General features: G+C 40.4%; 4 protein-coding genes across 11 annotated transcripts in view; 1 reads left to right on the top strand and 3 right to left on the bottom strand.

Moving 5' to 3' along the window:
- The window catches only part of esr1 (estrogen receptor 1), a 15,730-nt gene extending 11,339 nt beyond the window's left edge, over positions 1-4,391 (bottom strand). Inside the window, exons 1-4 of the mRNA XM_038726319.1 lie at positions 4,273-4,391; positions 3,185-3,604; positions 938-1,158; positions 388-504 (exon numbers count right to left, since the gene is read on the bottom strand). Of these exons, the coding sequence (XP_038582247.1) occupies positions 388-504; positions 938-1,158; positions 3,185-3,604; positions 4,273-4,283 (769 nt within the window). The 5' untranslated portion in view covers positions 4,284-4,391. The remainder of the gene's footprint in view (positions 1-387; positions 505-937; positions 1,159-3,184; positions 3,605-4,272) is intronic.
- Positions 4,392-5,892: 1,501 nt separating this feature from the next.
- armt1 (acidic residue methyltransferase 1) lies at positions 5,893-13,948 on the bottom strand. Of its 5 annotated transcripts, none has more exons than XM_038726328.1 (5): positions 13,930-13,948; positions 8,896-9,001; positions 8,541-8,782; positions 7,929-8,094; positions 5,893-7,576 (listed from the first exon to the last, which is right to left on the bottom strand). In XM_038726328.1, exons 3-5 carry the CDS (start codon positions 8,735-8,737, stop codon positions 6,794-6,796), a joined length of 1,146 nt encoding a protein of 381 aa, XP_038582256.1. In that variant the 5' UTR covers positions 8,738-8,782; positions 8,896-9,001; positions 13,930-13,948; the 3' UTR covers positions 5,893-6,793. The 5 variants fall into 5 exon arrangements, with proteins under 5 accessions (XP_038582256.1, XP_038582255.1, XP_038582253.1 ...); XM_038726327.1 differs by lacking the exon at positions 13,930-13,948 and adding an exon at positions 13,577-13,689; XM_038726325.1 differs by lacking the exon at positions 13,930-13,948 and adding an exon at positions 12,086-12,249.
- On the top strand, positions 13,728-22,101 carry zbtb2b (zinc finger and BTB domain containing 2b). 3 transcript variants are annotated; one of them, XM_038726320.1, is made up of 3 exons: positions 13,728-13,900; positions 17,010-17,190; positions 17,754-22,101. In XM_038726320.1, exons 2-3 carry the CDS (start codon positions 17,018-17,020, stop codon positions 19,168-19,170), a joined length of 1,590 nt encoding a protein of 529 aa, XP_038582248.1. In that variant the 5' UTR covers positions 13,728-13,900; positions 17,010-17,017; the 3' UTR covers positions 19,171-22,101. The 3 variants fall into 3 exon arrangements, with proteins under 3 accessions (XP_038582248.1, XP_038582250.1, XP_038582249.1); XM_038726322.1 differs by lacking the exon at positions 13,728-13,900 and adding an exon at positions 14,070-14,768; XM_038726321.1 differs by lacking the exon at positions 13,728-13,900 and adding an exon at positions 14,801-14,942.
- A 1,484-nt stretch (positions 22,102-23,585) lies between these two features.
- akap12b (A kinase (PRKA) anchor protein 12b) lies at positions 23,586-68,434 on the bottom strand. Of its 2 annotated transcripts, XM_038726262.1 has the most exons (4): positions 68,121-68,434; positions 45,501-45,576; positions 27,576-31,877; positions 23,586-25,964 (listed from the first exon to the last, which is right to left on the bottom strand). In XM_038726262.1, exons 1-3 carry the CDS (start codon positions 68,253-68,255, stop codon positions 27,580-27,582), a joined length of 4,509 nt encoding a protein of 1,502 aa, XP_038582190.1. In that variant the 5' UTR covers positions 68,256-68,434; the 3' UTR covers positions 23,586-25,964; positions 27,576-27,579. The 2 variants fall into 2 exon arrangements, with proteins under 2 accessions (XP_038582190.1, XP_038582191.1); XM_038726263.1 differs by lacking the exons at positions 45,501-45,576; positions 68,121-68,434 and adding an exon at positions 35,613-35,876.
- Between the last annotated feature and the right edge of the window lie 3,215 nt (positions 68,435-71,649).

The following is a 71,649-nucleotide window of genomic DNA, read 5'->3' as shown; positions in this document are numbered from 1 at the left end:
GTAAATGATTGTGTTTCATCCTACATATTGAATTTATGATCATTAGCACCTGTTTGGTATAACTGTTTAATCATACACCGTGGACGATATGCCCACAAAATCCCTGACTTTGTGCAAGTGTACGTAGAAAAGTGGATGCAGTTTTGAAAGCAAAGGGTGGTCACATGATCGTTCTTCTGTTCACTCACTCTGCATTTAGTAATTGATAAAATAAAATTTCTTAACATGTCTATTTTTGAAACCGTCCTTACCTAATTTTTCCACACCGGTCTAAGACCATTGCACAGTACTGTATATTATATAAAATAAAACAAATTTAAAAAAAAGAGAGAGAGGTTGGTCTTGGAAAAGATGGAAAATCTGCTGCCTGCTGGTGTTTCTACCCACCTCCTTTCATCATGCCTACTTCATAACACTTCCTAAGACGGCAAGCCTGGCAGCTCTTCCTCCGATTCCTGTCAATAGTACACTGATTGGTTGCTGGGCACATGTAGTCATTGTGACCTGAAAGGGAAAGAAAATCCATTACTTCTCCAGGGTTCAGCTCAGATTTAGGTTACTTAGTAGCAAGGAACACTCTATTCCCATTTTAAATGAATCTGAGATGGAGAAAATTAAAACATAGTATATTGGCTTTGTCATTGCCATGGGACTATTGGTTTCTTATGACCAGTCTTCCATTGCAAGACTGGTCAATATGCCGAAGAATCATATCACAAACATTACTAAGCCACCGACAGTACATCAGCTTTTGTCTGCACACAGAGACAGCTGTACATGGAGGTAGTACACTATGTCATATGAAAGACATGGGATGCAAAGAGAAGGGGAAAATGGTTCAAACTTATCATTGAAAACAATAGTAGTAAAAAAAATTCATTTGCCACTCTTGTAATTTTGAATCTCTCCGTTTCAATGAAGCAGACAGATTACCTACCCTGGATGCTCCTCTTAAAGAAGGCCTTGCAGCCCTCACAGGACCACACCCCGTAGTGGTACCCAGAGGCATAGTCACTGCACACGGCACAGAAACGCATCTCCTTGGCCATCTCAAACCCCCCGGCTCCAGCCCCTGACTCCCCCACACAGTAGGACTCGTCACTGGTGGCACACTGGTCCTCTCTGGGAACTGGCTGCTGGCTGGAGAGGACACTAGACCTGCAACAGGGCATTGATTTCAGCTCAGTTAAATTATCTTAAAATAATTGTGAGGCATATATATATAATAATATAAACACTAGCTTTCTTGCAATAAATTATAGCTGGACATGTTGTCAAGAATGTCTTGAATAGAAGTATTTTATCATAAAGAGTAAGAGAACTACCTAACTACTAAACTACCAACTACTTAAATAATATTTACCAAACTGACTTTAATCTGCAAACAATTATGTACTTGCAGTGTTTCCCCTAGGATGGAGTTGTAGCAGTGGAGGTGAAGCAGAAAAAAAAGCACACTCACAAAAGCATGCAAACCATGCCCTGCAAAAAAATATGCAACTTCATTTTGGACCATATCTGTGTACAAAAAGTTGGAAAAGCTCCAACAGAGTATAAATAAATAACACCCAAAAAACTTAAAGACTAAACTTGTTTACTGGGGAGAAACTACAACCATTAGATGTGGGAAAAGTCATTTAGTTGACGTGCTATACAATCATTTTCAACATTCATGGTACAGCACCCAAGTTGTTTTGAGCTTCTCCACTTAAGCCTTATAAAGGCAGGGAAAATCCTGCTAATATGACCTCAGAATTTTTATAGATAGGATTATTTATGTTTCCATTTTGTCTTAATTTACAGTTTTGGCGTTTATCTGTAGAAATTAACATAAAATAGGCAACATGTAAGAACCAGCATATTTGTTCACTCCCTTCTGTGGAAATACCAAGCATTTCATTTGCACATTAAAATCCAAAAGAAACGTCTCCTCATTAGCCTAAAAGGTTCACATCTCTAATTTGCTTTACTAACCTCAGCTCCTCCATGGTCACCACCGTCCTTTCTTTTCCTAACAACCAGTTTTTCAGACTCATCTGAAAATTAAAATATAATTTAACTATCAGGATGTGCAGCATGCGTACAGAACAGAGCCGTAACGTTACACCAGTTCAGTCTTGTACCTTATGTTCTTAACACTGGACAAGTAGGTACTAATGCTGCAAATTAACGTTGCTTCCAATGAATTTAGCTAACGTTACATAGCATCCAAATATAGCAGTTTCCTGCTCAGCTTCCAGACCGAGGCTTCAGCCCAGGCCAGATCTTTGCTAGCGCTAACCGTCTTCACTTTCCCAGCAGCTGGGAAACAAAAGACATACTTTTATTATTTTATTACCGCACACACTGTGACATCCACTGCACATTTACTGTTTTCCTCAACTCCGCTAACTTTCACTTGCTATCTCTCCTTCGCTCACCCAAACAAACGCAACGATCACCCATTACGCACATCCATTACGCACTGCCCTATTAACTACTTAGCAGTAAGGAAAGGCGGTGCGCCCCATAGGGGAAACACTGACATGTACTTCTGTTGTTCTTACGTATTGTTCCTTTCTCAAGGTCCTTGACAAAGTCCTTAATCTCAGGAATTAGAACCCAGGTCAAGGCTTGATCATTTTTATAGAGATAGTGACAATGTTTTGTATAAAGCAAAAGATAAAAAAAAAAAATAATAATTCGGATACATAATTACGTTTTGTGCATAACTGTATTGTGATGACTGAACCAAATGCCAATACTAATACGCAAGTGAAAGATATTAAATCTAGTTATATAGCAATATTTTTCCCTATAGCCAGTCACTCAGTAGGAAACACAAAGTAGAGAAAATACAGTATTATTAGGAAATTTATAAATTATGAACAAGATAAACAAACTGACAATTTATTTCTTCATGGATATTATTCTTTAACTTTGTCTTCAAATCATTATGGGGTGGGTGAAAAAAACATAATGGAGATGAGCTATGACATTCTGATTGCACTGCTCCCTCCACTAGAGCACAAACAAAACTGACCAAACAATCAGATTCATGCACTGGAAGTGGCATCTCTCACAAATGACTTATAACTTCACTTTTTAAAAAAACCCATCCAAGCAGTGGATGCAGTCTACAAAAACAACTTTTTTCAGACACTTTTCTCCACTCTGGTGATGAAGAGAAATTGTATTCCCTCACCTGTAGACTGGTGTTGAGGTGGTTTCCAGATAGTGGTGGCTGGGCGGGTGCATAAAGGGGCTGAGTCTGGGGCTGGACGGCACAAACACAAGAGGACTGGTAGGCCCACTCCCCAGGGACTGAAGGCTGCCATCTGAGGGTGGCCCTTGGGCATCCAGAGGTGCAGAGTAGTAGCCTGAGTGGCTGTAAAGAGGAGTTGGGACAGGGGTGGGGGCGACATAATCGTAGGTCCCTTCCAGAAAGTCCACAGTGGCTCCCCCTCCGGACCCCCGGCTCTCTTCGGGGTACATGTCACTGAGAGGGGCACGCAGCGGAGGCGAGGGATGTTGTGGGGAGAGGGTCTCCAGCTCTGTGAAGGCTGGGCCAATCCTGGGTCTGAGTACTGTTCCACAAGGTTGCTTGCTCTGCGCCGGGCTCTGCCTGAGCAACATCACAGCACAACAGCACTGATATGCAACATGTTTTAGACTTGCTCTCCCATTTGCTGGGAGGGGGAGTGGAGACGAGTGCTGCTCTCACTCTCTCTTTACTCCTTCCTCACTCTCTCTCTTGTCTCTCCCGCCTGTCAGGCAACTTGAAGGATCCACTTTTATTGTAGTCCCTATCTGCCTTGAGCTTCCGCCCACTAAGCTCAAAAAAAAAAAAAACCATCAAAAAAAGACTCCTCCCAACCTCCTTAAAGGTTTTGTTTGTCAGAAGAGCCTTTCCCTCTTTTCCTCTAATGGAGGAAGGGAAGGCTGGTGGGATAGAGAAAGAGGATGGACAGAGAAAGAGTGATTCCTAAATAACACCCTGTCCTCTCTCTATCACACACCACTATAAAATGTTGTCTTCCCACTTCACATTGAAAAGCTTTTATAGGTTGCAACTGTTTTCCTGAGAAAAAAACAACAACTGTAAACTAGCTGTTTCATTTAGCCGATACTCAGCATTCTACCAGCATGACGTATGATCGGTCTATTTGCAGCCAGATTATTGAATACACCTGAGACTGCAGTAAATCAAATGGAAATGAGAAACATTAGGACAATGGGTTGTAACAACAGAGGCTATAAGAAAGGCAAACTCTACCAGGATACACTACTCACCTCTTACACATGAATCATCCTCATATCGACTGTGAAACACTGGGACTGCACATGTCTTCTCACTCCCTCTCTGCTTGCCTCTCTCGTCTCTCTGACATCTAGCTGGGCTCATTGGACACAATGGAAACAGTGGGAAGGTTAAAAAAAGGATAAACAAATTAAAGATGCAGCCAGATCGATAACCACGGTGTATTTAAGTGGCAGGTCACCATAACACAGCAAACAGAGCAGGTCAAATGTCATTCCAACAGCCAATGATTACGCAATCCATGAGAGGATCAGTGGTTATTATAATTATTACCTGTTAATTGTTATCTTTTTATAAACATTACAAAGAAATTAAGAGAATTTGAAAAAGCATACCTTCTTAGTGACACTTCATTGAAAGGAGCATGATGTTTCCCATAGGACCACAATACGCGCCAGTTATTCATTGCATTATCAGGGCAAGTCACGGATTAAATAGAACACTATATATACACAGATCAAAGGGGCAGACAATTTTATGCAATGTCCATGTTTACAGCGCAAAGTTCCAGTTTTGTGATTTTCAGAAATCGTTTCAGGGGTCAGTGTTAAAAAAACTGCTGAACTTCTAGGAAAACCAATTAACTATAGGTGTAGGGATGTTTCCAAACATTCATGGAAGGTGTAAAATTAAACCAGTTATAACAGTAGGTCAATGTAAAAATAATTATTTATAGCACACATGTGCAAGAGGTCATTTTCAAATGATGAATTTCAGATTATTATAAAAAGGATGATAAAAAATAAATCACCAAATAATTTGGGGGGCTTTCATTACAATATACCTACTTCCACATGATACTGTCAGGTGGCACACATGGTAAATTATTCAAGAAATTCATAAAGACAAAGATGATCTCAAGTAACTAGAAACCTCACCCACTAAGGAAAACTTGAATATTTCACACAGTGTCTTCATTTTCTCCTCTCTGTGCAACATCTTTGAGTAAACAGCCCAATTTTCAGGACATGTCAGGTCAAGTGGAAAACAAGTAGTTCTGATGATGATATATATATTTTTTTGCATTTTCCCTGGAATAAAATGAAGACACTGTTACATTAGAAAACAGGAAAATGAAGAGTGGGAAACGAAACAGCTAAATCACCTAAATGACTCAAGATAGGCTGCCATAATTTACTTCATTTTCAAAACAGACCACCTTCACAAAGCATCTCAGCAGCCTAAATAATGCCAATCAGTTTTCCCAGATCATTCTGGCATTGTAATAAACATTTTGCATTTCCAGCTGTTTGGTTAGTTGTTTTTCTAGGTCCAACCTAACCCTGAGTAAATGAAAGGTCAACAAGTAACAACTGTTGCGAAATGACAATGAAGAATGTCATAGTGGTGAACATTTAGCCATTCAATTATGGATTAGTTAGTTGGAAGAGCGTACAGATGCATTTGCTCATAATTGTAGGTTGGCTGCACATGCATGTGAATAAAACACCGTTGCTGCACTTGATCAATGTCAATTCAAATATAAAAAAGTAAAATCGCTACATAAAGATACTCAGAAATATTGCTGCTTTGAATTATTACCCACATCTTTCATTTCTCATGCTTGTAAAGTACGACAGTGAGGGACAAAGGCTAGTCAATGCAGTTCTTTATTAAATCAAATCCATTGGTGAAAACGATATTTCCCCCAGCAGCACTGAGAAGAATCCAGTTAACATCACCTCTGAGGTACTGACACAGACAATTAAGGATTAAGATGACAGTGTGCACAGAGACATCCACTTTTTTCTATGAAGATACAGAGGTCTGGGTTTCCATTTAAAACAAAACGAGTAGTCACTGATATCGTTACACTGCCCCAATAACAGTCTACCATCTTTGAAACTGACCAAAACAGTTATGATCTGCCTTAGGTAAATATTTTGCATGTTTTGATGCATGCATATCAATAACACTGAGTGCAACAGTAAAACAACCTGAGCTGAGCTGAACAAAAATAACTATTACATTTATCATCACTCTCCTCAACTGCATGCAAAAACAAAGTATTGTTGCTCTGGGATGGAGATTTATAAAGCCCAATTCTTCCTCAATAAGTGTTAACAGCATCTCTATTCACCTGTAAACATTATGACTTCATACATTGTGCACAACACATAAGCTATCTGCAATAAAATGCACAACACATAAGCGATAAAAAGGCAACATTGATTTGTTACCTCCGAGGATAGTTTTGTCAACATTAAATAATTGTTATGTTCAAATCATGGGGAAACATTTAGATCTAAAAGTGCTAAGATGTTAAGTATGACATGGTACAAACCTGTAGTGAAAATAATTATTAACTGTTACTGTGCGTTTCTGTATCAAACATGATGAAGTGCTAACTGACAGTGAGGAAATAACACACCATTTAACAACCTCATGTACCTCAATGGTCTTATGGCTTAAAAGGTAATTCCTGCTTATGGTACTTCTTACTGTGATGTTCTTATGAATCCATGTGTTCCCAGTGAGATCCTGAATTCAGTCTTACAGTTCTGACTTTGGGCTGTAGAACTGAATTACAGCGTACTTGCCGCTGGTCATCCAGTCTGGATCTTGGGAGGTGAGCTTCTCCCCTTGGCCCGGCTGCAGCCCGACCTGAATGTTGGCCTTAAGAGTCCTCAGGCTACACAGTGGCGCAGGTCCAAAACCTCGTAGGGCAGTAACGAAGCCCACTGTGTGATCCCAGTCCCTGTCCCCCGTCAGCTTTCTGTAGTTGAGGTCCCCCTTAAACAGCACCAGGTCTGCCCCCTGCAGGTTTGCATAAAGGTCAGGAGCATCAGCTGCCATGTCACAGAACTCATGGGGCTGTGTCCAGAAAGGATGGTCATGATAGGACCACACACCCTCCTTCAGGTAGCTCTGCCACTGGACACCACTCTTGGACATCCACCTGTGATTGGCTGCCGTGATCTGCCGAATGGTCCACTGAAAATCGTTGGCTGTGACGTCAGAGACAAACCACGGGATGGATTTGCCATGAAAGTGGACCTCACGGACAAGGCCAGAGGAAACCAGGAAATTTGCCAAGACCAAGTCAGTGACTAACTCAAAGCCAGCATTGTCTAGAACAACATCGACCCTGCCTGCAGTGGTTTCCCCTGGCTGTCCTGGCTTCTGGGCAGAAATTAGAGTTGACCATACCATGTTGGAGTCATCCACCAAGATGAAGGGTTGTAGGCTGTTGAGGGAATCTATTGGACTGGTCTTCTGCGAGTTGTCTTGACCAGCAGAGATAGACAGATCACACTTGTTCCCCCATAGAGAAACCTAGGAAGGGTGACATAAAAAAGTTAAACCTGAACCTGTTTCAATGTGCTACCTTGGTGAGGGAGAATAAGTGATACAAAAAACGGATTAATGGACAGATTAGTTTGTATGGCTTGATTAATTCATCACATTATTTGTCAAGAGTTTCTTTGTAATTGAAAATGGCAGTGGCCAGAAAGAAGTTTGATGACAGTGGTGAGACTAGTTGCAGGCTGTCAAACTAAAACCCTGGCCTAAAAGTTCTGTACAGCTGAGGGGTGCTGCATAGTCAGGTAATAATTTTCTGTGGGTTCGTCACTACGAGCAACCTGTTCAGTTTAAACAGGATTGAGCCGGTATAGAAGATACTGACCTGTAGCAGTTTGTTAAAATGCTCAAACAGCTGATTCTCAGAGAGTTCCTCCATGTTCTTGTTGATGCCCTCAAAGTATGTAAATAAGGCCATCATAGCCTGCTGAGACTCAAAAAAGCTCTGAGTCTTCACTTCATTAAAGACGTCATAGTCACTGATGGGAGGACTGAAATAAAAACAGAGATAAAATCATGACTGGAAGAGAACTACAACATAATATAAAGAAACAAAAAAAGCTGTTGGGATGGTCAATACACCAATACTTTACTGAATACCTTTTTATCATAAAACAAACACTCTAATTTTAAATTATGTAACATCTTTTAAGCCTTTTTTTAAACAATGACCCTCAATTTCATAACCTGAAACAAAATATAAAGCAATTACTGTCAGATTTCTGAACAACTAGGTGAATGATTGAATGAACTTGACAGCTTAAATAACACTGTTTTGCAGTCCAATGTGACTAAGATATAAAAATCTTGTCCTGTGATTTTGCCTATCTAAACAACTATAGTGATATATATGTACCAGCCCAAAAGACAAAGGCTCGAAAGCAGTAAATAGGGAATCAATAAAGGGTTCCCATTAAAAGATGGAAATGGTTCTCACTTGAGCCAGATGGCCTCCTGTATCCTGCGGTACATGTAGCACTCCATATAAAGCCACGGAGACTTAAACCAGCTGACGGACTCCTGGTCCCCTTGCAGTTGCTGCTGTCTCTGCAGGTACTGGTTCCAGGACTCTGTGTCTTGCATGTCGTCTGTCAGAGGTAGTACTGGCTTATCAGTTTGCAACTCATTCCTCATCTTAGACAGCAAAGATATCGTTTGCTTTTCAGCCTGGATACCCTCCTGTATGATGATGATGTATAAAAGAGGAAACACAAGCAAGACAAAATGAGCCTCACAATTCCGGATGTAGTTTAAGTTAAACTCGAACTCAGTTAATGAATAACAAGTCTTACCTCTCCATATTCTTCAAAGAACTTGTTTTTGTTGCGATGTATTGTGTCTATAACTTTGGTCAGGATCGTCGGCAACCTGTCTCTCACAGTCAAATAGGCAAATGACCTGTAGAGAAACGATGCAGCCATTAACGTTCACTTCTTGATACTGTAGCAGGTGTTTGCACCAGTAAGCTAGCCAGCTAATTAACCTAGCAAGGTGTACAGTTGGCCCTTGCTTTGCAGACATTCGGAGTGCAAAACTAATACTAGCTAGTAAACAGCTGCCATCAACAAATGCATTTGTCTGAAGTTATGCGTACACTCAGTTATTACCAACTTACTGGATTTCTGTCAGCAATACGCTAATGCTGCTACTGGTTTGAACACGACAGTGCTAGCTTTATGTGGCCGTTTAGTTACAGCAGTGTAGTTACCCACATTATTTAACATAAGTGACATAGTTGTTAAATCAGCTGTCAACGTACCCAACCACTCTGGCAGACAGGGAAGGAGGAACTCCGTGCACAGTTTGATCAGCCGCCATCATTTTTGCAGCAGACCGTTCAAATTCAAACTTTATTGATATAATTTCCAGCACAGGAACAAAGGGTAGGTGTTTGTTTGAGGCTTAAACGGGACCTGTAGACGTTTATCTTTTTTTATGTGGATTTTAGGCGGCAAAGCAGACTGTATCAAGCTGGACGTACTCTGTTTAATATTAATATTTTACACTTTATTTTTTGATTTCCTGTTTCCCTGTAGACTGGGTTTTATTTAGAATACGAAGATACCATCTAGCGGTTAGTGTGTAAACTGCACTCTTGGCAAAGATGTGTCCCATCAATGTTGCAATTATATTTTGAAGATATTTTATATTTGAAGATAGGACTTTGGTGGGGAAAGAAGGAGGGGTAGGGTATGATTTTGGCAAAACCTATTAATACTGCCTGCACCTATTTTCTTTGCAAACAACTAGGCTATCTATGTTCTTAAGAATGATTTTAGGTCCTTATCCGTTTCCACTCCAACATCCTAAAATATAGATAGAAAGAGAGAGAAACATATCGTGAACTCTAATTCAAATCAGACAGAAACTCCCCTACTTACTGGGAGAAAGACCACGAACAGAGAACAAGTGGAAACTCAGACTAGACTAATAAATAAATAAATTAATGGGTTTTTTTTATAAACTTACTGTAATATTATCGTGTTATTTGTTATTTTAATTTTTCCATGGGAAAATGCTAGTGCTTGTCAAAAACCAAGACATATTTTCAATGTAAGAAATATTTTATTTTTTGTTTGTTTGTAAACTGTAATTTTATTGTTTTTATTTATTGTTTATTTATTTATTTATTATTATTTATATTATGGGGTGGCGTTGGGACTGTGGATGGTGTGGGAGAGCCGGGTTCGATTCCCACCGTGACATCTACCAATGTGTCCCTGAGCAAGACACTTAACTCCTAGTTGCTCCAGAGGCATTTGACATATACAAGAAGTAAGTCGCTTTGGATAAAAGTGTCAGCTAAATGACAAAATATTATATATATTTTAATTTTTTATGTGAATTTCTGCTTTGGCAACATTGTTTACCTAAACATTCATGTCAATAAAGCTAATTAAAAAAATGAGAGAATGAGAGAGAGAGTGAAGTAGACCCACCTCATATTGGTCCCACTCTTGGATAAAATCAGAGCACAGGCAGCAAAGTAATCACATAAGGTTTAAGGTCCATTTTAGAGTTGGTAACGGGGCACTCTTTTTTTGGAGAACATGGCCAATTGATTTGCCTCACCCACGATTACTTGGCTGGGAAAATCCCCATATCAATTTATTCTTGGAGCCCCCCCCTCACTCATATCAGGCCTGGTAACTATGGGAACACGGCGGGCCGTTGTCAGGATGTGGGGTCCTTGGGAGTGGGAGTCCAGCTGCGTCCACCTCCGGTGTTCATCCACAGCCGGCCTCCCCATCCCCCCGCCGGGCCTCAGCCTGGCCGGATCTGTTTTTCTAAACCGAGAGAGGAGTGACTCACCACTCCGGTTTCAAAACAGGCCATGAACGGGAGGGGGGAGGGCGACAGTTAACGGTTGAAGGCTCTGTTTAAACAGATGTTTCAGCTCACCACACAGTCCTCTCATGCAACAGTAGCTTATGAAGCATTTCATTTGAGCGACTGATTATGCAGTGTGAAATTGTGCAGATTCAGACGCAAATCTCATGTCTGTACGTTTTCATTGTGACTGTGTTGTTGGTTTAGAAAAATGTATTATTGCAGGAACAATCAATTAAGTGGAAACCAGGGGTGGAACAGTCATGTGAAAGTCCAGTCTGTATCTCTACTGAATAAAGTGTCCTGAGGAAAGCCACATAAAATCAGTTTTTCTTAATGGTAGAACATTATCATAAACATCTATTGATAAAACAGAGCCAATGTGGTAAGTTCATCTACTTTTTTCAATGAACCCCTGCCTTTGCCTTTGAGCACAGTAAACATGCTTTTGTTTTGCTGTCATTTGCATACTGCTCTACCAGTGGTCTCAATCAATCTTTTGTTTGTGAAACATTTAGTTTCACTAAGGCTGTGGACAGGACAAGATCTAGGTCTGTTGTTTGTTGACAGGAGAGAGACTTTAAGGTCCTCAGGCCCTCCTTCATAGACCTCTCTGCACCATCCCATGTCTCCTTTTACAAAGAGGCTACAACTTGCTTAGTCCAGTCCTCCTTTGGACTCCCTGACCTGAGGCTGAAAGGCAACTGTAATGACAGGTCTGAAAAAAAGTGTTGTTTACAATGGGACAACATCCACCAATTCACTGATGACAACATCTGATGACAAAATATTGATGTGAATCCAAAGTGCGTTTGTGCAAAGGTCCTTCTACGCTTATCGTGCCTCTGGACAGGCAGTGTGTGGTTTGGCTGAAAGTGTCCATCAACATTTGAGTTTGTTGAGAATCACAAAATAGTAGCTGTAAATGAAGAACCTATTAAGGGTGTACAACAAGCAGGGGCAATTATTTCTTTCACACAAAAGCAACAAGTGATCAACAAGTTGTGTCTGGTGTTGGTGTAACTGACTGGGTTATTCAACCTAGTACATTAGGTCCTTGATATGGTTTACTACTAGGGATTTACACTGCTTGGCTATGGTATGCAAGGTCGAAAACAGGTTACGATGCACCGGTTCAATCAAGTAACTCACTTGTTAAGTGCTGCTGTGCAGCTCATAACCTATGAGCAACCTATGTTGATATTATAGATCTCTCTGCCATTGTGTATCTTCACAAATTAAAGAAAGAAAGAAAACAGTTACAGACAGCCCAAACATCAACTGACATCAAAACACAATTATGTACTTACAGGGACAATTACAAATTACAAAACAGTATTTACCATTGACCAGTATAGTTTGGTATGAACGGTCGAGGTAGGTTTAACCTATTTGTGTGTGGGAATCAGGTACTCTTTGTAAAACAAAACAGATGGGTAGATCAACAGCCACAACTTTCCCAACAGAAGGGCATGTGTAGGTTTTCCCTTATTTCACCAGATACTTCACATTGTACTTCCCCCAGTAGACCTATGGTAAAATAAAAGCCTTGTCAATGGTGAATCACAGGGTCCCCTAAAAATAGAACAAATGCGAACTCTATCATTTATTCTTCTAAATTTTAAGTTCATATAACCCACTACAACTGCCTTATATAAAATTGTCTTATCTTATCACTTACTGTAGCTTTCACATTACACTGTTACCGAAATGGTAACTCTAAAATGGAAGATGAAATGAAGTATAAAAGGTATTCTTGAGGAATACTGTTCTGAATATATTGTATAATAATTTGTAATTCAAGGTTTTCAACTACACAAATAAAAAAAAGCTTAAACAACTGTATTCTATTACAATCTATGATCTTCAGATGTAAATGACTGTGGGGCCTTTCTACACTCAAAACTTAAGGCAACTCACTGTGTTTGTGAGCGCCACTTCACTTTTGAGATCAAAACATTTTATAGAAAAAAATAAACATACTTGTCAATAAAACAATGCGTTTACAGCCGAATTTACTTTGATACCAAAACTTGTTGAAATGTGAAGGATCATTTACAGCAACACATTTTTAATATTTATTTATTTGGTAATATTTCTATAGTCACTTCATATTTTTATTGTCCTTATTGTATCGCATACTTTGTGTCTTGTGTCTTATTACACATTAGCCATGTAGGATTCAAAAGGGGGAAGTCTTTCTAAAATAGCTATATAACTTATATTGTCATGTCTAAGCCCTAAACATATTTTAATATTATTTTAATATTCATGTTTTTAAAACTAGTACCGTACTTTAATACTGGCGTTAAGTTCACTGAAAATATTTGAAATGTATATTTGTATATGCTAACACAGAATATTTGTGTACTTCCCTTTAACGCGTTGAAATCCTGCTAAGCTTTGAGCTCCAACCGAAAATGCAGATGTAAATGCGAGGCGACAGTGGGCAAAGCGATATTTCGTTATTTCAGTGAGAGAGGGTGAGGGACAACAAACGTACACACAGCCGCACATCGGTCTTATGTTTAACGTCCTGCTACAATAGGCTCTAAAAAAAAGTCACTACCGGCAGAGACGCGCAGCGCTAAACTATAAAACGGTGAGTCAAAGTAGCTGTTAGCTGTTTATGTTCGAACTCACCGGCTGTCAAAAAAGCTGTCTTAGCGGGGTTGATCTCACGGCGGTTACACAGTGCGGGAAATTAACGTTAACTCAACCGCCCCCTTGCTCAACGGATTTTTTCAACGGCTGTTTTTTGGCTGTTTTTTTGCCCACAGTCATGTGATTGTAACGTAAAACCCCCTAACCGGAAAACAACGACGGACGACCCTCTCCGCCACCAACGAATGCTGCGTTTGCGAGGAACAGTACAAGCTGCTGCGAGCCCAGAGAGGACGGACGAGTCCCCGGTAAAAAACAAACAACGGTGACACGGCTAACTCCACCGATTTAAGCGGAGAGCAGGTACGGCTGGCTTTTAGCTACATACTCACCCATTCGTTTACTGGTAGTGTTGTGTTATTTGGATACTTGTGTGCGCTTTGGCTGTGTGTAATTGTCACGGGGAAGTTAAAAGAAACGCATTCGTGACCAACCCCATCCCCCTTGCGTCTCTCGCTCTCTTTCCCTGTATGTGTGTGTTGTGTGCGCGCGCACGCATGTCCGTTTTCTCGCGCTAGCGATGGCAACCGACAGAGACCCGATGCAGGAGTCAGTCTGAGGCGCGCTGGTTTTGTATGGTCCCTGCTAATGCTTTATATACTTTTGTTGTTATTTTCTATTCGCATTATTGAACTGTTTTGTTTCCGTGGCGCGTTTACCCTCTGCTCGTGCTCTGCTCACATGCAGTTTAACGGTGCATTTTCAGAATAAGAGAAAATCTCACCGCGGAAGTAACTGTTCCACGTGTCTATACCTCATCAGGGGCGGTACTTTATTGTTGCAAACAAGTTAGTATTGATTAACACATGGTACTGTGGATCAAATAGTTGTGTGGCTGATCAGTAGCCTAGTAGTGTCACGCTAAGTCATGGCAATCATGCACATATTCATGAGACTTTTTCAGAAAACCTGTAAGGTCTGTGCAGCCACCAAGCAACCATGTCAGAGGCGCTGTGGCTGGAGGCAAACCATACCCGTGTTTTCTGGAGCTACATCGCAAATTAAAGCCTTTCCGGGACAATGTAAATCCTAAAATAAAAGGGAATGGAGGCTATACGGAAAATAGACATATACTGGCAAAAAAGCTTTCACAAGACATTGGTTAAAAGCTGATCCTCCACCAAAAGGCTTGACCTGCAACGGCTTGATATTGTAATAGAAATTTAATCGAGTAAGTTGAAAGAAATATTTTATAATAAGAATTGGATCATTTTCTTTCAACTGTTTAGATATGGAGAATGTCTATATGCCATGTGTTTCTGTCACATGCTGAAAGCCAAATGAAAATGGGATGACCGCGGCTAACAGCTAAGTTGTGATGAAGAAGTAGGAACCCAGCAAAAGGGTCAGTGCAACCATTAATGCAAACATATATTTGTTGGATGTATTGGGATGTGGCAGGGAGGGTGGACAGCTGCAATTTCAGTCTACAAGACAAAGTAGGTATTTTAGGTAACTCTAAATTCTACAATCATGAGGGTTATAATGTTTAGTTTTTGTTGAAACCAGAGGCCATGGTGTGGTTGAACTGAGAGGTTATTTCTAATATTTAGTACTCAATCGCATAAATGGCATTATAATGAGAGCTGTTTAGTCTATGGCTAAAACTAAAGACTATTTTATTATTTAATCTGATGATTATTAAGTGTCAAAAAATAGTGAAGAATTCCCTTTATATTCTCTAAGGAACTAGGGTGACAAAGTTGAATCAACACCTCTAAAACGGTTCGGGAGGGATGATTAATTGCAGGATTGGTAATTGGCTGCATTATTTGTAGTGAGGTGCACCTGATGAACTGGCAGCTGATTGTATATTGAAGTCATATGTGACAAGAGCATGGTTGACGGGTATTTTACGTCTTTCTGTTGCTATACCCCCCCCCCTTGCACAAGATGCGGAAATCTAGTCTTTTTTCGGAGTGCTGCAGTGCTGGGATCTTTGCACTCTGACCTCTCTGATGAAGTACATATGTGTAGATGGCTTTTTCATTGTTTTCCTAACCAGCAGGGGATATGCAGTTATTTATTTCGGATTATCTGAGGTAAATTGGCTGAGGAGGTATCCATCATCTTCCTTTCTTAGGCTGTGTTGTGTGGAGAAAGTGTTGGAGAAAAGCCTGTGAGCTGTTTCGTTTCTCCACTTGAAGGGGGGGAGAACCAGTTCTACTTTAGGAATGTGTGTCGACACCCATAACCCTGATCATGTGACGGCATGAAGCCCTTGTAGTCCTGCAGTGTCCTTTTGGGTTTACAATAGCCATCTCATTGGTCAGCAGAATGTGCAAAGCTCTGAAATGTCCCTTGAGATTGAGCGTGGATGGCATGGGCTCCATCAGAACGAAGTAATGCAGAAGGATGTTTCCTCAAAGTTTTCAAGGTGCAGACAAGAGCTATAGAGATATAACAAACTCACTTTATCTACTTTTTGTCAGTGTCTCTCACTGATATTTGGTGGCCAGAACCCTCTGTAGGTCCATATCTGTAAGAACCTGATGTAGGGCTATTTCTTTCCAGTTTAAAGGCTGATTTTTGCTCCTGAGTGAAAGTTGAAGAAATCTGATGGTTAATTGTGCTTGTTTATTGTCAACACTTGAGGTCAAACAGTGTATCACTTCACAAATCTGAGGTAGAACATTCAAAACACTTAAAATAAAATCTTTAACAAATATGCATGAGTAAAATTAAGTAAAAGCTTTTTTCAGTTCGTTTTCTTCAACAAAATTAACATCTTAATGAAAAAATTGAGTCCTAATTCATGTATGAATCAAGTGAATAAATCAAACATTTATTGAACATTTGTTATATTGTTATTGAAAAAAATTAGATTGCAATAATTATTGTTTTATTGTCAAGCCCTAACCCGATGTCACAATGGACCTCTATTCAAGCAGGAGTAGCTAAATAGAATAGATTTTTTCCTATCTCAGGTGTCACCTTTATTTTGTAATGAGCTTGCGTGTTTCGTCCTAACCATACCACCATCCTTAGAGATTGACCAAAGGGATAATGTGAGAATGATATTCTTGAAATTGAAAAGAGGTCAATAAGGAACCCTGTCTCTCTTTGTACACAGCTGTCTGAAAGATGGATATCTGCTGTTCAAATTGCTATTTAAATTCACAAATAACTTGTTTGTAGTATTCATTTCCATTGCAAATACACTTGTAGAGTGTGAATTTGGCCAGAATGTTTTTGTTGTGCTGAGTCATACGATTAATTGGCATTCTTGTCTGTGACAGTGCTAGAAAAATTGTCTCCAATGTCACAAAATGGTTTTTCACTGTTAAGTTAGCCTTTACAATGTCGTTAGATCACCACTGTCAGCCTGACTCTTTGTGGTCACAATAAACTCTGGTCTCCTTCCAGACAGGAAACTCATTGCTGCTCGTGTGTCTGTGTGCCTTTTGTGCAGGTTGAAGAATGGAGTTGGCCAACCATGGTCTTATCCTGCTGCAGCAGCTTAACGCTCAGAGGGAGTTTGGCTTCCTGTGCGACTGCACTGTGGCCATAGGAGATGTCTTCTTCAAAGCCCACAAAGCTGTCCTCGCTGCCTTCTCCAACTACTTCAGAATGCTCTTCATTCACCAGGACAGGTACAGGAGGATTGTATTAATATTGGCATCTGACACAAGCTCAACACCATGCTAAGATACTTTTTCTTGTCACATCACATCATTTATCCAACATCAAATTCTGGTGCATGTCACGACACTGACTCGTTCTCATGTTGTCAAACACTGAAGGGCCTTTTTCTCTGTAGTTGAGCACTGAACTGTATCTAAATCTTTTCAGTGTGATGACCCACAACTAATGTCATTGTTTGATCAATGGAGGTGACAAATTGGAGGGTCTGTGAGGGCATTAAGGTCAGAACATGGTACCCTGATAATGTGCTATGGCGAGGTTCCCTCACAGAAAGATATATAGACCCAAACAAATTTATTCACATGCAAGTTTTCAACAACCTGTGACCAGTAACTTAAACAATATATTTCCCTCATATAGTCAATAAATGAGGAGCAGTAACTTCACTCTGTTGTCCTTTCCTGTTGACAGCTGAAACCTGTATCACCTGCTGCTGAATTATAATGTAAAATCTTATAAATTATTATCAAGACCTTTGTCACTAGTTAACTGTAATGTCTTTCTGTTTCAGTGACTGTGTACGCCTGAAGGCTGCTGACATACAGCCAGATATCTTCAGCTACCTCCTCAACCTGATGTACACAGGCAAGCTAGCGCCCCAGTTGATAGACCCTGCACGGTTAGAGCAGGGGGTCAGATTCCTGCATGCCTATCCACTCTTGCAGGAGGCCAGCCAGTCTGTGTATTCACACCCTGAGCAAAGCATCAACCTTTCCACCTCCCTCTACGGCATCCAGATCTCTGACCAACAGGTAGCGCTGTCAGCTAGGTTGCCCAATCGACGGCAGCTCTCCTCACCTTTTGACATGGAGCAGCTCAGCTCAGAGGGCAAGTGTCCGTCCACGTCGGCTGCCACAGCTTCATTTGCAAATTCCTTACCGTCCAAACTTGCTTCCTCGCCCCTAGACATGGAGGCCTCAACCAGTGGCACCAAGCCCACAGTTGAGGAGGGGGGAATGGACTTGCTAAGTGCAGATGGTTCCTCAGCCAGTGCAATCCTCCATGTGAAGCCCAGCATCATGAAGAGGAGTTCCTCATTTAGGAAGCATTATTCCTGTCATCTGTGCAGGAGCCGATTCACCCAGAGAAGCATGCTGAGAGAGCATCTCCTCCAACACACTCAGGCTCTACAGCAGGCGCCAGCTGAGCTCAGCAATGCACTCTCACCTGTCATGACTGGAGAACATAGCATGCTAGAGGTGGAAGGGGTCCTTAAGGGAAGCAAGGCAGGGTCAGGTGCCTCGGCTTCCACTACAGCAGTAGAGGTAATCAGTGATAGCGAGCAAACGCCTGTTTCAGGTACCAACTCAGACTCTCCCCGAGCAGAGGTGTCCACGTCCAGCTGGGGGCTGGGAGGATTAAATTCTCAGGCAGACACACCACCTCCGTCTGACATTGCGGACATCGACAACCTGGAGAGTGCCGACTTGGACAGGGAGGTGAAACGGCGGAAGTACGAGTGCTCCACCTGTGGGCGCAAGTTTATTCAGAAAAGCCACTGGCGCGAACACATGTACATCCACACGGGCAAGCCCTTCAAATGCAGCGCATGTGGCAAGAGCTTCTGCCGGGCCAACCAGGCAGCCCGCCACGTGTGCCTGAACCAGGGCGCTGACACCTACACCATGGTGGACCGACAGAGCATGGAGCTGTGTGCTGCAGGCGATGACAGCAGCCAGATGGAGGCGATGTTCATGGGCTCATCAAAGCCTTACAAGTGTAACATTTGTGCGACCACCTTCTCCAGTCCCAACGAGGTGATCAAACACTTGTGCTTCACCCAAGGGGGATTAGTGGGGCTGCAGGGTAGCACGGGCGCAGGGATGCTGCTCCAGCGTGAAGAGTTTTCCAAAGATGAAGGCTCTGATTTGTCCAACTCTGGCACCCCACTGGAACCCATAAAGACTGAGGAAATCCTCGTAGAGTAGTGCCAAAACTATTTGTCTATTTTAAATTATGGTTAATAGGTAATCTAAAAGTGAAGTTAATCAGGGTGTGTATGTTGGAGGTTCACAATCTACCAAAACAGTTTTGTTTTGTTTTTTTTTGGCCCTTTTTGGAGAGTATGACTAAAAGTATATTAAATAGTAAAGTAACATCAATTGAAAAGCAAATAACATTAACATTTGACTCTAGGCTAAATTGAATACCAATGAGTGAGAAAAAGTAAGTATTATTTACTCCTTCTCATCATTTTATTGGTGGTCTACATTGATATTAGACTCTCATGTCACTCTAACACCTTTTTTCACAAGAGCTACCATTGTGGTAAGGCTGCACAGGCAGACTTTAAATATAAAAGGAAGAGGAAGCTGAGACAGTTCCGGAGGAGACAGCATGGTTTGAGATGAGTTGGCTGTGCTAGATTTGAGGAGGTGAAAAAGCTGCAATCTATTAACAATCCCTCTGGAGAGGCTAATTCTGCAGATCAGGTATTGATTATAATTCCAGTTCAAAAGCATATGCTATATTCACACCCAAGACAATCTGTGCTCTTTTTTTTTTTTTTTTTTTGAGCAGATGCCTGGAAATCTGATGCAGGAAAGTACTTTTGTCTTCCATTCATGTTTTGGTTGACAGTTTGGCTCTGCAGAAATAATACCTTAAAGTGTTATGGCCATTTTTGCGTCCTTTTCACCAACTATTTAGTTGTTTTACTCTTGTGTTTTGTTGAATGTGCTAAGTGCGCGTATGTCATTGCACCATATTAAAGCACAATTGCTCCTCATAATTAGAGTTGGGCCACTGAAAGTCGGTCACAGCAAGGGAGAGTGGTCATTTACTTTTGATTTACTTATTGAAGAAACAACATGGTCATTCAGAAATGCCTTGATGGGAGGCTGTCCTGTACAATACTGTACATCTTATCTTCATATAATTTGCTTGAATATACTTCTAAAAAAGCCCTTAATTTTAGTTTGACATGCTTTTCTAATTTTATATTCAGTGGTATATTTACAAAGATTACTTTATATTGCAGTGTTGTATGTACTGTATAATAATAGAGAAATAGCTTTTAAAATAGGATTACATTTGGTTTATTAAATGTTTATGTATTAGGGATGGGCATGATGAATCTAACTTTAATTTCTTTAAGAAATGGGTTCAAATTTGGGATTCAGTGTTTCTTCCCCTGGGTGCCAATGGGTGCTAATTGTTAGCCTTTTTTGGTGCAAATGAAAACCTTTTCTGTATATTGTTAAGGCCTTGAGCCTTTTATATTTTGACCATGGTGATGTACATATATGATGCAGAGGTTTGAAAGTTCCACCTTTAAGCTTGGAGGTCAAATAAACTCAGGCACGGATGAACACAAGGTGATTTAGCTTTAATGAGAAGCTGTTGGCAAGGAATATAAAATGACAGGGTGATATCTATACCTAAGTGACTGGATACGTGTGTTATGGGAATATAAAAGATGCTATTTATTTGAACGTACGACTACGTCCACTGTTCGGGAAAAACAGAAACACTTTCTTCGTACTACTGATGACTGGAAATTGTGAAAAATCTTTACGTAAGTCCAATTAATGTGAAGCAGTTATATCATGGTGAAACATGTCAAGTTTAACAGTAGCGCAAGTAGCATAATACAGGTTGTTTGGGAACAAAATTCTCAATTGGGCTGTTTTCAGGCGAAGATGGTAGGGTTTATGCTAATTCAAAACATATCGGCAAGCATCACTGTCTTTCGGGGGGGGGGGTGAACTTAACTTTTAAACTATCCATAACTTATAGAGCTGAGGTGGGTTTTTTTAATCTTTACATATTTGAATATTAAGATCACGTTATTTTAGGAAGGGTTGTAAAACTGAATTTTTATTGTTCCGTTTAGTGGAAAATAAATTATACAGTGTATTTTTGCTCCATTGCATTTTTTTTGCTCCAAAAATTAAATAAAGTGGAGACAATATGATCTCTCAAACTTTATCCAACCCATAATATTGCAAAAACCAATTTGCCAATTTAAAAGCAGAGTTGTTAACTAAGCCACACAAAGCTCACTGATGTGTATTTTAGAACATTATTTTAAATGTAGTCTTTGTTGGATTTATTGACTCGTTTCCACCTTTTTAATTATTTACATAATTTTATGAAAATCTAAAATAATGCCCATCCCTAGTATGTTTAATATGCATAGGTGTTTGGTTTTTTTGAGCCAGTTTTACCCAGCCTCAAGTACAGGTTTGTGACAGTGAGTACCAATTCAGTTTTAATGGGATTTTTTGCTGTATCAAGTTTGGAGTAGCAGTTGCTGCTTTGATGCAATGAGCCCAGTGTTTGGCTAGATGGAACTATTTCTCTCATGTCTACTCAGGTCTAGTAAGGGGGAAGGCTGTTATATTAGAAGTAATATCTTACTTACTAATGTTTTTGTGGTGTGCTTGCCAATTATTTGAGACTTTGTTTTTGCCATAAATCAATATCCTATCAACAACAAAAAAAATCAGTGAATTTAATTTTAACATTTAGTAGTTACTAATAGGGAAGGATTCTACATTAATTTGTCAGAGCTCGAGAGTTGATCGACAGGAATATGCACAGCTTTATGAAAAGTCTAAATCCTTCCTCACTTCAAGTTGTAATTGTTCTTCTGCAACATCAGTCTTGTAACTCAGTGGTTGTGTATGTGTGTTTAAACATCTCAGTATCTCAGGAAGATGAGAAGTTTGACATTGTCTTTTCTGTTCAAAACAGTGATTAAATTTCCAGCTGGTGATGCTACTCCCCAATGCCCATCTGACATCTACTGTGATCAATCTGTGTTCTCAGGAATGTGCGTGGTTTTCTGTATAAACAACCTTGGGTTTTTTTTTTTTTCAGTGAAGAATGAACAATAAAAACACGACTTTTTATAATTTTGGATCTTTTTTGTCTTGTCTTTACCTCAACAAAATGGTTTCAGGAGCTGTTCTTAATTATGTTTGTTAGCATTCATAAGCATTATAGAAACATTTAACAAATACTATACTATAACTTGGCAGATAATGACATTTTAAGTGTTTAGTGACAAAATTGTATGAACAATTATAACTTCTGCTATGACAGGCTACCCGCGGGGTCTTAAAAGTATTGAAAAAGTCTTAAATTTCATATTCCAAAAATAAGGCCTTGAAAGTATTAAATTTCATTTACCAAGGTCTAAAATGTGTTCTTGTCCTTTCGTAGGATTATATTAATGCAGTAACTTCATAAACAAATACTTCATAATATACTCCGTTTGGTGTGACTGATGTTATACGGCAGTACAGTTAACGTTCCTGTTTACGTCATTGTTTAGCGTTACGCTGGAGTGTTCGCGGTGCGCGAGCTCTGGCGCGTATCAGTCAGTTGTTAGGTAAGAAAACACAATTTCTCTGACGTGCTACTAACGAGCTATCGCTAGATCGTCGCCTGAGAATGGGCAAGTGTCTGAAACTCAGAAAGCCAGAGGTATGAACAAGTTGGCGGTTGAGGCTGAGGGCAGTGCCGCTGAGGTTAGCGCAACAAGCTGGTCAGCGTGCGAGTCAGTCACACTATGGCGAGCGCTAATGGAAGAGCGGAGCTGGAATACTTAACCTATATTCTTTCTATTATATTGTTTGAATTGTCATCGGAATCATTTATATAAATAAAGACAATTCTACCATAAATTGGTGCAGAAAATGTCTCCAGAATGGAGGAAATTAAGTGTTTAGTGCTCACAAATTTTCTAGGGGACCCCCAGACCCCCATTTTTATGTTTCAGCATTGAGTATTTCATCAAATAGTGTTAAAATATCTTCTTGTCTTGTTCTCATGAACCCAGTATCGTAAATCGTACATGTGAGCTAAGTGTATCGTCACACCCCTTATCTGAACCTTTGTGTCCCCACCTCTTTTCAACACAAAGTGACGTCCTTGATTAATTTTATTTTATCAAAGTACAAACACACCCCAAAAAGCTATAGTGTGTTAAATATGAATGTATTATAATACAATATTTTATTAAATTCATGTAACTTTGTAAATAATTTTTCTTGGGCTTAAAATTCATACAGATTTTCCATTATCCAGTCATGAAGTTGGTATTAAATTTCATCCTAGGTGGTATTAAAAGGTCTTAAAAAAATCTTAAATTTAACTTTGACAATCCTGGGGATACCCTGTATGAAGACAGATTTTATATTATTACACCTGTGTTTTCCTACATTTTCATTCATCATCATCATTCATACAGCAGCCTCCACTTTTAATTGCCTCCAAGAGGAGCTATAGCTTTTGACAAATAAATAAAATATAGGTTTAAAGGCTCCCCCCTATAGTGGAAAATAATGTCTTTGTAGTGTTTTGTGTATTAAAAGGTCCAGGGATTAATACAAAATGCACACCAATTTTCTCTAACTTTATTGAATGAAATATAGACAAGTTTCTGTATCCTTACTATTAACAGCTTGGAAAATATAAAAGACAACTAAGACCATGCTACATGAATATTGGTGCTAAATTGCTGCAAGTTATTAGTTAATATTACAACAATATGATTTTTAAGTACATACAATACAATACAATCTGTACAAATGTTAAACAGGTTCACAGTTGATTGTGTTACAAAAAGCAGGGAGGACTGAAGTGGGCGAGTTGCCAAACTAAATGCTTTACATTACACAATAGCAAAAGTCTTTAGTTCAGTCTGTCTTTTTTAATCACTTATTTTTACATAAAGCAAGTATGGATGTGACACACCCACAGTCAAAGTCATAGGAAAGTGGTGACCTAACTGGGGTCTGTACTTTGTTTGGTCATAAAGCTGAGTGAAATGCGAGCGTCTAGAGCTGCTTGTGTCAGCCACCTAATTCAAATCACTGGCTACAGAAGCACTCAGTTCATTCTCAAGATATCTGAATGAGTGATGGTGCAAATTTTGCTAAATGTGTTAGCAAATAAACAAATACCTCCCACTTTACCAATAAACAAAATAAGCCATTTCCTTATTACTTAGGTTTGATGCGTGACTGAAAGTAGCTGAGTAGATGCTTTAGGAATTTGATTAATACTGTGAGAAATGGAAAGACCATGACTCCCTGATTGATCTTAACTCCCTGATTGATCTTAACTCAATTTGGCTTTTAAATTAAGAGTAAAATTAGCTTTTGTTTTTACTTCTGGTACCATGCAGTCGGTGTCTGTGCCTCTCTAAATCAACAACCAGTGAAGTCTACGTCCTCCCTGGTGCCAGTTTAATGAACCTGAGCAATCATGCTGGGTGAAGAACACAACATGTGAGCAGGTACTATAAGACTGAAATAACCAAAGATCATTTTTATACTTAATCACCATTATTATAACATACAGTTGACACCAATGGCTGAAGAGTAAAGGGTGCACTACTATTTGTAGGCAACAGAGGGCGTCAACATACTATGTTTTCATCAAGAAATATAAATATTTTGTAGTAAGGAAGGTGGTCTACTTAAAACTGTTACACAATAATACATACAGTATGTCACGCAGTAACTCAAAAACATGGCCATTAAACACTGTGAACATGATATGCTTTATATTTGTTACATGCACACGTCTATGCAGTATGACTCTTCCAGTGTCAAAAATTGGCATATGTATGTTTTGCACTGTTTACCAAATACCTCTGCCACATGATCAAATGAGTTGTTATAATAGTATTTTATTGTATTATTATATGAAACAATGTGTAACAATCTCTAAACAATGTCTTTTTCACAGTAAATCAGGCAGTGATTGTTTGTCTTATCTACATGAAGCATATTTAGTTTGTCTGGGTGCAGAGTGAGAACACATTGTGACAAGAGAAAGTATCAAAAGTCAAACATGTGCTGCATTCCTGGTAGATATGACCATACTCTCTGCCCTCTTGTTGTTTTCCTCAGTCAGTGGAATCACACTTGTACCATGGTTTAGCTATAACTGCTACAGAGTCATGAAATAATCACTGAATATGACTATTAAAGCTGTAATACACCGGTTACATGCAACAGTCTCACATTTGTTTTGGTACATTTTACTAGAAGCTTCTTTTTGTTTTCTCTGCATTAATCGTTAAATTGACTCATAATGTTGCTCAAAAGGATACCTGATGTATGACAGCTTAATGTTAAAACAGGCAACAATGTCCATACAATAACAAAATAGGGCAAAAAATTAAAAAATAAAGACTTAGGGGTGAATGAAAGAATACTCAAGATATAAATACAATGTACAAGATAATAATCCTCCATCTCTTCACCATCTGACACCATCTCACTCTCGCTACTTTACACATACAAACCCACGCGCACACACATACGAACAGATACACACTCAACCAGGTTGCAGCCTCTGGTCTTATGCAGCTAGGGCAATGGAAAGTCACTGAAACGCTGAACATACATCACACTGATTACAAGCCGGATTGGATGCTTGTGAGGCACAGGACATGCTTTAGTGTGTGTGTTTGAGAGAGTGAGTGAGTGGGTGAGGATATGGTGGTGGTACGTCACATGGCAGTGACAGCACTGCAGGATGGGGTTGGAGTACAGGTGGAAGGGGAGGTGGAGAGAATGGCGGAGCTGTTGCTCAGTCACTCAGTCTCTCTGGGCGGGATGGGTGGAGCCCAGTCTCAGTGTGTTACCACAGAGCTGCCTCTTTCTCTCTCTTTCTCTCTCTCTCTCTCTCTCTCTCTTCCTCATCACTCACTTCCTGGTCCAGACAGTGTGTCTCCCAGGCATCAGTCTTGAATCTTCAGCTGTGGTGGGGAGGCACAAAAAACACATATTAGGAAAAACAAAATACTCCATCTTTTGTTCTCTGGAAAAAGAAACCATCTGAGATTGACATTACATTTGGAAATAACATTGTCCTTAGGTATGTTATGTTGTAGGACCTGAATATCATTAAAAATCTGTATTTTAATGTAATATAAGAACACCTAAAACTAGTCATTTGTGATGTTCCTATAATATCAACTGATGTGTTAAATGTGGACCCTATCAGAGGATGGAAAATCCCATTTTGAGATTGTAAGTGTACATTCTGTCTTCATTGGCTATATGCTCATTCTAATAATTCATAGTATCTAATTATATAATTTAGGTGCAATCAGGGCATTCAGCTGTACACTGTACCACATTGGCACATAACCATAAATGCAGCGATTATACCAGAATTGATATATTGTATAATCCATGTCATTTAAACAAAGAACGAGGACTGAAGTAGGGACGAGTGGATACTGAAACATTAGTTGATGTACTGATTCAATAACTGTCTTTAATGCAAGCCATTTTACAAGATATTGAGCTCCTCTCTGATGTATTTGCATGAGAAATTCAGGATGTGTAAGCAACAACCATGTACACATTATTATTGGGACCGACTGCTATTAGTTGTTATGTAGTACCTTTTATATGTATTGTATATAGCAGTGTCAATAAATCTGGAAAAAATATACATAACATATATATACTGTACATATAAACCAAGACACCCTAATAATTTTAATTCCCCTACTGTTTTCTTTATCTCTCTTTTTCATTTTACCAGCCTGCATCTTTCTTTCATTTGTCCTTTTATGTCTCGCAAGGGTTATTTATATGATTCAGCGCTTATTTTTGAGAGGGCTATCACTGCGGCTATTAAGCTGCTGCAACTCACCAAGCTCTTTGCTGCCATACTTTCCCATTTCTATTCCTCTCTAGACTCCCCTTTGCTGCAGAGCTGCATGACTACTTAATATGAAGATAGACAGTTTCTACCTCCTCCTCATTGCACTAAAATTGCACTAGGCTGTACGCATAATTCAGTCAAAACAACTGAAAAACCCAACATGAGCCCTTTGAGGCTTTGTAATTGAATCTAACAAATGCGTACTCCGACATGGTTTCTTGACTCCATACTGAGCCTGTGATAGAAGGAAAACAGGAGGGAGCAGAGGAATCATAATCAGTCTTTCAGCACAAGTTCATCTGCCTCTCATACACCGCTTCCCTTTAAGACCCCGGCCTACAAAGAAGGGGTCAACGGCGGCATTCCTGCTTTGATATCAAAGGTCCCCTGGTTACTCATAGCCTGAACAAAAGCTTTTTCATCTGGCCAGTGGGCAAATCCCCTCCCCTATTCCCTAATAAAAGTAGGGCCCATTGATGTTTAAAAAAGCCACTCTGAGAAGATTGTTTGATAGGCCAACAGAGGAATTTTGAAAATAAGTACCTTTTTTCATTGTTTACAGTTCCATCACTAATTCTGCAATACCAAAATTCTAAAAAAACAACAACTTGATTGATTACCTGCATTTTGATTTGTTACCATATAAAACAATTGTCATAAATAGATATCAATGTTGTAAGATCAGTCTCACCTGCTCATGATGCTGTTGTGATCTCTGTGGACACAGGTTCGATCTCCTTCACAGCCTCCTCAATCACCTCGATCACCTGCGCCATCACTTCTGCACACTTCACCGATGATGTTTTCTCTGTCTCTGGTTGGCTGGCTGCTGCCTCTGTGACTTGGCTGGGAGTGGAAAGCTCTTCTGTAGCTGTCACTTGAGGTTCTTCTGTCAGAGTTGAGAGTTTGTTTTCACTGGAAGAGCTCTCAGGTTTTACGTCTTCAGCCACGGGGCCGTTGCTGTCAAACTCCACCGCAGCCTCTACTTCCACTGATGGTGCCTCAATCACCTGCGCTGTCTGCAGCACCAGTTGGACTGGCATGTGAATCTTAAGCACTTTTTTCTCCTCTGACTTTGCTTCCTCTAATTGCGGTTTCACTTCCTCAGCTGCTTCTTGAACATCTGGGTCCTGAACCTTTGTGTCTTCTTTGCTCTGTTCCTCCTTGACCTGTTCAAGCTCCTCACCTGTCTGACTCTCTGCCTTTATCTCCACCACTTCTTCCACTACAACAGTCTCTTCACTTACATTTACCTCCACAGCTTTCTTCAACCCTTCTTTTGGTTTCTTCTCCTCCTCTACAGAGGCATCAATGCTCTTTATAGTCTCTACTGGGACTGTGTCAAAGACCTCCAAGGCAATACAGAGGGGCTTAGGTGACTCTGGTGCTGGCTTTTCGCAGACGACAGCAACAGGGGGGTCAGTGATAACTGGGGTGTCATTTGTGATCTCAATCTCTTTCTCTGTTGTTGCTACAGCCTGGACTGGTTCTGGGATGGTGGCTGTTGGGGTGGTGGGCTTTTTGGGTTCAGGCGCTTCTGAAACTTTATCCATAGCATCCTGAATGACAGCTTGGGCAATGACCATGCTCTGTGCCTCAATTTCACTGGCCTGCTGGACCTCCTCCTTGACTTCTTTTATCTCCTCACCGGCCTGCTCAATGACTGCAGTGATCTCCAACTCTGCTGTCTGAATGGTACTGACCTCCACAGTCTCTACAGCTATACCCTCCTCCTCGGTTTCCTGCATGCTGACTGACTCTAACAGTGATGCGTTTTCCATGGTCACTGCGCCTGATGTTGCCACTTGGTCAGACTCGACATTGAGAGCAGCCACAAGGACTAGGGTTTCAGTGACAACAGGAACTTCCTCATTTGGTACCACTGTGGTGGTGGCTGGCTCAGTCTCCTTTGTGAAGGTGACAGCTATCCCTTCGGTCACTTCCTGAACTACCTCTGTAACAAGGATATTTTCTTTAGTGGCAGTAAGCAGCTCCACATCCATTATTACCTCCTTGGTTTCTACAGTTGGTTCAGTGACTTCCACGCTCTGGATGCAAACAGCTGTTTCGGATGTTGGTGTAATGACTACAACAGCATTAGGAGAGTTCTCGCTCATGGTGGTAGTCTGAAGGACTTCAGACTTCTCCACAACAGTGGTGACAATACCGGCCATCTCAATCGCTGGCTCATAGCTCTCACTGGCTGCTTGAGTGTCCACTTCACTTAGTGAAATTTCAACAGCAGGCTCAAGCTCGATGGTTTCTACTTGGTGCAACTGGGCAATGAGCACTGCATCTTCTGTAACAGTGGCTTCCTCTGTACTTGCTGGCTTCTCTTCCTTTGACACCTCTGTGCTTAGAGCATCACTGATCACAGCCACAGACTCTATGATGGGCATTGTAGGTTTCTCCAGAGTTACTTTGGCAATCTCCCTGGTTCTTAGGCCAGTGCAGATAGCCATGGCCTCATCAGGAGTGTGTGACATCAGGATGGTTTTTGTCTTGGTCTCAGCATTCTTAGTTGACGGTTCACACTCTGTTTTTTCAGAGGCTACCTCTATTGGTACATCTTCAACAGTCACAGATTGTCTGGGTGGAATTTCACTGATTTGGGCCTCTATGCCCACCATAACCTCATTCGCGCTCTCCAGCTTGGGTCCCTGAGGAACAGAAGTTGTTTCAGCAGCTGGAGTCGGAGCAACAGGCTTTACCTCAGCTGTGGACAGTCTGCGCTCTCTGTGACTTAGAGTTTTAGGGGGCAGAGCAGCCTCGCCCTCAGTTTCATCCTCTGCAACGTCAGTGTCAACAGACTTTGGCGTGGCAGCATTCTCAGCCTCTTCTGGAATGTCACTCAGCTCCTCATGTTTATCATCAATGTCTTCAACAATGGCTGGGATCCATGAAGGGGATCTATCTTCAGCAGACACTTTAATCTGGACTGCCGTTGGTTCTGCTGGTGCCTCCTGTTCAGCTTTGCCTTGGTCATCATACTCTGAAAGAGGAACCACAGCTGGGGTGTCAGAGTCATCTTCACTTAAGCCCTGTTCAGTGGAGGCTTGTTTTTCAGCCTTCTTCTTTCTGCGTCCAGGCAAGAACTTCTTCAAAGAGAATGATGACTCATCTTTTGGTGCTTCACTGTCTGACTGGACTTGTTCTGCAGTCTCCTCTTGCTTGTCTTCTTTTCCCTTATTCTTTGACATAACTATGCGTTTCAGTGTGTCCCAGGCAGACTCTTTCTCATGGGGTTCAGGGGATGAAACAACTTCACCGTCACTCTCTGTGTTTTGGGAAGTGACAATAGCAGCTTCAGTTTTGCCCTCCTGCTCCCCTTCTACTGCTGCTGCAGGCAATTCCTCTTCAAGTTTGATCTCCTCATCGTCAGAATCAGAGGTCCTCCTAGTTCTCTTTTTGGGTCCACCCATACACATTAGAGCCTCCCAAGAGACAGAAGTGTCCATTTTCTTTTTGGGCTCCTCGGTGCTGCTGACCAGTTTCTCAGTGTTTTCGGTCTTTGGCTCTTCCTCAGTTGGCTTATCCTCCTTAACCTCCTCCTCAACACTCTTATCTGCTAATGGGGCACTCTCAGATGAGGACAGGGTGGCTGACTTTGCTGGCTTCTCACACGTGGCTTCATCTTCACTTTCAGAAGACCTTTTCACACGCTTCTTGGGTGTTACTAGTTTCTTGAAGGAGGACCAGGCAATGATACCCTCTTTTTTCTTCTCTCCATCAGAAACAACTTCACCTTCAGTCTCTTGGCTAGACTCATTCTGGGTCACCTCCACAGCAATAACATGCTCCCCTGACTCCTCTGGAGATGAAGGTCCACTGTCAGCTTTTGGTGCCTCTGCTGACTCAGTGGAGGATTGAAGCTGCTCAGCTGCTTGCTCCCCAGACTCAGTGAGCTTGGTCTCAGTATCTTTCTTGGTCTTCTGTTTCTTAGCTGAGAGCTTCTTCAAGCCAGCACCAGTGAAAAGCTTCTTCAGGGGGCTTCCGTGGGGCTTTGCCTTCTCCTGTGAAGATAGCAGCTCAGCCTCAGAAATCACCTCTGCTGGAGCCTTCTCCTCTTCTGCACTAAGTTCAGCCTTCACCTCTTCTTGTTTGGTCTCATCAGTGATAGTTGCAGCAGGTGCAGGGGTTTCAACGGTGACTTCAGGCTCTGGGGTAGTCTCTGATTTGGCTTCCTCTGGAGTAGCAGGTGCCTCCTCCTCGGGCTCTGTTTTTTCTTCCCCAGAAGTTGCTGGTTCCGCCTCCTTAGTTTCTTGCTCCACCCCATCCTTCTCCTCCTTTTCTTCCACAGCAGCAGCAGCAGTTTCTTCTGTCTTAGCCGTCTCCTCCTCAACAGCTGCCTCCTTGTCTTCCTCCTCTTTTGTCTTCTTGATGCTGGATTTCTTTCTCAGGTTAGAGAATAGTCCTCCACTGAAAAGCTTCCTGAAAGGGGACAGGGTAGTCTCCTGTGATGGCGGAGTGGTCTCTCCTTCCTTCTCAGCTCCTTCGTCCTTTGCTGCCTCATCAGTGGCTTCAGTGACAGTGCCTTCAGCTGGGGCATCAGTGGTTTCAGCTTTGTCACTATCTTCAATGATGGCCTCAGCAGTGGATGCTTCTGTATCAGTTTCCTTTTCTTCAGCTGTGCTCTTCTCCTCAGCAGTGGCAGCCTCCTCCTCCTTTTTAGGTTCATCAGTCCCACTAACCTCCTCTCCTTCTTTATCTTTGACTGTCAGTAGCTTCACAGGTTCTTTTTCTTCGCTTTTGTCCTTCTTCAGTGTGAACTTAAAGCCAACAAAGCGGAAGATCTTCTTGAAGCCTACTTCACTAGCGTCATCAGGTTTCTCCTCCGCTGCTTTCTCTTCAACAGCGGAGATGTCATTGGCATCAGGAGACTCTTTCTCCACTTTCTCGCCATTCACTTGAGGAGCCACTTCATCCTGGATGGTGTCCATTGTCTCGGGAGCCTCCTCTTTCTGAGCCACAGACACAGCATCTGGCTGGCCAACTGAAATGACAGAAAAGAAAGAACTTTCAATTGATCTGATATTGGTGATAAGATTTATGTTTTCTCACTTCAGTTTTATTACTTCCTTCTGCTTCTGCCTACTTTGTTACAGAAAGATCACTAACAATGTTACAGTGTTTTTCTTATAAAAATGCTTGGACCAGTGCTATTTGTGTAATTTCAGGTAATGATGAAGAAATCAAATCACTGGCCAAGGCAGCGTAAATCACTTGGTCTTCAATAAAACTCTTTAAGTCATGACTCAATTAAAAACAAACGCGAGTTTTATATCATTGAGGAAAGTCTCAGTGCCATCTGCAGATAATTGAGACATTGTGCAGAAAGTTTTTGCAATTAGATCCTGACCCCCTGAGCTGGTTCAAGCATATGACTACTTAATTGAGATCATATTGTAATTTGGTCCAGCTAATCCTGTGCTATGTAAACACGTAAAAAAAACAGTTATCCCCAAAAGAGCTTAATTTAAAGTGTTGCACAATCAATGAGAGTAATGCTATTTGCAATGTGTAGTTTACTGTCCCAAAATGCAATGTGAACAGACCTATAACACAACCTTGCAATGGTGCATTGTGTGAACCACTTTTACTTTCTTTTGATGGTCAAGCTGGATCACTTATTCCATTATTGTGAGTAATTCCTTAGTAGTTATACAAATTAAAGACAAATGACGTATTAGCAGCTGAGATAAGAGTGCACCCGTGCAACACATACACACAATGTCTGCCTGCCATGTCTGTCTGTGTTTTGACAGAGGAAGGCGTAGGGGGATGATAACCTGCCAGTGTCGGAAGCTCTTCTCCTTTTTTTTCTCTGCCTTTCTCCTCAGATCTCACTAGAGTCTGGAAAATATCACATCTGATACCCCTGGACTCTCAAAACAAATTCCCAGGACTTTTAATGCCTAGCTATCAGATTACACACAATGAGAAACACAAAAACGTGTATGCACTTCCGAAAACCCCATGCATACTGTGTGAATTACCCCCTGTCAGTCAACTAGCAAGACACATGTTAAAATATTATAAATATTAACTATAAAATGAATGCACAACTCAATCTTTAATTCAAAATAGATACACACAAAATGTATGAGGACAATGTAAAAAAATGTTTCCCATTTTCATTATGCATCTGCTACTAAAGTTGGATTCAGTTTGAAAATAAATCTCTGTATTTGTGAATGATGAATGTGTTTTTGTCTCACACAAAAATGTAAAACTATGCGCCCACATCTGTCCACATCCTTTTGCTAAATTATAGGCATGAAGCTTTACTCAGTAGCGAAGCATTCCTAGAATATTTAAGCTTTAAAATAGAAAAAACTGTATTTAATACCTGACCGACAGAATATAAACACTGCAGTGCTTCACACTAAATTTATATGATAAAATAAAGAAGTGCTTTCAGACACTAATGTTCTTAGTGTCGGCACGCCCATATCTTGATTTGACTTGAGCGGAATGTGAGCTATGCTGTTCATTCCTTGTGTGGGAAAATTATTTTAGGGTGCTCTAAACATAATCTCAATTTAAACGCAGGGGGACTTCAAGAATGTTTATTTGTTTTTCAGTTAAACTGCGTCTCTCGACTGTGCCCGTGTAGGATTCAAACCAAACAATACAGGCCTCTACTGCTACCCCTCCTTAAAAAAGTCCCAATCCCCTTGACCCAAATTCCACCACAGCAGGATGGATGGGGACCCACCCCCCTTCCCAAGGCACACACGCATGCAAACACAATGGTCTTGTAACCCTCCCTGGCCTCAGAAAATAAAGGAAGGGGGTGGTCAACAAGACACACCAGCTCAGGGGAAGTTTGCTGACTTTACCAAACTGATATAAACACCAATAAAGAAAGGCCTGGGTGATTTGTAAAATAAATCAGTGTCGCATAGCAGTGGCGCCCTCGCACATAGGCGTTATCTTTAGGGTACTTGTCCAATCACACAGCTGTTAAGCAAGCAAGTCAAACATCATATAAAACTACACATATTCTGGTCAACTCTACCTTAATGGCAAATCCCTTAGTGAATGTAATAACACCAGTTGCTTTAAGTAGTTTTGAATGAATTTCCGGTTCAGTAAAGAATTTTTCAATGAAGACGTGTGTGTGTGTAGGAGGGAGGAGGGGTCTGACTGTTAGTAAGCCAGAAGGGACCATGTGTGTCTATATGTATAATAAAACAGGAGCCATGTTGATTTAACAGACTGCTGGCATCTCTCCCTCTTTTTGATCTTTGTTTTCCGGACCAACATTTTTTCTTTACAGGCACACAACTGTTAACATCCCTACGTTGATTTGGTATGGGGGGGGTTAATGTGTGGTGGAGGGCGGGTGTTTTGAATAACGACTGTACCATAAAGAATGTGAGTGTGAGGGGTGATGCTACGGGGGGGGGGGGGGGGGGGGGGGGGGGGACAGTTAAGAGATGAAGGGATGGGGTAGGGTTTGGCCTGGGGCCGAAACTCACTTTAAAGGGTGTTACATATCTTAGACTAAAACATTCATAGTTGCAATGCCTCTGCTCTGCTGGAGATTGGCTTTGTTTATGTGTGTGAAAGCATGTGGTATGGCAATGCTCTCATATTAAATATCATCGCCACAGCCAAAAAACAATTCTTGTAAATCTAGTCTCCAGCGAGATCAGATAATGTTTCTGTTGTGGCTGTTTCAGCACTAGGGTGGGTTGGTGTGTTGTTGGTGGGGAGGGTGAGGGGGCAGTTGTGAAGCTGAATGGCAGAGACACTATTAGCAAACTTAGCCAAATATATGCAAATCCTTGTTGCAATTAATTTTCAGCAGAAGCCCTTTAAACAAAAGAAGTCAGTTAAAAAGAGGGCAAGGATTCAAACCCTGAAGTCACCATTAAGCAAAACATTCCAGACCTGCTCCATTTGAATCATCACTCCCAGCTATAAGACCCAAAGAAGAATCAGTCTTGGCAAGTAATTAATTCCATACACCCCTTTCTCCTCCCCCGAATCCTCTGGGGCTAAACTGACCAACCCCACTGGGAATTAGGATCCCACTCTAATCTAATGAAATACTTCACATGACTATAGCTCAGATGGTGACATGAGCTAAAAGCAGAGTTCGGGTCTCTCAGCGGTTGGCTTTGGCCAGAGACGGTAGTTACAGAAATGTAAGTGGTATTTGTACAGCAGATAAATAGGTTTTGTAGGACTTCTACACATTCTGTAAAGCCAGTGGTTTATGCACAAGAATGATGACTGAACACTTGACTTTACTTTTAATTTCAACTCACAGTATTAAATAAAAGTGAATGAAATTAGAAAACTACAGCAAACATAATTCTACTCTCTACACAATGAGGCTCTACAGTGGCCAAAGCAAAGCCACCTCCAACTGAAATCACCCTCCGGTGCCGGGACATCCACAAACCACAATGCTAACTAACCACACCCTCAGGACAACAATGCCTTTAGCTATACTCATGTAAGGAGAAACCACAGCTTTAGGTTTCATACATACTGTATCCTAAATAAATGACTAATAGCCAACAAATATTATCAACTGTCACATTTCAACTTAAAAAATTACATTTTGTTATGTTTATCAGAATCAGAAATGCTTAATTGATATACTTATATTATATTAATTCACAGTAAAGCAGTCACAGGTTGTTGTTTTTTTTTAGCAAAGTTGAGGATAACTCTAAATGGATCAGATGTAACATTGAATCATTGTTCTTACCTGTTAGAGTTATTGTTCCAAGCATTGGAAAATGTCCAAAAATCCTTTCTCCAAAAAAAACTATACAAAAATAAAAAAGATACCACAAAATATTTGATGATTAAAAAAAATTTCTGTTTGGTTACTATTGTTTTCCTTCACTTCTCTGCACACTCATTAGAATCTATATGATTTGCTTCTTTGAGTTGGCTCAGTCTTAACTAGAAACTCAGTCTAATGGCTGAAGCTGTGTTTCCCTCTTTCTTCTCAGCCAGTATGAACAGAAAAGAAGGCTCCACACACATTTCAATAGACTGACACACATGTCATGTTGGGACCACCCCTGCCTCCCTCTTCCTCGCACCTCCCTCTCCTTTCTTCAGCTGTTCTGAATGAGCCCCATCCTCCTCCTCCTTCGCCTTCGCCTCCTCCTCCCCCTCCCTATCCACTCACCTTCCCTCAGACCGTCTACCCCGGATGACTTTATCTCATCATGTGATCTTTCAAAGCAGCATTTATTGACCACCCCTCCAAAACAACAGCAACTTTTGTAGATGTTCAAACTCCATATTACCACCATTAATTCCTCAACCTCACAAACTCATACACATGGGGTGTTGGGTCTCTGCAGTCTTCTTCTGGCCTTAATACCAATGTGTGTCTCAAAAGGCAGCTTCTCACAGATAGAAAAACAACTCAAGCACCCCCCACCCCCACCCCCACTCACACACACACACACACACGCACACAACCTCTACCCCTTCTATCAGGAGGCAACTCCCTCTGTATCTCATGGCTCATGTCACTAGTCATGTAGAGGAATGTCGATGCAAACCAGAGGGAATATCAGGATTTTAATTTAACACAGCACTCCTACATCTCCTCATCTGCCTTTTTGAGGTTCCCAATCCCAATTATTTTAATCAAGATTGATAAAATAGTAAAACTTAGTTGACTGTACGCTCCCAAAGTTCATACCGAGGGCCTAAACCCAAACCATGAACGGGGGTGCCATTGAGTTGCCACCAGCCGATGTGAATGTTAATAGGTCCCTCTCAATTACTCCAATACAGACACATTTAATTCAGCTTTTGTCTGGGGGGGGGGAGACTAGAAGGAATGCAGATAAATCCTCAGGTAAATACCAGCATAATCAGATCTGTCACACTTCAGCATTGTCCAAGAGGAATGTGTGAATTCCATGTAGAAAGCTCCCAAATGGGTGACAACAGCGGTAATCAAGTACCGTCTGAAAGCCTCCCTCAGCCAATGTATGTGCACGCTTTTAAATGTGGGCACAGTATACACACTGTGGAAGCTTAGCTGCAATAACATAATAAAGTATCAACTCCAGATACAAAATGCATGTCTTACTTCAAGTTGTTCCTGAAGCTCTTAAACTTGACATTTTTTCTAATTTTTGTAAGGTGCAAACAAACTTGGCAGCTTAAAATCAAATCAGGTCACAACAAGACAACCAAAAAAAGCAAAATGTGGGCGAAACAAATCATCTTATTTTTTCTTTATCCGACACCACTTCCTGTGAGATCCATTGAACTGAGAGAGCCTTGAATACCAAGATCTATGCACATGAATGGAAGGCTTCACGGTTTTTATCACAGCTAGCACGAGTAAGAAGAGAGGAGTTGAGGGGGAAGGAAAGAAGGTTGGTACAGTATATATACTGTACAGTTTATATTTTCAGGAGAAAGTTTCAGAAGATAATAAAATTAATCTCTATAATTTTATTACGGACAAATTCTTGCTTTTCTTTTTCAGAGAATTTACACTGTGAATGTCTGACATTTCTGCTATTTTATCTAGTTGTAGCAACTTAGTTACATGTTTTATGTCCAATACAATTGAATTCAATCTATAATTAATAGGTAACAGCAAGTTAAGATAGAAATCATATGGGTATATCATAAAAGACCTATTCATTTGATCACAGACATTTAATTTCATTCTGACTCACCAGTGGGGCTTTCTGTTACGGCAGTGACTCATCTGGTAGATATTTCACCATCTGTACTATACTACATATGACCACTATGACAGTACTATATTTTATGCTGAGTGGACAGTGAGTCAGACCAAAGGAAATTTAGAGATTGATGAGAGTACCTCTGTTGGTTAGCCCACATCTTCCCTTTCCCTCCTAACTTCCTTCATATGACTCACTCACATCACTCACATTCCTGGACTTCCATACATCCTGAAATACTTTAATGTAGGCACAGCTTCAGGCTACACTGAGCTTTATGGGAAATGCTGTTGTAAGAGAACCCATATGCTTCTTCCTGAAGTTACAGGGCAAGGCTGGCATTTAAAAAATCTTTTTTTTACATTAGGACAATAACCAGCTCTCAAGTGATTCTGCTAACAAGTGTCAAATATCACTTGTGCCTACCAAACACTCTCAATCCACACAAATGTAATTTTCTAAATTCACATTTTTGCTTATCTCATATGCTTTTTGGTCTCAGTGCTAATTTAATCATCCGCTTGAACGTTACAAACCTGTTGTAGTCTGGCCATTACAAAGTAATGGTCTGCAGCCAAACACTGTTCAAACTCACATAACTTCATTACTGATTTTTTTGATCCATCATTTGGTCAGTAGAATGTTAGCAAAGAGAAACACCCATCACAAGTCCCCATAACCCATGGTGACATATCAAAATGTCTTGTTTTGTCTGTCCAACAGTCTAAATCCAAAGACATTCAAGTTTAATATTATAAGAAAGCCATAAAAAATCTAATTTAATTTTTGTCATTTTTGATTTAAAAAATGACTTTAACAATTAGATTACCAAAGTAGTTGTCATTCATGATTTATAACAGTTAATCAACCATCCCGGAGTTTCCAAAGATCCCAAATATGTCAACTGAACTTTGGGGAAATGTGTAGAAAATGATGTCCATTTGATAAGATGGTGCAGTCATATAAAAATTAAGTATTTGGTTTGAATAACATATGCTATATTTATTTAATATCATATAGCTTCAATTAAGAGCTGATAAAGAAATTGTATATGATACTGTCGGGCGGAGTGGAATAAGATGATGCTACTTAAGGGGAAATGAAAGTAAGCAGTATATCAACTGGTCAATTTAAATATTTGTTTTTCCCAATTTGCTTTCATTAGATAAATCCTACTTTAATTAACATTGGCTACCATCACAACACTAAATGAATGGGAGTGTATTTTGTATTTGAATCTCATATCTCAATAAATCTGAAAACGTGCCTGAGTTCAGGAATGTTTGAGGAGGGGTCTTGAATGGTCTGGTGGAGGGGGGTTGGGGTGCCGGGTGGAGGAGCTTTTTGTTGCCTGTAAAGAAGTGAATGACATCATCGGACAGCACAGAAGAAAACGCCTCCTACTCTTCCAAGAACTGGATAGGATGATGTTGAAATAATTGGAGGAAAGGGAAATGAGGGCCGTAAGTGTGCGAAACTGCCCGAGATCAGAGATTTTCACTCAGTACCTCTCCTTTCTTCTCCATTTTTCCATTCTGTTAAGATCCTTTCACACCATCGTTTTTATCTCCCGAATCTTCACTCAAGTCCTCTTTAATCCTTCTCCACCACTTTCCCCTCTGTCTCTTCAATCCTCTTGAACCCCCATCCCACCCTTCCTCCTGTTTGTGTGTGGGCTGAGGGGATGGATAAGAATGTCGGACAGGAAACTGTCATTTCTTGACATCACCGTTTCCTCTTCCTTTTGCCCGTTTCCTCGAGTGACATTTCATTCTGTACCCACCGTCCAACAACCTTTCCGCCTTTTCTTGCTAAAATTATGACTGTACACTACGTGATGTTGCCTGATGGGACGAACACTGTAGTTGTGACGTCTCAGATTCAAGTACTTCGTGACCATCTTAAGTTTATTTTTTCTGTAAAACAATGGAGGATCATGTTTACAGCTTTCAGCAGTGAGAGAGAATGTGTGGGTTCCACAAAATCAATATTATCTTGCACGCAACTGGAAACAATTAGATTTTGGATCAAGTATGTTTGTTGCTGTTGCTGTTGGTCTTCCTAGCGGTCCAGTTAAAGTCCTGCCACCTACAACAAAAACCGTACAAAAGCCAGCCATTGCCATCTGTTATACTTGCATTCCTGAAATATCTGCATCAGCAATTTGGCATTCCAGTTGTTGTTACGCATCATCATGTCTTCCAGGACAGACTGAATTGTAAAAATGGGGAAGTGGAGATCTAAACAAACTCCTGCTGGAGCTTGAAAATACCTTAGAAGGCCCTGGTCCACATTTACAAATGAGTTTAACAGTAAAGAGAAGAATGAAAAGGAGCTTGTCGGTTCAGAAATGCGCGTTTCAAATGATTGTGTGTATTCAAAGGCAACCTAGATGGAAACTTTGCACCAAGTAATAGAAAGAGGCTGGTAACAAAGCAAATATTGTTGTTGATAAAAATGCCTTGCCAATACCTCAACAACAAAAGTGGCTCATATTGTCTCTGAGCCAACAAAAGGGTTCCCACTGCCTAACCAGCTGTATTTCATGAGAACTTGCCCAAAAATGCTCATCACAATTGCTCTTATCCTTCATTCTCTTCCTGGCTGCTTATCAATCTTTTTTACCTTATGCATGGCTCTGCTTAACAATAGGACTAACTTGTGCTTGATCTACACTCAAAAATTAACAACAATAACAATAAGTCATTTAATCTGAACTGAACGCTTAAATCTAATGTATCTTGAAACAGTCTATGGAGTGAGTAATTCCACTTGTTTCACAACTATTTTTCTTTTAGGACTTTTCTAGAAACAAAAGTCTGCAACTTAAAACAAGGTGGAACAAGGCAAATCACTGAAGTATCGAGTATCCAGTACCAGGGAGTTAATTCTTGCATCGAAGACAAGGGAAAAACCTCACCTTGCTGACACATTCTTGGCACATATTTAAAGAAGATTTTTATCATTAATTGCAAGGTAAAAATGGCTTATTATAGTGTATGGATACTTTCTGCACCGTAACAGGGGCCATAATGCTATTAAAGAAGGAGGAGAAGGAAGGATCAGTCACATTCCTGGTCTATTCTCTCAATCCTTCATATGTCTGGGGGAGGTTAGGGATTGAGGAGGGAGATTAGGTTCCCTGATGCCGGGAAAGATGAGAAAGGAGTGCCTGCAGAGACGAATGGGTCCTGGGGGCTCTGGGAAGCTGTGAAGGGAGTCTACCATGAGTTTGACCTTATTACTGTAATTTTAGGCCCCCGTGTACCTGGGACACTCCTTTTAATACTCCTATGCACTCCCTACAAAACATTAACTTTGTGTTAACACATTATGTTTGCGTACCAGCAGACCATTTGTTGTATATAATGACCACTAATACATGGTCATGACTATGGACAAAACAGCATCTGCTTTTGTATTTCTGCCCAACTGAAAGTCACTTCTGAGTGATGCTAAGTTGGAGTAATGTGCAATTGTTAACTCTTGTGATTATTTACACGTTACGTTACTTCTAGGGAGCTAATCTATATCAATTACACCAGGACCACTTTAATCAAAGATTTTCAGTGACGCCAGCCTCGGTCAGTCTATCCATCACTTTAGTTCTTACTGAAAGAACTAAACAACTAATGTAAGGATTACCATTAAGTTAAGTGCAGACATTTATGGTCCCCAGAGCATGAATCCTAATGACTTTGGTGATCCCCTGACTTTTCCTCTAGAGACACCATGATGTTGACGCTTGTGGATTTTAATTAAATGTCTCGACAACTTTTGGATGAATTGCCATAAAATTTGGTACACACGTTCACGTTCCAAGCTTAATATAAATAGCTAAATCGTCATTGAGGTTGCTTCTGGGAAAAGAAAAGCCTTCTGTTTGATCAGTTTAGAAGCTAAGACAGCAGTTGACAAATGGCTGCTTTCTAATAGGCCTCTCCTATCCTCTCTTGCCCTGAAGTGTATCCTTAAAGCACCCACTTTATAACAAATGACTAAATAAAACATGCTGCACAGATGAACATAATTGAACAACTGGCTGGACAATGATGGATCTTGAGGGGCTGAGGGCCTTTTAAGCACTCCAATTTAAAACTCTGCCTCCCTGACACTTTCCTCTGGGATCCCTTCCTTTCTCTGAGGAGAAGAAATCATTCTGACGTCCTGCAACAAGTTGATGGATCAGCATCGGTGCAAATGCAGTACAAACCAAGGACAAAAGAATTCCTTCCGTAGAGTGAGTACAATAGAAAAAGATGTACAAGAATATCTTAATAGGAAACGTTGCCTGTAATGAGTATTGTCAGTTGTAATGGGTAAGGAATATGGGCGAGAATCCAAAAGGAAAGGTCTGGCGGCTGGATTGTGTCATGACGACTGTACAAGTGAAGAATTATTGGCAGAGATCAGACAGAGCTTAAGTGAAGGGAGAGGCCCCTTCCATAGGCAAGATGAACATTTTGGCAACACGACTGTGTCTGTCCCCTGGGCCGAGCCTGAGTAAGTCCATCCTGGAATGAAATCACGGCCACACACACAAACACACACAGACTGCAATACAGTACATTCACCTCGTAAAAGTTAACACCTGAAAACAAAAAACGAAAAATTGTAGCACAAAGAGACTCTAGTGAATCACTTCTGACAATCCATGACACACCTGGGACCAACAGTATTACACTATTTTTTTTTGATAAACAAATGAATTAAAGCATATATTATCTGTTGATCAACTGTTTTATTAATTGCTCAAGCACTAGCACAATGAAGTGAGTGACCGAAAGTTTTATATTCTTTTTTGGACTGACAGCTTACAGTATCTGACACAGATTTGTACACATACTTTAACCAACGAAATCAGTGAATGCAGTATTTGACCTATGAATGTCCAAATAAACACAAACTGCTTTGAACATACATACGAACGCTGTCAGCATTCTCTCCCTCTCAAGCCCTCCAGAAAACTCTCTTTTAGAGCCTGTGAGCCATCTGGGAGGGATCGACAATGCTCCAGCCAGTGAATTACATCAGCTATGATGTCAGTCTTTGGACTCCCACTGCACCCCATGTGCCCACACCCCTGAAATCAGGAACCCAGACACACATACAGGCTTGCATGCACGTCAACACACATACAACAAATCTTACTGTTACTAATAAGATTAACATGTGAAAAGATCAACATGGTTACTTTAATAACACATTATTCACTGCTGTACATAAAAAGACAACAACTGGAGTGATAATTTGCCTCATTCTGATTATATTTGTAGGAATGCACTTTGTTATACACTGAAGCAATAGGTGGCTGCATCATTAACAGATGACTGTGTATTAATGTCTTTCCCTCTCTTTATCCTTATCAATATTTACTTCTCCTAGCCCTCGCTCTTTGCTAGCCTTTCACTCCCTTTTAGCAAAGAATCATTTTTGAGTGCTCCCCTCAAAAATCTATTTTCATGTAATATTTATTCAGTTCCTTTCTGTCTACCAACAAAGTGTAAAAGCATTCCTAAGCCTCAGTCCTCCTGTCTGGGCTTTCTCAGCCCACCTGGCGCCAAAAAAGAGGTCAAAACAAATAAAAAAAATTGAAACTGTTTTTCGACAAATTTGGTATTTATGTTTTATGCATAACTATGGGACTCCAAAGAAGAAGTCATAAAGTCAGGAGGAATGGAGGAAAGAAGCATTCCCTGGAAAATGAAACTCCACACCATCCTCACACTTTGATACCATTTAAAACAAATACTTTCTGTGATTTAATTAAACATCCCATGACAGATGACAGAGTAAACTATTTTTGCTGCAACGTATATACCTGCTCTTTGCTTTTCATACAGTCACACAGTCAAACTTTACTTTAACTGACTTTCTTACTAAAAATGACCATTAAAGTCCATAGTATAGTATGATATTATGAGCTTTTCCAATAACTTTTGATTCCAGTCTACAGTTCAAATGTCAAAAATCAGCACAGAACCAACAGGGATTGCTGTGGGAGTTACTAAAATACTTGAAACAACACTGTCACTTTTCAAGTTATCCAGGCTGGTGTGTGATGTCTTTGGTGCCGTGTGTGATGTGTGACCGGATTGGTCCTCAAACTGTAAACACTCTGTTATACCTGATAGAGAGATATTGTGGCTGTGCGTTTGTTTATGGGAGTGCTTGCACGCATGTGTGTTTGCTCATGCGTCAGTCTTTTGATCTGCAGCCTGTCTTTTGTTGTTTTTCCTTGTTATCAGAGAGATTCCTCTGCTCTTCCTGTCTCCTACAATGCATTGCTGTCTTTATCAGGCTGCACAAGAGGTAGAGGAGGTGCTGGGATGTGAAACCCCTCCATACCTTCCACTCCCCTATCGTCTCTCTTTTTGCCCCATTGTGTATCTCCCTTCCTTTCACTCCCCTGCACTCCTTAAATCTGTAACCTTGAAGTTCTTTCACAGCTTCAGTTGTTTATCGCTCTTGTTTTCAGTCCTGCTGCTTTGTTGACTGGTAGGTCAGTTCAAACTTGCACCACGACTCTTGTGCTGTGAGTGAATATTTGTAATACCCAAATGCTGATACACTATAAGCTCTGATCACGGTGTGCGGCATTATTATGTCAGAAGAAAAATATCTTTTTTTAAGGCCAGAAGAAGTGTGAACTGTGACGTGCAGGAAAAAATCACATGCATTGCTTTGATTTTTGACTACAACTTGTGATTAACTTTAATATTTGAAGGTTGGTTGAGGTCAGTTTTGTGTCAAGTCCACAAGATCTAAGCATTCCCAACAAGGTAAACATTTGGTTCCCCTCAATTAACTCCCACTAATTATCTTACAGTACATGTCGACAGAAGCAACCAACAACCAAATTACTCACCACTAGTCTAGGCTCCACATCAACTCATAGTCTCTGTATCTCTGCTCTGACTCGGGTATTGGGTTACTCCATAAACGGACGGAATCGCTTCATTAAATAGCTTATTAAATAGGTTATTTGACAGAGTGGTATGTGACATATCTCTGTGTTTTAAGTAGTATAGGGTTACCCCTTCCCCTGGGCCATAACATATTATGAAGGACGCAGGTTGCTTTGTGCGGGGCCCAGGTCACGGCCTGCTAAATATTTAGGGAGGGTGTACAGGCCCCTGCAGCCCTCCCATATTGAGGGGGGAACGATAGACATGGCAAAGAAAATAAACAAACGCAGCTTTGGAGATCAGAGGGCGCTGCAGGAGATGGGCAGAGCAGGTTGTTGCATATGTTAATTTAGGTATCAGAAATCAATTAATCAAATATTGGTTAACGATAGCCACAGATTACAGATATAAAAATGTTCATTGTGTGCTGACAGTATATGCCGCAGTCCTCTTTAAATATTTCCACTTTATATGAACAATATTTTGTCCATTAAACAATGAGACAAATGAGGCCTACTTCTGTGTTCATTAGTTTCTGCTACACAAATTTCCAAGATTCTTCAAAGACATTAGGAGAGATTCATTTAACAAAAAACATGTATTTCTTACATTTTTTAATTAAATTAAGGTTTCTGCAGCTGGTCACACGCAGGGATGCAATCTGATTGTGTGTGTGTGTGAGGCTCCGATGTGAAAAGCCTATGTAGGTGTCCCCTATGTGTTGACAACGGGATTAGTTAAGGATAAAGTAGATCTAGCAGAGCCATGAAGACATCTGCAGACAAGAATCACACACACACACACACACACACACACACACACACACGCACACACACAGAAAACTGACCCCACACAAACAAGCTTACCTTCTGGCACTGCTGAAACAGTACAAAATCCCAGACACAAACACACACAAACATCGCCACTACTTACCCCACCGACCACAGGAACATCACCCAAAGTCACACACTGTAAATAAACATTATTGACAGGACAGACACATATATATACACACACCTTCTGCCAGTGTGTTGTCCTCTGAGGGTCCATTCAGACTGGTCAGGCTGGAGATTTGTCCATTTTTCTGCAAAGGCTGAAAAACACACAAAAAGAACAGATACTCTAAGTCAAGAGGTATTTTAAATTTAAGATTTAAATGCATTAGCATACACAGGACACAGTGTTTTCCTTTGAAGGAATAGTTTGACACTTTGGGAAAAAGTATTAATTTATGTCTCTATTATTAAGTATAATTTATTTTACAAGAATTAGATGAGACGTCTGATACCAATCTCATATGTTATCTGCTTAGCATAAAGACTGAAAACAGGCAGAAACAAAGGTGAAAAAATGTGCCTACCAGTAGCTCTAAAACTCACTAACTAGTATGTAGTTACCCTCTGTGTATCAAGTACGCAGTTAAGCCAGAAGTTGGTTAGCTTAGTTTAGCTGATAAGACCCGGAAACTGGGGGTTTCCACTCTTCTGTCAAGATATATTAGTTTTAAAATACATAACTTTTGGTACATTTACGCCAACCATCCACCATGCTCTGTCGTTTTCGAACCCCTGAAACGAGGACTTTTGAAAGGCCTGCTCTGATATTGCTAAAAAAGAGCCACTCCGAGATCCTACAATAAACCGAGAAATATACCAACATCACAGCAAAATTTTGATTGCAACAGAAGCTCATATTGAGTTTTTCATTACAGACATACGTATGTGTTAACAAGTAAACAACACACAGCCAAGCTCACAGCACTGTATTTGTGGATCTGGGTCCTGACTGAGTGTTTTCTAGTAGTGGCCATCTCCAACTGACAGCTATACAATGGCAGGCAAGCCAGAGCTTTGTCTGTCCTGGCCAGGGGAGAGGGAACCAGAGCCTCCCCACAGAGCTGCTAATCTAACTAATGGACAACTCAGGCTCAATTCCCACCAGTCCCAACTCCTCCAGGAAAGCCCTGAAAAACGACACCACAGAGGAGACACTCTGCTCGGGACAGGTTGGAAGGAAGTTCTATAAGATGAAAAAGTGAGAGCTGGTGTGGGGAGGGAGCGAACAACAGCCATCAGGTGGTGTTGAAACTGGAAGGAATACAAAAATTGTCAACTCTGAGAGGAGAGATTTATTTACATCCAACAGGTGGCGGGAAACTAAATAATTGCTTGTCTCTACCATGAATCTTCTATTTAACTTCTACCATCCACTCTGTCAATACTTCATTGTTTATTAGGCATCTACATTTTAGTCCAACAACCTTCCTTTAGTCATTCCTTTCATGAACAAATATCAGATTTTCTTTGCGTTGGCCTCTTATCTGCCAAACCAGATTAAACAAGATGGCTTGGATAAAACTGAGGTCATAATTGGTTGCAGATGTACTCACACATCTTAAAACACGGTTACTACAAAAACATAATACAATCAAACCCTTTACCCCTGTTTTCTCCCTTCCAAGTGTTCCCACCCAGCAAACAGAAATTGTTGTTGTTAGTTCATTTTCAAATATGGTTTCTTTATATATGGTCACTTTAACATCTGAACATCCATTACATTCAAGCCCATGTCAAATTAGTTCACACAATGCTGATTGAGCCTATCACTCCCTGATAAATCTCTTTATAACAACGAGGATTACAGTCCAAAAAGAAAGAAAGCCATCGACAATGACAACAAACACAGATAACCGTTGGTGTAGCTTTTCTTTGTTGGAGAGCCTGAGGCGAGCTCACCTCTAGGCATACATCTTAAGTAACGTAGGCACACGTCTACAATGTCTAAGTATTTACTCTCAGTACCAGAAGGGAAGACAAAATTTCTGCACTGCAGGTTCAAGTGCTCATGCTGCCATTCTGTCGTTGCTGAAATGTTTGCCCCACCCAGGAACACATTACAAAAGTAAGTAAGTGCATGGCAACACAGCTCATTGTTTGTGTGTCTCCTCCTTCCTCCACACAAAAAGAAAACATTTTGTTTTTGGAAACCAGCTGATCATGTAATGCTACTATGATCAGATCGCATAGCTTGCTTTGAACTGCCATATGAGAAAATGACTCAAAGCTGACTTCTTGGAATTCTGGAGCCTGTTTCACCAAATTTGCAACATGCAAGCTGCAATTTGTAACATGAGATAATTTCCTCCTCCTCCATTTCCAACCCATGAACGAGCATGCAAGTGTCTATGTTTAACTACTTGTGTAAAGGCATGCTGCCACTATGCTGCCATGTACATCAGTACTCCCAAAGTTCTTTTGTTAAACGGGTTGGGCCCCTACTTCTTTACAAGAAATTTTAAATATATTTGAAGCCAGACAAGATAATTATGGCATGCTAGGAGCGTTTACATCCACACATGTACTCACACACATAAAAATTGCTTCACCGAGAGGAGGATGGCCCTGTTATTTCACTCCCTTTAAAGCCATCAGGACCTCTGATCAGATTTGGTGTGTGAACCATCAGCTGACCTCCGGACCTGCAACGACCTCGCCCTCGCCTAGTCTACCTCATGACTGGCATTCCCGGCATCCTTGTCCTCTTCACCGAAATTCCACAAATTCCCTAACGCACAGTTATTTCAGCCCACCTCCTCTAAATGGTCACACTTTCTTCACCTCTGTCCCTAAGTTACCTCATATGCCCCCTCTTACCCCATCAAAATGCCGCTGCTATATTCTCAACGTGGCAGGTGTAAGACTCAGGACAACTCTTTCAAGAGAGTGCTTAGGGTGAGGATGAATGAGCCTCCTGGGCCATAATATGCACCAGGAAGCTCATCTGAGGATCCCTAGGAAATACGTCTATATCAGACGATTATGCACCTCACGATTTATATCCCATGTCAACATACAATCACAACACAAGAATTAGTGTGCCCAATCCTGTATATAGTTAAGTAAAAAGAAATGGTGTGGAGATTGGGGTGGGGCTTGTGTATGCAGCATGTTTGACTTTCATGCAGGAGACTGTTTGAATCCTATCACAGTCCTTCAATTAAAGACTTTTTTTCAGTATTAACCGTTATCACAATATTTACCTGACCTTAACCTTAAAGTGTTTTAGTTGCATTACCTTAAACATACTGTAACCATTTTTTTTGTTGCTATAACCTTAACCATAGGGACGGTTGTCGCTTAGAGGTAGAGCAGGTCACCCACTTGTCTAGTGGTAGCTTTTTGAGACTATACACCAGTACATTCATAGATGTGCATGTAAATGTAGGATGGCCACGTCACTTTTCTTTGGCTGTTTAGGGATAGCTAAAAGAAATCTTTTAAAAGGTGTGCAGCAGAGTAGAGATGAAACGATTACCGGTTTAACGATAAACCATGGTAAAATTCCCAACGGTTATTATTACCGTACACATTTTAACTACCATGATAACCGGGTTCAGTTACCACACTATTTTAAACTCACGGCAAATACTGTCCATCATCAACCAAAGTTAGCGACAGTCTCCCAGAAGCAGGCGCGCATGCGCAGTGTGCAACGTGGGTTTGTTTGGGTCAATGACAACATGGAGGAAGACAACGCTGCAAAGATTATTCAGTCACTCTGAAGTCTGGTCTTATTTTAGTTTTTATGAGAGCGCTGAGGGAAACTTGATTGAAAATGACCTCACAGTGAACGAAGAGTGAGTTAACTTTTATCTTTGGTTTATCTGTCTGACTTGCTAAAAGCTTGTAAACTGAAGCTCTCAATGTTAGCTGCTCTTGTAAAAACGCTACATGCTACACGTTGTTCTGCTGCTGTGTGCGTTGTGTGTCTGCAGACTGGATTTGTCAACTGCACATTATAACACGTTACGCAGTTTAGTCAACTAACCAGCATATCTATCTAAATCAAATTAGTTGTAAAAGTGTCAGAACAGAAGAAACGCTACAGATTCTTCTGTATTTATGGCAGTTGTTGGGCTCATTGCAGTTACTATCACTGTCTTCTAAAAGCTAATTTGTTTTCATGTAATTGTGCATGAGGTCATTGCATTACCTTTATAATCTTGATAATGCACACTTAGATGGTTTTCATATGTTTATAAAAGGTATTGGCTGTTATTTTATAGTTTATGCAAACAAAATGGTAATTTTATTTGTAGTTTCCCATTTAAAACTTGCTGAAATGGTTTCAGTGTGTGTATCAGTAACTTTTCATCATTTTATCGGCACATTTTTACAACACTGTGATAATACTGATAACTGTGAAAATAAACATCAAAAGGTCTTATATATGTGTAAAAAGTTGTGAAAAGCCTAGCTTCAGAGGGAACTGTGTGAAGTCTGATAAACTGCCTCAAGTGATGTCACCTGTCATGAAAGACTACAAGTTTGAAAATGATAAAAATCTGTACTCATCTCTGCTTGAGGCAAATAGCTGATGGCTGATGGCTTTATTAGCCGCTACTAGCATAAGACACTGGGACCTCAGGCCGGTGGTGGAGTCACACTGTGGGTAATGTAAATTTTGATGATAATGATAATGCAAGGGATGAAAAAGGTGGTGATGGGGCAGTGGATAAGACCTTTAGTGTGAGAGACCCGGGTTCGAATCTACTGTGAGACACCAATGTCTCTGAGCAAGACACTTAACCCCTAGTTGCTCCAGAGACGTGTGACCTCTGATATATATAGCAATTGTAAGTTGCATTGGATATAAATGTCAGCTAAATATGTAAAATGTAATATTTCTGGTTCTGTTAGCTGTTATCGCCACATATTGACAGGAATTGACACTCTTGAAAAACTATTTTATTTTTAACTAGGCTTTCCTGGTTAAATGAAGGTTAGATAGAATGTAATAAGCTCTTGATGGTTGAATTAAACACTTCGCTGTTACTTACTGAGATACACAAATGGTAGGTTTGAACTTTACCCTTAATCGGGTAAGGAAAGAGGCATATATAGATGATTGAGAGTGAAGGCTGTGTTGGTATTATAAGAATTGCAGCTCCAGTTTATCATTCCAGTGAACTGAAACCGAACTGACCCAAAAGCTGATAGCTACTGCATCGCCTGAATTCCTTTCATGGGTTCCCAGACAGAATACGTAGACGTTTCACTGCCAGTTATGCATTTTTTGATGTCTGCTTGGTCAACATGGTCTGCCACAAAGACCTAAAGACAGACTTTGACCTGCTACAAAAAGTGAAAAAAGGAATGGTCACAAAACAAAACATCCGGTAAACTAAACAACAGCTTGGGAACAACCGCAAGAAAGTGTTTTGTTTTCTGTCTGGTTTTCTGTATAAAACAGCATCATTTTTATTTAAGAACAGCTGTTATTTTTCCTTTTAACACATACAGTATATTCATTTTCTATATTCAACAGGACTAGATAGAGAGACGTACCTTCCCTCATATGCAGGAGGTAAATACTGTTTATATGGATGTGTCTTTGCTTAAATGTGTATAAATACATGGAATTAGGTAGCACTGTGAGGTATGTTTACTGACTGTCGAAAGTACCAGTAAAATCTGCCTCTCTAATAACCTCTTTTGTTTTTAGTCTCATCTTCATTTAAGAGGCAAAATTCTCACAAAGGACGATTTTATCTCACTCTCTGCAGCCTCTTTCACTTGTGTTTACACATCCATTAGGCACTTGGCGTCTGTCAGCCAGCAGACATTTGCGGCACTCAATGTAAATGTCTCACCATTCAACTTTTAAATAATTGCTGTCATTTGTTTAATCCAACTACAATCCCATTTCCAAAAAAGCTGGCAGGCTGTGTTAAATAGAAATAGTAACAAAACGTGATGATGTGCAAAACCCCATATTAATTGAAAATAGCACAAAAACAACTTTTCAAATGTTGAAAGTGAGAAATGTTATTGGGTTTTGGAAAATGATTTGCCCATTTTGGGATTGAGGGAGATAAAATCATCCTTTGTGAGAGTTTTAAAACGAACAAAGCAAATATGGCGACATACACAGTACAAATGTAGGTTATAAGTTTTATTTGCACGGTACAAAATATTTTAATAAAAATACCACATCAAAAACTCTGTCAGTAGCATCGTGTTTCTGCTTTGTATGACTTATAATGGTGCTTTCAGACCAAATGCGAATTTAATCCTCACTACGCTTTCCTCACATGAGTACATTCGCTGCAAGTGTTCACACACAACACAAGAAGGCGATTAGAACCCGCAAAAATTTGGAAAGTTGGAAATTTTCAACTCACGCGAAGGCCTTAGTGAAGTGAAGGCTTAGCGCCCCCCAACAGGAAATTGTGGCTCTACACGTCTTTGCATTGACTTTGTATGTAAACTCACCGCCCCAAACGCTCGCTTCGCTTTTGATCTGAAAGCACAGTAAGACCCAATCAGAGTGCCAAACGTGAGCGGCTGCATCATCGTTTCTAAAGTCCTACGTTTTTGCCCGTCTGCACTAAAACGCTCAGACTTCTTTGTTTTAGGTCTTCCTTTTTGCCGTTTTAGTCTGGAAGGTGCAAATGTAGCATAAGGTCTCCATTTTAATAAAAAAACGCAGTAGTGTGGATGAATGAATGAATGAATTTAGTTATTGGAATGAAGTTATTAGAAAGGCAGGAGCAGGACGTGTTGACTGGTAGTTTGGGTTGTCAGTACTTGTATCTATATCTAATTCCATGTCCCAACTTTTTTGAAACATGTTGGCATCAAAACAATCACATTTCTCAGTTTCAACATTTGATAAGTTGTAGGGATGTAGGGACAGAGTAGGGAAGTCAAAAGGTATTGCAAGATTTTTAACATTTCTTTGAAAATTGTACAGAAAGTGGTAGCAGATAGGGTTACTAACTCATTCCTCCACTGATTCCTCGTGTGTTTCGATGTTACATTTCTTATATTGGCCAAGGATAAGGTAATAATGGAATAATCTGTTCATGCACTGAGTTGCCAAAGCATGTACGTGTGTGTTTCCATGAGATGGAGCAACAAAATCTCTTGGGTTGTGAGGGGTTGAGAGAGCTTTCCATGAAATGTTCACGAATTTAAAGAGACTGATCATTTCTTGCTACCATGTACGGAAGTCGCTGAAATTGTCTTTCGTTATCTTTTAATGACGTGGTCCGTAAGAATGACCTACACTTTCAGGATCAGCACTGGAAGAAAGATGAAATCTTCTCTTAATCTTTCTTTTTATTCTTTTTGCTTTCACTTTAATCCTAAATGTATCTTTGATTCTTATTTCTTCTTATCTGCCTCTCCCGTTTTGTTCCTGGCTAAACCTCTACCCTCAGTGGCTCCAGGAGTGAGACAACCTGCTCTCTCCTAAATCACTCCAAAAAGGCCAACAGACGAGATTTATATCCCTTAAACCAAACACAGAACGCAGGAAGAAGGGGTTAATGGAAAAGAAGAGGATGACACAGCTGTCTCAGAATAAGCATAGAGATGAGGCTGAACTAAGTATGCAAAAAGAGTTTTGGTGACCTTTATTTAAATCTGATCACTAAAAAAATTATTTAGAAGTTCACATGTACAAAAACAGTAGGATTGTTTCAGTTTAGAGTCTGCATTCGATTAGGTTTCTCTGTTGTGATTTATATAATTAAGTTAATGTCAAGAAGGAGAAGTCCTCAAATACGAGGTTCATGCAACAGAATAGTAGACCAGTGTAGTTGGATTGAATGTATTTGAGACTCCTTATATAAACAGATACCAAGTAAATTAGGTTGATATTTCTCAGCTCACTTCTCATAAGACAGAGCACAACAATGATGACGCAGAAACAGCACAGAGTCATAAATTCACTCTATCTGGCCAAGGTGGCAATTGTATTGACAGTAATTGACAATGACTCAGTGACATGCTGCTGAAAATTCACAAGAAGGAAATCTTAACTGGGCCCTGCAATGGATTGGCGACCTGTCCAGGGTGTAACCCACGTTTGCCCAATGTCAGTTGGGATTGGCTCCAGCCCCTCGCAACCCTGTAGGCAGGATAAGCGGTTGACGATGGATGGATGGATGGAAATCTTAACTGTTTAGTTCTGCTTAAAAAAATGTCCTAACTTTGTAACCTTGAACAAATATAAAGAAAAGGAAAAGAGGAGTTTTTCAGCTGTTACATTAGGATTATTCCCAAGTGAACATATGCACACACAAAAGCATGCTCGCAGTAGGAGATAACAGGCTTAAAGACTCTCTGCGGGGACGTAGTTTGTACGTGACCTAACCAAACGACCTCTGACCTCTGAGGTGTGGACAGAGTCTTGGAGCAGACGAAAGGAGGATGATGCCGTTGGAGGGGGCGACTGGGGAAATGGAGAGAGGAAAAATAACAGGAGAGGAGGAGGTAAAAGCAGAGATTCGTAGATAAAAAGAGAGAGGAGATGGGAAACAAGCCAGAATAAGGAGAAAAAGGCCGCAAGAATGTCATCCTGGGAAAGTGGTCCTTCACAAGTAGCTAATTTTAATGGCAGATTATGTTCAGTCAATCATAAATAAATAAGGCTTACTGTTCTTGGGCAACACAAGGATGTGGAAGATGCACAACACTTTCTCTGTTGTTTGAACCAACACAAAAGTCTTAATCTGCTCTCACCATCTGAGGAAGTGAAGACCTGGATTAACTTAATTTTTGATGGAAATGAGCCCACAGGAACTGGAAGACTCTTTGTTGTTACATAAATTGGTAGGCTACTTGTTTATGTGAAGTGTTTGGTCTACTGCTACACACACACATACACACACTTTTTTTCCAAAATGAATCTGACACCCTTGCTTCAGGTAGCCTGATACAACATTCAAAGAAAAATGGAGAGAAAATGAAAATAAGCCGTAGGTTAGTAGAAAGTCTTTCAAAGTACAGTTAGACATTTTGGGAAATACGCTTATTTACCTTCTTTCTGGACAATTGGATTAGAGGGCTGATACCGCTCTCATGTCTGTATGATAAATATTTTGGTTATCTTTGCTTAGCACAGCCGCAGCTCTCCTTAAAGCCCCACCATGTCATTTATATTTCAGTTGTTGTAGAGACGTAACAAATTAGATATAACATGTTGGTGAGTTTAAGAGGTGCTGGTACGAAGATTAGCAAAACTAGCTGTTTCCCCTTGTTTCCAGTCTTTATGCTAATCTAAACTGCCCTGCTGGCTGTAGCTTCATATTTACCATACAGACAGGAGAGAGACAATTTCCTCTCATCTAACTCAGCAAGAAAGTGAATTTCTCAAAAACATGTCTTTAAAAACAACAAAACAAGATGAAACTTCAGCATTTGCTCTTCAAATTGTATTATTTAAATCAATTTAAACTTGCATTTTTGTTAGTTATAACATAATAATCAAATGCCAGTAAAATTAATACAAAATAAAAACAAGCTATCTATATGTTAATGACAGCATTTAGTAAAGTAATAGTTTCCCCTTATCATCTGAACAATCCTGATGAATCAAACGGCAAAAGTAGTATAACCTAAGCAGGTTAAAATAAGCCGTGAGAGGAATTTGCCAATAAATATTACACCTAGCGGGAGGTTTCAGGGGCCTGTATGACCATCATGTCTGTCTCCCTCAACCTCTCCCTTCATGTCTCCAGCCCCCAATCTATTATCCCTGACCCCGACATTCAGTACATACCAAAGATCAAAGCCTGACAAGACCCCCGAAGAGCACTCTCATTGTTTCATGTCCTTTAACTCACTCAGGTGTTCAAAATGTGGGTACCTGTGCTTCTGTGTGTGCGTTTGTGCAGTCCAGAGCAGCTTAAAGCGAAATAAAGAAACACTGAACAAGTCAAACAAGTCCTGGATCACAAAAGTCTCGGTTCAAATCATTCTCCTTAAAATAAACCAATATTTGGCTAATTTGTGCGTGCTAAATTTACAGTAATCCCTCAAACATTTGGATGGGCCCAAATCTGACTTCATTAAGTCATATCCAGATGTGATATAGATTTATAATGACGCAAAGTAAGCATCTCTTTTCATTCCTTGAATATTTATTTATTAGGCCAATGCATTGAAAGGACTCAAGTCTCAGTTGTGTAAAATACTTCTAATACAGCAGATCAAAAATGCTGTGTCATTTTACTTTAACAGTCATTAGTCAGAGACCTAAAAGACAACTATACTTACAATTTGCTTTTGTAAAACTTGACTTGGACTTGCCTCAAAATGCTGGTTATGATTTATATAATTGTTTTTCATCAAAACTGCATGAAATGGTCAGTTTTTAAAATTTTTTAACATATTTTTGGAAACTAATTTTGCGAAGACATTGTATTCTTTGACACGTACAGTGCCTTGCGAAAGTATTTGGTCCCCTTGAACTTTTCGACCTTTTGCCACATTTCAGGCTTCAAACATAAAGATATAAAACTGTAATTTTTGTGAAGAATCAACAACAAGTGGGACACAATTATGAAGTGGAACGAAATTTATTGGATATTTCAAACTTTTTTAACAAATAAAAAACTGAAAAATTGGGCGTGCAAAATTATTCAGCCCCTTTACTTTCAGTGCAGCAAACTCTCTCCAGAAGTTCAGTGAGGATCTCTGAATGATCCAATGTTGACCTAAATGACTAATGATGATAAACAGAATCCACCTGTGTGAAATCAAGTCTCCATATAAATGTACCTGCTCTGTGATAGTCTCAGAGGTCCGTTTAAAGCGCAGAGAGCATCATGAAGAACAAGGAACACACCAGGCAGGTCCGAGATACTGTTGTGGAGAAGTTTAAAGCCGGATTTGGATACAAAAAGATTTCCCAAGATTTAAACATCCCAAGGAGCACTGTGCAAGCGATAATATTGAAATGGAAGGAGTATCAGACCACTGCAAATCTACGAAGACCCGGCCGTCCCTCTAAATTTTCAGCTCATACAAGGAGAAGACTGATCAGAGATGCAGCCAAGAGGCCCATGATCACTCTGGATGAACTGCAGAGATGGGAGACTCTGTCCATAGGAGAACAATCAGTCGTATACTGCACAAATCTGGCCTTTATGGAAGAGTGGCAAGAAGAAAGCCATTTCTTAAAGATATCCATAAAAAGTCTCGTTTAAAGTCTGCCACAAGCCACCTGGGAGACACACCAAACATGTGGAAGAAGGTGCTCTGGTCAGATGAAACCAAAATCGAACTTTTTGGCAACAATGCGTTATGTTTGGCGTAAAAGCAACACAGCTCATCACCCGGAACACACCACTGTCCAACATGGTGGTGGCAGCATCATGGTTTGGGCCTGCTTTTCTTCAGCAGGGACAGGGAAGATGGTTAAAATTGATGGGAAGATGGATGGAGCCAAATACAGGACCATTCTGGAAGAAAACCTGATGGAGTCTGCAAAAGACCTGAGACTGGGACGGAGATTTGTCTTCCAACAAGACAATGATCCAAAACATAAAGCAAAATCTACACTGGAATGGTTCACAAATAAACATATCCAGGTGTTAGAATGGCCAAGTCAAAGTCCAGACCTGAATCCAATCGAGAATCTGTGGAAAGAACTGAAAACTGCTGTTCACAAACGCTCTCCATCCAACCTCACTGAGCTCGAGCTGTTTTGCAAGGAGGAATGGGCAAAGATTTTAAGTCTCTCTATGTGCAAAACGTACCCCAAGCGACTTACAGCTGTAATCGCAGCAAAAGGTGGCGCTAAAAAGTATTAACTTAAGGGGGCTGAATAATTTTGCACGCCCAATTTTTCAGTTTTTTATTGTTAAAAAAGTTTGAAATATCCAATAAATTTCGTTCCACTTCATAATTGTGTCCCACTTGTTGTTGATTCTTCACAAAAAATAACAGTTTTATATCTTTATGTTTGAAGCCTGAAATGTGGCAAAAGGTCGAAAAGTTCAAGGGGCCGAATACTTTCGCAAGGCACTGTATGTGGTTAGGTTATTTCTTAGCCTTGTAAGCCACATCAGTCTTTTGCATGACTGTCAGCTGTATTTGATTTCAGCCTGGTTCGCATAAGTGACGCCAGCAGAGAACCTGAGGGACACTGAATTAGATTAATATAACAGCAGAAGTATCAAAAGCTAAGACTCAAGTGTGTGTCTGCATGTGAGAGGAGGAGACAGAGTACAAAGAAAGAAACGCAAACCAATCGACTGAATGACCCTAAAGCTGCAGAGTCACACACCTGTTTGCTGTCATTTTAGGACAACAGATAAAACCCGGTTGTCCTCATCTACCTACATCAGTGCATCACTAACCTTTTAACCCAAAGTCTCTATACCTCCCACAGTTTGTCTGTTTTTCATCACGCCGTTCCCTTCATCTGTGAGGTTGCTACACTTGAACAGCAAACGGAGCCAAACAACAACAACAGCCTGGTCGCAGAAAAGACCCCCCAAGACACGATCATAAACAGGCCACACTGGCCAGCGCTTGACCCCACGGGGCTGCCTCTCTAAGTGGGCTGAAAAAATAAATCCACCCCCTTTGCTGACCCTCCCGTCATGAATCTCTAAATATTTCTAAGCCCCGATAAGCATCTGAGCTTCAGAGTCATACGTGAGAGAAGAAGATGACTAGTGAGATGGGTGTCTGGAACGCATACAGGCGCTATAAATGTGGCTTTAATTAGTGAGGCACTTAAATCAGACTGTTTTTTTGGCTTTAGGCCTCAAATTACTCTTAGATTATTGCCCTACTAATGTATATATGTTTGATCTATGTTTTGGCATGGAAACAACATTGAGGGTCAAATACATCACTTAAACTTTCCACTTTCCAGAACAGTTTCCAAAGTCAGGAATTTTGGATGCTTGGCTGTATGTGGTTGAGAAGCAGCACATATTGTGGCAACAGATCCATGAAATTAAGTTCAAAATACAGTACAATACTATCTATCTATTTATTTATCTGTCTATCTATTGAAGAGAGGGGATAACTTAAGCATACTTGGATTTAGACACATGATGTTGATTTATTATGTATTAGAAGATTTTTCAGTCTTAGCTATGTGGCATAGTACTGTTCTGAAAATGCTGCATCATGACCATGTTGTTCTGTTATGTGCAGATAGAAATGTCTTGTTACACTATGAAATAGTGTTTGAGAACAGTACTTTATTCAATATATAAATAAAGTACCTAACTTGAAGTTTGGAGTTGTGCTTTACCGTGCGAACATGCAAGCAACTATATTCACTGTCCTTCTAGAGCTGTTTTGGTCTGCACTGTCTCCATATCCCATGATGTAGATGACATCTAGCCCCAGTCCACAGTGTTCCCCAGTGAGTGCTTTGTCTGTGCTGAGCTAAGAAACACTGAAACGCTCTGTACACCTGAGAGGAACTGCAGAGAAAGTTGATCATTCTCTCTGTGTTTGTTCATTTCACATTTCATGCAGTCCCTGCGATGGATTGGCGACCTGTCCAGGGTGTACCCCGCCTTTCACCTGATGTAAGCTGGGATTGGCTCTGTACGCAGGATAAGCGGTTGACGATGGATGGATGGATGGATGGATGGATACATGCAGTCATTTGATCCATTGTTAATATAAAAATATGGATTAGTGCATCTTTAAAGCACAGGATTAGACATGAGGGATTTTAGAAGAAACCTCAGTTACATCTTTCTATCAAACTTCTTCTCACATGCTGCTGGGTGCCATTTGATTTTCACACAGTTAAAACAGACATGTGAAAGAAATCAGCTCTAAACAGAGATTTGTTTTCTTGCCAGAATAGAACCAATTACTTTCATTCGTCTACTTAACAGAGCAGGAACAGTATATGGGATCTAGTCCGCTAATACAATTATCTAGTCTAAAAAAAATTAATTTAATCACAAACAAGCACATATTTACCCTTGAGGCCTCAATAAATCATGCAGATTATTTTAAAGTAGTTTATGTCAATGCAGCTAGGCTTCTCTGGAAAATATCGTCCTGTAGTGTTTCTGGAGCAGTAAGCAGTTGTTTGCCATTTAAAACAACACTCAAATGAGTAAGCAGTGACCACCTGACTCTCTGTGCTGTATGTTTCTAATTATCCTGAAACAGCAGTGGGCATCATAAGACACTAGTTACAGAGTTCAGATGCAACAATATACAGAATGGCGTGCTTTTACTTCATGAGGTCAGTCACGACTCTTCCACTTGTTGTTAGAGGAAGTAACATTTGTGTGTCACTTTTCTCATCAATATTTAGTCAGAGCCAAAAAACATTAAAATGCATATTTTGTGAATCAGGTCCACTAAGGCAACTCTGCCTTTAAAAAACTTTATATAGTGAGACAGGGATTTGTGTCATACCCCCTGCTGTGTTCTGTCTTATGCAGTTAGTGATGACTTGTTTATTATTTAACCACAAACTTCCACCCATTTTAATAAAGTGCTTTGAGTTGCTTAAACATCACCAGGAAAAACCTGAATCAGGCTTTCATTCCCAAGAACTTGACAGTGACATTGAAGGGAAAAATATGATGTCAGTTAATGTTTTGCAGATACATTCAGTATGAATATTCTGTGACTTTTGCAGATGTGTTCATTAAAAAGCTTTCACATTATGTTGATCAAATATGTAGTTCTGAAGGAATTGCATTTCTCTCAAAATATGTTTGCTGGTGCAAATCTGTCATATATGAATGTGTTTTTGAGGTTTGCCAAAGGAAAAGGAAACTGTATATAAAGTTAGCTCTTTGTCTGTAGTGTTCAGATCATTAATCCTTACAGTAAATCTATTGATCCTGTACCTTGGTATCTACGACCTGATGTGTATTTGGGAGAGGTCATTAAGATTTGTGCCTGTATTGCACAGTCTAACAATTACTTTCAACCTGTTTGTGTTTTTTAATGACAGTGACCTGAATCAGCAGGTAAAAGAGAAGGTTAAAACCGACTCAATAAAACAAGAATAAAACATTTTTATAAAGTTGGTGTCTACATTAAAACCCCTTCCGATAAAAACACAGTCCTGTGGTCCTTTGCAAAAAGAGCATCAGTATTTGGTTGGAAGGTTAAATTATTATCAATAATAGTTTCCAGATACTTGAATAACTTCAGCATCCTGGCCATAAATAACAGCAGAGAGTACAGCACTTGAATAAATACTTTCCACCATGGTCTCTGTTTTTCAGGTCAATGAGATTTACTGTTATTGGCAGGGATGGCGATATATGATACGTGTGTTTGGTCAATAGAGTAAATCTCAGATGCCTCAGCTTTAGAGATTGGAACGACTACGCCATCCTACGTGAGTATACCTACCAAGGAAGCATCTGAACTGAAGCTATGATTCACTGTTTGTCCTTCAGATGCTCTGACTCCCACCAGGACACGCACACACACGCGCGCGCGCACACACACACACACACACACACACACACACACACACACACACACACACACACACACACACACACACACACACACACACACACACACACCATGACTTCACACATCTTCCTCTGTGCTCTGTGAAGCAGTTAGTGCTGCATCAGGACCAGAGCTGATGAAAAATGGATGTGCAAGAAAGAAAGAGGGGTGAACAGGTTTATGAAAGAGGAAATGAGGAACACTATGAATAACAACATTGGGAGAATCCTCTCGTTTTTCGGGTTGTTAGTCTGAATGTTTTTGTTTTTTGTGACCCTTGTGGTCTTGAAAGTAATAACTCGACAGCGGAGTAACAGGGAGAAAAATCTCTTTGGTGCCATTTGCACTTGTAATAAAATTCAAGTGCAATTTAATACACTTATTCTCAAATGTTGGTTTTGGCTACACGCAATTCAAAGAAAACCATACTCCACTCAGGTGTTGGTGATCATGCAAGCTGCTTGGTAAAGGCTAAAAAAAACACCAGAAGAAGAACAACTTGGAATGGAACAAAATGTAAGCGCATAGATGACTCGCATGGATGGACTACGAGCAAAGCAAACATCTTGCATTCTCCCTGTTGACAAATGCTAATTTTAGTGGAATTTAAGTGGAATTTCAGCTGCTGTTATCACAGGGAACAGACACTGTAGAGGCTACTTCCACAGACTGTTTACTGATGTAGTTACATTTCCTTGGATTTGGATGCAACGCCCTGAAAAACCACCTATTTTGTTGCCTTTTTGCTGACAAGGGTGCCAGATGGTTTAGTTATGAAGACTTTATACTATACACGTAACTTTTATACATGACTTACATGAGCAACGTGGGATCAGGAAAGAGCCATTTTGGTTCAGCAGAGGCCAGCAAAATGGAAAACACCTGGTTTATTTCCACTCTTGTTTTGTTGAGGGCAGAGCAAGAGCTAATAGGTGCATGGAAAGATAAAAAGAAGAGGGTTTTCACCCCAAGTAGAGGCAAGATGGATGAGTGCGTCCACAGAGGCTCATGACGTGATGTAAGTAAGAGAGGTTATTTTGAGCACTGTGTTGCAGCAGGAGGAGCCAGCACAGACTTAAACAGAAAGAGACATAATTTTACATTTCTGAACATGCAGAAACCACGAGACTGCCTGTTTGTGATGGAAATGCCTCACCAGTTGTAACCTAAATGCACTGACGAGGAAGTAAACAGCTTTATCTGAATCTCACAAAATCAGCCATTCGTGTGAGACAAACAAAGTCATAATAGTGTTATCAAATTGTGTGCATGATCACGACCTAATTCTACAAGGAGACATATCCTCATTTATTCAAGAGGCTGTCATGTAGAGGTTATCCTTTGCTACTTGAGGCAAATATCAAACAATCATTTGATTCTAAGGACCTTGCAGTCTACTAGCTACCTAAACAGGTGAAGCAATAAAGAGAGGCAGTATGATAAGGATGCAGATGTGGCTGAATCATAATGATTGACACAAAGGAGCAGTAACAGTCCCTGTGGGGCAGTGAACAGGTCAATCCCTGCTGGCCAGACCTCATATATTCAATAACACATCATTACTGCAGGACAACACTTCTCTGTGTGGAAAACCCCTCCTCACACCTCCACCAGCAATACTGACAAAAAGAAACACTGATGGTCATGTGTGTTTGTGCAGTGCAAAACTGTAACCTTTAAATTGAATGAAAGGTAATTTCCTTATTTGTGGTAACACAATAATTCTAAACTAAGCATCAATATGAGCATGTCACCAGAACAAATAGTCCACCTTTTTTCTCTCTTTGGGATCTCTTCAAGTATATCTATTTCTTTACGTGTTACGTGTGTGTTTTTAACAACAATAAACCAAGAGTCTGTGCGCAGACGGTCATCTTAATTGAATTTATGACATCTCATCATTATCAATTCACAATAACACAGTGCTTTAAACCTGAACAGAATTTGTTCTGGTGCATTTGCACAGTTGATTGAAAACAAACAGCAACAGCCATATTTTTAAGCAGAATATCAGCAGATTTGATATTGTTCTGAGACTCATTATTAGATCAAACTATTGGAGTGAGGTCTAATCTTTAGGGGCGGAGAGGAGCAAGGAACAAAACACACGCCTGTGTTTTTTACTGAAATGGAGCTGGCAGTGAATCTGAGAGATGAAGATAGGAAGCTGGCTGAGGGACAGATTAATTAGCAGAAAGCCATTTCCTGTTTCTCCTCTACAAGGATGAGAAAAAAGAATCATAAATTTGATTTCCCTTTCAGACGAAAAACTCGCCACGGAAAGTTTAAAATTCCAGTTGTCTATAATAGTTTACAGAGCCGTTGTTTATCTGCTGTAGGGCATGCAAAGGTGGATGTATGTTTCACACTTTCTTGCAAAATGTTAAACTATTTCAGTAGGCCATATCAGGTTGAGCAGTTATGCTTACCTTGACTCCTCTGATAGAAAATCACTGAACTCACTACAAACACGTGCTGGTTTCCATGTTAAAGATAAACCTCTCTAAAACTCTTTTTTTTCTTTTCCCTCTCTCAGCTCCACACACCAGTCCCCTCAGTCCCTTGACACCCAAAACGCTGCCTCGCCCCCCTCCCCATGTTGGTTCCTTCCTCTTGTTGTGGGACGGTGCACACAGGGACCCTCTGCTTGTCCCTGTCCAGGTCCATCCTCAATGGATTCTCTGTTTGACCCCTTCCGCTTCCCTCTCCACTCTCTCTCTCTCTGCTAAACAGGATAATCAGCATCACAGCAGCGTCTGATCATCTGCAGCTCATTATACAAGAACAGACCAGCCTTAATCAGCACACATTACATTTCATGACATGATGGTGTATTATTGGAGTCACCTGCTGGGAGCAGGACCTGACATGTGATGCAGGTTTCATGTTCAGGTGCCTTTTTGTGCTATGTTTGCTATTGTGCAGTTGTGAGTGTGTGTGGATGTGAGTGAATACATAGACATTCACTGTAGTTTCAGTAATGGTAACGGTGTGCTCCTGTCTGGCTGGGTACAAGACAGGGAAGTGTATTAAGAAATTAAGAGGCAGACAGAGAAAAAGAAGCCTGTTTACACATGCTAATGATGCCAAATGTGAATGGTGGCCATGAAATTACAATGAGTCAATGTTTTTCTGGAAAAGTTACTTTATAACTTTAGAAATTTTCTTTTTCTTAAAGAGCAACTTCACACCTGCAGAAAATCTTGTTTTTGCCATCTCCAGTCTTTTAACTTCTCTGCTTTTTGCATTAATGTATAAGTATACTCCAGGGTGTGTCAGTACACTGTGACATCACAGTTGGGCGCAGTTACAGGTGCAAAAGAGCACATAGAGGTGAGAGTTTCACCCTGAGAGGACAGTGAAACCTAAAGGCTCGTGCAGACTACATGACTTTCAGGGTCGGCCGATTGCTGTGCTGTTCAGACTAAACAACTTGCTGTCTTGTGAGGGGAGTCTTGTAGTCGTTGTGGCGTTCACACTACGCGACTGATCGGTGACAGGGGGTCACACATTACACAAGCTGACAACGGCTGTGTCACCCGATTCTGGTTTCCAAACCACATTCCATGTTCTGCCAGCTGCCTGCAGTCATTGGCTGGATGTGGATGTCGAGTCGGCCGACTCCTCCAGATATGTGCCATGCTAGATATCTGGCTGGCGTCTGTGATGTGTCAGGGATCCTTTTTTATGCGTCCTTAGTAGTTAGTAGTAGTTCACAAATAACGACTGGCGGCCACTGATCGATCACTGATTTACCCCTGATGACGATCGCCGAGCTCACCAACCAGCAAATCGGACTTAAAATCGTGTAGTGTGAACTAGGCTTAAGTCATTCTTCAAGTGTAAATAAAATCAGATATACTCCCAGTCAAGTCAGGACATTTTAGCGTCAAACCCTTCTCACTAGGAGAAATTCCCAAAGGACTCATTTAGAAAATAATGAATTGTTGCTGTTTGTATAAACACTGATGCACTGTGAATGAAAAAGTCATTAGTCTGCTGTGTGCCATCTCCTTGTTAAGTACAACATCACTACCAGACTAAAAACTGTGGCTTTGCTCTTCAAACTGTTTACACAAACTGTAATTTGGCCGTAGCTTAACGCTGGGACACTCCTCTCTAGGCCAGCATGTAAGTGAATGTGCATGGGTGCCGTTCAGAGACCTTTCTTCCGTACACACTTGTACAGTTATATATATTTCTTAATGTTTGTTTCACACTTGATTTTCCAGTCTGCTTCTTAGATATGTGCTGCAATCAATAGTTCCCCATAGCACCCTTCTCTGCGTACATCTACAAAGATGGTATTGTTTATATTTTTATTGCAAAACTATAATTCCAGCTGGAGAGAGAACCGCCCTCTCCCCCACACTGAAGATCAGATAAAAAGAAAGATAAGAAACATGTTGCAGTAAACAGGGTCTTCACTTCATAATAAGAACCATCCCACATCATGCTCTTCGCAGCTCTATCCATAACAGTCCTGTCACTTTTGAACAGAGTTTGGAAGGTTTCCAAAAGAGACCTACGACTTGAACCCAGCAATGTCTGACAGGGGCTTCAGAGAGAGACAAGAGATTTCAGACACTAATTTCTGACACTGGATGTGTGTTTGGGAAATAAAAGTATAGTATAGGTAGATAGAAACACACACACACACACACACACACTGCATTAGAAGCAGCTGCGGCAGCATGTTTGAAAGCATTATGAAAGCTAGTGGAAACAGTTTTAACTAATTTATATACAGTTAGGTAGTTTAGTAAAGTGATCCCAACATAGGGGTTGGGCCCCTTCCAAATGGTCACAGGATAAAGCTGAGGGATCCAAAGGTAAATAATGGGAGAGTTCTGCTGCACATATCTGTATTCCTTAAGTAAACTGGACTTTTTATCTTATCTTTGCTTTTTGGGGTGCTTCAAACTGTTATTTAAATAAAACCATTTGAGGAAATGTGGAACCTCTAACAACTCATAGACAACTGAGGCATGACAAGGAGCCTCAGCTGGACTCTGCTTGGTTTTTGTAAGTGGTCACAAGCCAAAAAGGTACAGCTCGACATCATTTCAGCAGGACTTTCAATATTTCAAAACATCCTATCTGTGTGCATAAATCAGTTTTATTAGTCTGCTTGTGAACTTTATAGTGCTTAGCCTCCAAACAGAACAATGATTATAATAACATGCTGAAATTAGATGACGCTATAATTTGCGTCACTGGCTTTACTCAATTTGCCAAAAGAAAATGTGTGTAATAAATTAGATAAGTGGTTTTGAGAGTTGATGTGTTTTTCATATTCTACACAGGATGCCTCTGGAATCCCTGTGCTTTGGCTGCTTATTTCCTGTTTATATTGATTTGTAAAGAAAGCGAATTACTTTATGTGCAACAAGAAACAAGCACCATGACCGTGGCTGGTATTTTGGCTGGTATTAAAGCTGGACAATGCAGTCACTGACTATCAACCTGCTAAATGGAGAGATATCTTGTCTGTGGTAGAAACGTGAGTCTAAGCACACAAACTGTATCTCCCCATCACAGCTGGAATCACAAAGCACAATAGAAGTACTCAAGTCGGACTAGCAGTCTTGAAACATTTCAGTATCACACATTCCATTGTCGCTTGTAAAATAAGAGGGAAAACTGCCACTGCGATAATACCTGCGATAACAGCTCAGGCCTTAACAAAACATTCAACTGCAAACACAGATGATGTCAGTTCACGGGAAAACAACTTCACAAACACAGCCAGTATATAAACATGAGCAAACAACACATATTCTTAAGAAAAAACAAGAACGAACAAATGTAGCTATGATTAAAATCTTGACTATGCTAAGCCTTTGTGCTTTCTGTCTCTCTCCCTCGGTGTCAATTGACCTTTGTGCTGACCTTTCAGGGAGAGAGAAGGGCCACAAAATCTGACCTGTTGACCTCTAGTCTATAAAAAAAGTCAATAAATCCAATAGGTTATACGAGACGTGAACAGAGCAGGTGGCGAAACACACATAGTCATTAGTAGGCGCTTTACAAATATTCATTCACACAAAGCTGAGCAATTTACACCGAGGTAACAGTGCAGAGTCTGCAAGATCCCTCAGAAGATGACAGCTGCCCACAACATACTGCATATAGCCAAGGGGCACATTAACTCTTATAAGTAAGAGTTTAGTTGTTATATTCTTGAGATTAAAATGTAGAGAAATGGAACAAGAGTTAATTGAGCGTAAAGTTGTGGTATTGTGGTATTCTTTATCAATAAAGTGTCAGTGCTCACAGTGTCCTGCAGGCTGTCTGAAACTTAATACAAATTAATGGTCCTGGCTTCTATTCTGGGTCTTCCCTCCAAATGTGCTGACAATATGTTTTTTCTTAATCTGTTATTAATTTATAGATTATTCAAACTTGATTGAAATAGGAATCCCAACTGGTTACACATCAGCAGAGACTGGGACATTTTTTTTGTGTAAAGCTATTATTTTTGGTCTGTTTAGTTTATTGGTATTTTCTTTTTCTTTTATGATATCACATTGATATGAAATAATGTATAGTACACGTGAAATCAAATTTCTGGATGTTATGTGTGTTTATTTTTACACGTTTTTTTCCAGAATTTAACCCTTCTTTTTTTACATTTACTCTTCAAAGGCAGCCACATGATACATCTTGTGGCCTTCCTGGTTCTGCACATACAGCATGTCATAACTTTAACTTCAAATCTGTCAAAATGTGCTTCCTTTATGCTCTAGATATGCAAATGAAGAAACTCTTTTAGATAAACAGTTTTACTTTGAAATGTATATTAGAATTGAAATTTCTGATTTAGTGATCAAACAACCTTATTTCTTCTGGAAATAAAAACAAGTGCAATCAGGAGTAACATGTGGACCTGTTATAACAATGTGTTACTGTCTAATTCAATATTCCTTCACTGCTCCTGTGCTTCGCCCAGAAGCTCAAAACTATCAAAAGGACAAATCGTCGTGATCCACAGTGTCTCTGACTCACACCATGGGCCCAGGTGCATGTAAATCTGGACATGAATGAGCTGCTGGCGTTTTATTACTGCGGGACTGCAGACAACTCGACCCATTACTCAGCAAAAAACAGCGTCAGGCGCACTTGGAGCCTGTGTGCTGCAGCACATTACTGATGCGCACAAAATTTACAGGGACAGCGTGACGTCAGGTAGGCTATGTTTGCAAACACACACAAAAAACAATATAAAAAAACGAAGTGGGAGCCTAACAGCAGACACCAGGAAGCAGAATAAACACCACTAGGCCTTAATGAACAAACATGACCATGTGTCTCCGTGCCCATTGCGCAGGGAGGTGCGGGAAACGGAGACAGGGATCAAAAAGCCTCAATGTACCTTGCCATCGAGGACGCTGCCTCCCTCCTGGAGCACGTTCATCTCCGCGCTCAGCTCTCCAGCAGAGGCTGAGGCTGAAGCTGAGGCATCCTCCTGGCTCTTTCCGTCCCGCTGCACTGAGCTCTCTGCTCCCATGGCGAACAATCAGAAAGGTGAACTCTTCTCGTCTTTGGCTACGTTCAGTCTAAAAACAAAACAACACTCCACGCCAAACCAAGATATCACGACTGTATTACAGCAAGCGAGTATCCAAAGCGTCCAAATTGCGAGCGCTACAGTGCAGCTCCGCCCCGGGGTGGCCTGGATCTGGAGTGATGAAGTGTGAGGAGCACCAACAAACTCTTTTAGGACACCCCCACCTCCTCCACCTCCCTTCAGTATCACATGGGGCTCCGGTGCGCCGCGGCACTCCTTGCAGCATCAGAGACGGTGCTGATGGAGGAGGAGAGAGGTGAGAGAGGGAGGATGACGGTTTATAAATGAAAAGCTGTAGATTCTAGCATCACATAGGCTATTCGGCTTAAGCAGACATTAGATATGTCCTTAGACAAATGGTAAATTTAATGTAGGTGTTGTGAAACCGCTGACACATGCGATCCACTGCAAAACAAACCCTGCACAAGCCCCTGGGAGATATAAAGAACTTTAACACCAGACCATATGAGTACAGAAGTATTGCATTGGCACATGCCATAAGAAACACGAATTACAAAGTAGCAATATGAGAAATACAAACATTTTTTTGGGGGGGATATTCAGAGTACACACACATTGTGCAAGTTAAAGTAGGCTACATTTAACCTGACTAATTTTACCTCACAGCATTTATCTGAGGTTTGCTGATCTTTGCAGAATAAAGATTGCATTTGTAAAAACACAATAAGCTGTAGAATGTAATGCCTTGCAATGCATGTCATTAGACTGTCAACATTGCAGATTTAAAAATGTTTTGCATACAAGTAAAATGATTAATATATAACATTGTTAATGATAAGAACTATTCTAACAAGAAAGTAATAAGGATATATCTTGACTTATAGATATAGTAAACAACACATACAAATAGCATAAAGATAAAATAACACAATTTTTTTGATACTTCGATAAATTATACTTTGCTAGGCTCCAATTTTGAATGCAAAAATTTTATCTTAATTCTCTAATTTCCAAATATGGTAAAGCTACTTTTATATTCCCTCACTACTGCAATCGCCTCTCTCTCCATCCTTCTCCTGTGGTAAACAAGGTTAAGTAACATCTGCTTTCTGCAAATACACTCTAGTCAAAATTAGTTTGGCAAAAAAATAAAATAAAATTAGTTTGGCATTTTGGTGGTAACGTAGTAAGACTGGTGCACATAAACAAAAAAACTATCCTTCGAGTGTCTCATGTAAAAACTTTGGAACAAAAACTTAAAATAATACTAACTATATACTATACTATATATATATATATATATATATATATATATATATATATATATATATATATATATATATATATATATATATATATATATATATATATATATATATATATATATATATATATATATATACATATACATATACATACAGTGGGTACGGAAAGTATTCAGACCCCTTTAAATTTTTCACTCTTTGTTTCATTGCAGCCATTTTCCAAAAATCAAAAAAGTTCATTTTATTTCTCAGTAATGTACACTCAGCACCCCATCTTGACAGAAACAAACAGAAATGTAGAAATTTTTGCAAATTTATTAAAAAAGAAAAACTGAAATATCACATGGTCATAAGTATTCAGACCCTTTGCTCAGTATTTAGTAGAAGCACCCTTTTGATCTAATACAGCCAAGAGTCGTTTGGGAAAGATGCAACAAGTTTCTCACATCTGGATTTGGGTATCCTCTGCCATTCCTCCTTGCAGATCCTCTCCAGTTCTGTCAGGTTGGATGGTAAACGTTGGTGGACAGCCATTTTCAGGTCTCTCCAGAGATGCTCAATTGGGTTTAAGTCAGGGCTCTGGCTGGGCCATTCAAGAACAGCCACGGAGTTGTTGTGAAGCCACTCCTTCGTTATTTTAGCGGTGCGCTTAGGCTCATTGTCTTGTTGGAAGGTAAACCTTCGGCCCAGTCTGAGGTCCAGAGCACTCTGGAAAAGGTTTTCGTCCAGGATATCCCTGTACTTGGCCGCATTCATCTTTCCCTCGATTGCAACCAGTCGTCCTGTCCCTGCAGCTGAAAAACACCCCCACAGCATGATGCTGCCACCACCATGCTTCACTGTTGAGACTGTATTGGACAGGTGATGAGCAGTGCCTGGTTTTCTCCACACATACCGCTTAGAATTAAGGCCAAAAAGTTCTATCTTGGTCTCATCAGACCAGAGGATCTTATTTATCACCATCTTGGAGTCCTTCAGGTGTTTTTTAGCAAACTCCATGCGGGCTTTCATGTGTCTTGCACTGAGGAGAGGCTTCCGTCGGGCCACTCTGCCATAAAGCCCCGACTGGTGGATTGCTGCAGTAATGGTTGACTTACTACAACTTTCTCCCATCTCCCGACTGCATCTCTGGAGCTCAGCCACAGTGACCTTTGGGTTCTTCTTTACCTCTCTCACCAAGGCTCTTCTCCCCCGATAGCTCAGTTTGGCCGGACGGCCAGCTCTAGGAAGGGTTCTGGTCGTCCCAAACGTCTTCCATTTGAGGATTATGGAGGCCACTGTGCTCTTAGGAACCTTAAGTGCAGCAGAAATTTTTTTGTAACCTTGGCCAGATCTGTGCCTTGCCACAATTCTGTCTCTGAGCTCTTCAGGCAGTTCCTTTGACCTCATGATTCTCATTTGCTCTGACATGCACTGTGAGCTGTAAGGTCTTATATAGACAGGTGTGTGGCTTTCCTAATCAAGTCCAATCAGTATAATCAAACACAGCTGGACTCAAATGAAGGTGTAGAACCATCTCAAGGATGATCAGAAGAAATAGACAGCACCTGAGTTAAATATGAGTGTCACGGCAAAGGGTCTGAATACTTATGACCATGTGATATTTCAGTTTTTCTTTTTTAATAAATTTGAAAAAATTTCTACATTTCTGTTTTTTTCTGTCAAGATGGGGTGCTGAGTGTACATTACTGAGAAATAAAATGAACTTTTTTGATTTTTGGAAAATGGCTGCAATGAAACAAAGAGTGAAAAATTTAAAGGGGTCTGAATACTTTCCGTACCCACTGTATATATATATATATATATATATATGTATATATAAAATTAAAAAAATCCCCCTGGTATGTGTCATCCTCAAGCTCGGGTCCTCTACCAGAGGCCTGGGAGTTTGAGGGTTCTGTGCAGCTAGGACTGCACTCTTCTGGACAGAGTCCTCTGAGGTTTTACCTGGAATCTGCTGTAGCCACTCTCCCAGTTGGGGTCACAGCCCCCAGTGCTCCAATTACCACTGGCACCACTGTTGCTCTTACTTTCCACATCTTTTCTAGCTCCTCTTTCAGCCCTTGGTATTTCTCAAGCTTCTCGTGTTCCTTCTTCTTGATGTTGCT

This window comes from Micropterus salmoides, unplaced genomic scaffold (genome assembly GCF_014851395.1).
Source record: "Micropterus salmoides isolate LMB-PRFRI ecotype aquatic unplaced genomic scaffold, ASM1485139v1 Ms_hic_scaffold_18, whole genome shotgun sequence".
In the NCBI taxonomy this organism is placed as follows: domain Eukaryota; kingdom Metazoa; phylum Chordata; class Actinopteri; order Centrarchiformes; family Centrarchidae; genus Micropterus; species Micropterus salmoides.
Note: the sequence above shows the minus strand (reverse complement) of the source record. Positions and strands in the feature narration are given on the sequence as shown.

Coding starts and splice junctions, on each gene's coding strand:
- armt1 (XM_038726323.1), bottom strand. CDS start 9,424: ATGATGGCGGCTGATCAAACTGTGCACGGAGTTCCTCCTTCCCTGTCT. Junction 8,095..8,540: donor CAGGAGGCCATCTGGCTCAA/GTGAGAACCATT, acceptor TTTTTATTTCAG/TCCTCCCATCAGTGACTATG. Junction 7,577..7,928: donor ATTTTAACAAACTGCTACAG/GTCAGTATCTTC, acceptor CACCCTTCCTAG/GTTTCTCTATGGGGGAACAA.
- zbtb2b (XM_038726320.1), top strand. CDS start 17,018: ATGGAGTTGGCCAACCATGGTCTTATCCTGCTGCAGCAGCTTAACGCT. Junction 17,191..17,753: donor CTCTTCATTCACCAGGACAG/GTACAGGAGGAT, acceptor TTTCTGTTTCAG/TGACTGTGTACGCCTGAAGG.
- akap12b (XM_038726262.1), bottom strand. CDS start 68,255: ATGGGAGCAGAGAGCTCAGTGCAGCGGGACGGAAAGAGCCAGGAGGAT. Junction 45,577..68,120: donor GCAGCGTCCTCGATGGCAAG/GTACATTGAGGC, acceptor TGTGTTTTTCAG/CCTTTGCAGAAAAATGGACA. Junction 31,878..45,500: donor GGACAACACACTGGCAGAAG/GTGTGTGTATAT, acceptor CTGTCATTTCAG/TTGGCCAGCCAGATGCTGTG.